This window comes from Misgurnus anguillicaudatus, chromosome 24 (genome assembly GCF_027580225.2).
Source record: "Misgurnus anguillicaudatus chromosome 24, ASM2758022v2, whole genome shotgun sequence".
In the NCBI taxonomy this organism is placed as follows: domain Eukaryota; kingdom Metazoa; phylum Chordata; class Actinopteri; order Cypriniformes; family Cobitidae; genus Misgurnus; species Misgurnus anguillicaudatus.
The window spans coordinates 35794281-35866369 of NC_073360.2; the positions used below are offsets into that span (position 1 = coordinate 35794281).

The window sequence follows — 72089 nt, forward strand, 5'->3', positions numbered from 1 at the left end:
TAGTAAAAAGTTCTCAAGTAATTAAATAATCAAGTAAACAGTAAGTGATCAAATAAGCAAAGACAAATAAGCTGTCAGTTTGAAAGCCTACAGTAATGGATTCATACGTCCTAACCACTTTTTCCCTAAACTTTTCACTTTACACATAACCTTTTTATACACATTTATATATGCCAATGGACATTTTGACTTAATTATGAGCGTATGTGACCATCAAAGCTTTAGAAATATAGTAGAGATAATGGTTTTATGCGTACTCAGAAGATGTGATTCACTGTTAACTATAGGGTGCAGGGCTGTTGTGGTTATAGGATACAGCATGCTATATGAGAGGGATTGTTCATTAGATGCATCGAGTTCCCCATTAAAAATATCTGTCTAAAATTTATTCTGAATCGCAAGGCTCCGATAATGAATTATCATTATCAAATTATCGCTCAGCACTACCACCAATGATTATACTTCATGAGCCATGAAAGGAATTATCCAAGATGGCTCATGATTTTAGATCTAAGTTTGCCAACTAGTGGCGCAGGTACAACATATTTTTTTCTCTGCCATCAGACTCTGCCCTTAAATCAGCATGTCAAATCTGGTAAAAATATTTCATTTCATTGAGGATGTTATAAACATTTATGTCTAAAAACACAAATATTCAAGTTACCATTTCAGATGGAGATTTTGATACATCAGATGTTACATCAGAATGTAGTCCAGAAGCTATATGTATATGGGAAAAAAATGATTTGAAATTGATCCGAATAACGTTTATGGAGATATTCGCGATTATTTTTTAAAGCAACACTATGTAGTTTTTTTACATTTAAAAAATGTCTCTAAAATTGTATTGTTGCTGCAACCTGAGCAGCCTCCTAGCTGCTACAAGCACACTCTGAAAGTGGCGGTGGAGGGTAGGAAACACAGCCCCGCCCCTCCCCCTGCCTGCAGAAGAGTGTCTGATACCAGGCACTGTTGCGCTTTTCAACCACATGGGGGAGCTGCAAGTCATTTTTACATGGAAACTACATTGTGTTGCTTTAAGCGCTGGACTAAGCATAAGGCGAAACCTGGCATTGTTGGTATCACAGGACTCTGCAACGATTCAGGACTCCAAGGAAACTCCCAGAACCCCCAAGAAAATACATCAACCACAGCTGAAGTTATAGGCATGTAAAATATTTCTCTGACCACTAGGTGGTGCTGCGACAAAACTGTGCATGCACCCTCTATTCCAGACTGCCACTACAAGTACCAAGTGTTGTGTCAATGGGCACAAGTTTGGCGAAGATACAGCCTCAAATCCATTTTTCACGTTTTACGTCAAATTAGTTGACACGGTATAATTAGTTAACCCCTAATAAAATCACATGCAGAGGGGTATTTTCCTATAAAGGCTTATTCACACTGTAAGAGATGGGAGTTGGATTTAGAGAGTTGGGAATTACCAACTGTTGTGTTCACACAGTGACAACAAACTTACACACAGTGAGAGACAACAATCATATTTAAACATGTTGAAAAATATTATTGTTTTAACCAGTTAGCGCTTCTGTTGAATTTGACATTAATAACTTCTGATAATACAGCCGGGAAAAAAGCATGTGCTGTTAAACATCTTAACGCACTTAAGAATGAGTAGTCTTTTGATTGCAACGATGAGATACAGAATATGATTTATATATTTACTGTTTGAGGAAGATGAGTAAAGAGCTGCAGTTCTACCTAGACCTAACATTTAACTGTTTAGCTGTTGAACACTGTTTTTGTTCCTCAAAATGGTAACTGACTGTTTTAGTTCACTGAAATGTCTGAAAGCTCTATTTGATGAAACATTAGATTACATTGCTTAAATATTTCACAAGCTGGCTGACAAACACAAATATCTTTAGATGGGGAGTAAAAAATGACAACAAATGCCAAAACTGGTGCCACGCAGACAAAGTCAAACAAATGAGTTTGTTGCAGTGTAAATTGCTTTAATCTTACCTCAGTTGTGAGATGTATGGCAGACACTGAATGAATCCTCTCACTTCACTCTCATCATCTGTCCAGTCTATCAGCTCTACTGGTTTCTTCTCTGTTTGGAGTTTCAGCACTTCTAGGAGGATGGAGGTCTTTCTCTCTGAGAGGTTTATGGTCCAGACTGCAGGAGATGACTGATAAATTGACTGTAATGCTGGTAGGACACTCCTGCCTGTTTGACTCTCATAGTCCTTCACATGTGAGTACAGATCCAGCAGAAAATTTGACTGAACAGATGTAAACACATACAAATCTTCACAAGGGAAAGTTTTGTAGTTGCACACAGATGTTAATAGTTCAGTGTATTTTTCTTCTGTATTTGTGTCAAACTCTAATGTTGCAGTGAACAGATTCATCAGAAACTGAACAGATTCCCTTTTCTTGGAGAAAACATCAGTAAATCTGTGGAGAAAACAAAAATATTTTTTACTTTAAATGTCAAGTGCAGGATAATATAAGATGCTGCCAAAGACTCAACATTTAAATCCAAATATAAAAAGCTTTGACTACCGGAGAGACTTAACCTTTATGTGTTGTTCGGGATGTTTTCATCACTAGGGGTTTTTTAAATCTTAATTTGGCCACAACTTTCTCTGTTTTAGCAAATGGAATGATTTTTGGTGACAAATCTTATATTGACACATATTTTAAGAAAATGCTTTTCAGCTTTTCAAAAACTCAAAAATACAACGTGGGCAAATTGACTACCCTTTCATGCTGTTCGTGGATGAAAACATTCACTAAATTAAACGGCTGTAAAAATGCATTAGATTAATATTTGAATTTAATTTTTTTTGTATAAATCTTTTAATGAATCTCAGTACTGATCAAAACTTTACAAAAATTCCATGATTTTAACTCTTTAATTGTCAAGTTCATAAGTGGTGTCACTGATTTAGGGGAAAAACACACAAAATGACAGATTTTCAGTATAAAAATTGCTTGTGCACTGGATTTTTTTAAACCTTTTTCACTGTCTTGTGCATGTCAAAGATTGGTAAAAACATTGGCATGATGCATTTTTAGTTTTTGTGCAGCAGCAGATTTTATTTATTTCTCCCTCATTTATTGTTTGTGGCTGTTTTTGCCCCATTGACTTCCATTATAACATCTTTGATTGCAGAGCCATGACACCTTATTATCATGGTTTTTGATTGTTGTTGGTTTTTCCTTTTGCAAAGATGTAAAATTTGCAATTTTTACTGTTGATAACCATGTGGCACGATTAACCCTTTAGTAGGCCTGTGCAAAAACGGTTGTTGGTGTTTTAAGCCCTCAACGGAGCCTGGAAGGCACTCCCCGCCCCTGAGCGTTTCAGCCAATCATAGCACTGGCGCTAGATATCGAGCCTTCCACCAGCTTCTGCAGTGAAACAGTTCGAGCTCACCGTTGGTCAGGCTCTGACATTTCCTTGTACTACAGAGGTTATTAGGCACGCAGAGGGTTAAAACCAGCAAGTGTTTTGTTCACGCTCCCTGGCACGCAGGAAATTTTAGAGCACCTGAGCTTTTCCGCACTCTGATTAATGGCATCAGTTTTAAGAAGGTTGCGGTCATGACAGTGTCGCCCTTGCTTCTTTTTTGTCCACCAATCATGTAACTTGTCATAAATGAGTAAAAAATTAACAAATAAATAAATGAGTAAACTACTGCCCCACCCCCGATATGATCGTGTATCGGCGATCTCACAGGCTGACTATAGACCTTTCTCCCTTTCTCACAGTAACCGGAAATATGTAATCATCGTGAAAGCGGAGTTCCTGTCAAGCGTCAACACATTAGAAAAACATAAACCCGGGCAAGTTTAAAATGGATCAAAGAGTCTACACAATTTCGTTAACGGATTTGCCAAATATTAAATTTCTAGGTAAGTAGAGAGCGAGTCTAACTGTTACTGAACTGTTAACTAAAACGACACATTATTAGTGTGTCCACTTACACATAATGTATGTATAGTAGATGATATAGACTACCTTACTAAAACATTATAGTCTGCTTTGAATGAAGCATTATGGTACCAATTACCTTCTATTAGTGCCTATGGTTGTCCAAGTGAACGTCTTGTGTGTAGCAACAATAACGTTAGCCGGATGCTATCATTATCAGTTAAGATTATTGTCTGGTAATGTCTGTGATCGTATGTTTGTGTGTCGGGGTAAACTCGTTCCAACAAAAATGGGTAGAGACAGCATTTGGTTACAAGAGGCGACCAGTGAGCCCTAAAATGTACCGTCTTTAGTGAAGTGTCTGCTGCATACATAAGTGCTCCCCTTTCTTATGGTGAAGTTAGGTCCTTAATCTCATCGGATAGCCTGAATCCACTTCTGTCTAACTTCACCGTCAACAGGGAATTAATGGAACAGATACGGCTTTTGACATTGCCTTGACTGCGGAGGAAGTAGATTTCCGCGACGATTGCGTATTTCCGGTCATAAATACGGAAGTTGTGAGAAAGGTCTAAAGGACGATCTCAAAATGGGGCATATTCCCCAACACTAGCACACATGCACGCACGCACGCACGCACACACACACACACACACACACACACACACACACACACACACACACACACACACACACACACACACACACACACACACACACACACACACACACACACACAATAATATGATTTTATTATAAAACAATGATTACAGCTGCAATTCCACCCCAAAACAATTGGTGGCACTCGCAGCAGTTATGTGCCGATGCAACTTGGGAGAAGAAGCAGAGGTCTTGGCGCTTGAAACTGACTGCGAAATGGATATTTAGCTGCTGGTCTCACTTATTTTAGGTTTGTTAACTTAATTGTGGAAGGAGCACTGTAAGCACTGTCGAAGTAAACCAATAAATTTGTTAACATGGCTAAAAAGTTTAGTGGCTTACATGTTTTTGCTAAGATAGCGCTAGCAAAGTTTCTTAGTTAACTTACGTAACTGACTTATTAAAATAAATATGTAATCAGAAAAATATTAATTTATTTTAGAAAATATGACACGTTGATGTAGATTAATCTATTCAACAGCATATCAAATTAATCAACCTTAGAAAAATACGCAACATAAACAGAATAATATTAACACAAAACACAACTTTAATACTAAAACAGTGACAAGAAAAAGTTTTCTAATAAATACACACGTTTATTTAATAAAGGTTTTAATTGTTTACTTTAGAATATCCAGCCTTTATATGCAGCCGTTGCATATGCGTGCAATAAATCTTGGGATAGCCTCGGCTGTTAAGGGTCCATTCGTTCTAGACTTAACAGCGCAGAGAAATAAGGACGCATTTTGAGGCTTCATTCTAAGCAACCTTTATAATTAAAACAAAGGAAATAGAAGGTCAGAAAAGGGTTGCCTGGAATAAGTTTTACAAAGTGGTAGATCAGGATGACATCAGTGCAGGATACGTAATTTGTGCGTTTAATTTAGGCTATTTATTTATTTTTGTCCCTGTGCGCCGATCGGAGATGGAGTTCACTGCTGATATTCTGAGAGCTTTCTAGTTTCGCTGCTGTTATCATCAGCGCCTTGCATCGCCCAATCAATGGATGGCGGGCGGGTGCAGTTTTGAAAATTGGTCAAAAACGTTGGTGCGGATGGATGGTGGATGGATCAGTGGCGGCTGGTCAGTAGCGCTGGGGCGCCCCCCACAGTTGGCCAGAGAAGAAAGCTACTTTAAAAAGTTAAATATATACTGCAAATTAATAGAAAATAAAATGATTTAGTTGTATTATTTCACTGTTAGTCATGTTATAATTTATTTAAAAATAATAATAATCAAAACTGAGTTCGTTGTGTGTGTGTCATGTTCGTGTGTCTGGGGCGCACCCCTAATGAGTGTGTACGTAGTTTAGAAAAAGGGGTAAAAACATGTGACCTGAGGCTGAGCTCTAAGTGGCTGGTTAACGATCCGCCCTAGGGCGCATCACTGTGCGCCCCAAATCCTCCCACTTTTTTTGTTAGCAAATCAGTATTGTTTTTAATGCTTTTGATCTCATGTGATTGGATCATTTGTAGTGAGTTTGAAAAATGCACAGACAGTTAGCAGAGCAGATTGTCGTTTAACCGATAGATACATACTGATCAGTGGAGAGCAAGCAAGGAAGCGGAATCAAAATGAGAGAAAATTCAGTTTTATCATTAAAAACCAACCCTTTTACAAGGCGTTCGGTTGAAGAAAAAAAAGGATTAAGGAGCTTGGACCAGATCGACCGAACTTGCAGATTCAGCAGGAGTCAAGTGATCGCGGTCGAGCGTACACTCTGTGCTTTTCCAGCACTTCGTCTTACGGCAAACGGAGTTGGCTAGCTGGATGCGACGTAAGTCAGGCCTTCTATTGTTTCCGTGTTTGCTGTTTCAAAGTCCTGGCACCGAAAGTTTGTGGACATCAACAGGATTTCGCGACTTAAAACATCTGTCTGAAAGGTGCAAGCGGCATGAAAGTACCCGCAGTCATATTGACAACGCTGTGAGGCTCCAGTTTTTTGGTACGCTTAGCATTGCTGCACAGTTAGATGAAGGCTACAGGATTGGCATTAGAAGGCACAATGAAGAGGTAACAAAAAATCGGCACATTTTGTCTAGAATAATAGACTGCGTGAAATTTTGTGGCGCATTTGAGCTGGCTTTGCGTGGACACGATGAGCGCGAGAGCTCGGATAATCCCGGGATATTTTGTGGCTTAGTGGATTTTGTTGCTTCTCTTGACGGAGTTTTAAAAGAGCACCTCGACGTTGCAACGGTGTTTAAGGGAACTTCGAAAACCATGCAAAACGAGCTGTTGGACTGTATGTTGTCTGTTATGAGGGAACGCATAATTCAGGAAGCACAGAGCAGCGCGTTTCTCTCGATCCAGGCCAACGAGACCACCGATGTTGCCACGCAATGCCAACTTGTGCTTGTGCTGCGTTACATTGATGGGAAAAACAACGTACAGGAGAGTTTTTTTGCATTTATTCCTCTGCATTCAGCTACAGCTGATTCAATCGCTACAGCACTTAAAGAGCAACTTGCTGTTATACTTCCAGAGGGCCAAAAGATAAAACTCATCTCCCAAGCGTATGATGGAGCTAGCGTGATGAGGGGTGCCACTGCAGGTGTTCAAAGAAAGATCCAAGATGTGTACCCAAATGCCCATTACATCCACTGCTATGCACATCAGCTTAACCTGATAATGCAACAGGCTACGTCTCACATACCCAAAGTGAGAATTGTCTTTTCTGATCTGGGAGGATTTGCCAGCTTTTTTTCAAGATCACCCAAGCGCACTGCTGTTCTTGATAAAGTAGTTAACTGCAGACTACCAACATCAAGCAGTGTTAGATGGAACTTCCACAGCCGGGCAGTCAACACAGTGTTTGAGCACAGAGAGGACCTCATCCGCTGTTTTGAAATGATACGAGACTCAGATGATTTTGACCCTGCTACCATCAGAGAGGCAGGAGCCTTTGCAATGCTGCTGGAGCATCAAGAATTCAAGTTTTTTCTGCACCTGTTCCACAACATCATGCCACATGTGGACATCCTCTATGCCAAACTTCAGAAGAAGGACATTGATTCACTCCACATTAAGGGGAGCATCGAGCAGTTCCAGCAGGAGATACAGAAGATCAGGTAGCAACTGTATTCCTCCTTTGTTTTTGGTAACACATTTGTTAACAACAGGTTAATGCATTATCTAATATGAACTATTAATAAACAATACTTCTACAACATTTACAAATCTTAGTTTTCAGCATTTACTAATATATTATTAAAATAAATTATTAAAACCATTTACTATTAGTTAATGCATGAACTAACATGAATAACTGTATTTGCATTAAGTATTAGAACTAATAGATGCTGAAAAACTGCATTGTTCATTGTTTGTTCATGTTAGTTGATGCATACATTTTTTTACTCCTTTGCAGAAATTCTCTCCATTCACTGGTTGAACAAAGCAGTGAAGGTTGTTCTCAACCCCAAAGGCGGCGGTCGCTCGGTCCAGAGGTCCTTGCACGTATTGCAGCAGAGGTGTGTTTTTAATCGAAGTCAAGTTACTCTGCAGTATTTTATAGAAAAGCTATCAAAAAGAAATTTCAAAAAGGTGCAGTGTGTAATTTTTAGAAGGGACAGAAATGCAAAATATTATACAAAACTATATTATCAGGGGTGTATAAAGACCTTTCATAATGAACCGTTATGTGTTTATTACCTAAGAACCAGACCTTTTTATCTACATACAGCGAGGATCCCCTTACATGGAAGTCACCATTTTGTGCTGCCATTTTTCTACAGAAGCCCTTAAAGGACAATTTTTATTACTAATTTGTCTCCGACGATGACATGTTTGTCCGGTGGCGGCTACCGTAGCATGTCTGTGTGTTTCAAAAGCGAGTGGTGAGCCGTGGACTAAGCTGTTGGTTGCAATTCGCAACCTCACCACTAGATGCTGCTAAAATTTACACACTGCACCTTTAAGAAAACATATTGTAAAGTCAAAGTTTACATTTATTCTTAGGTAGAAGCAATGTAGTTTAATTTGTTGCAAATGCTTGTCTTTTTGATAGCATTCTCTGCTTATTTTTCATCATTCTAGTTGCACTGTAATTCATAGATATGGGCAATAATCTAATTTGTTTTTACAGTATAGACCCTTTGCAAACACGTGACCTAGACCACGTGACGACGCCATGCTGGACGGCAAAATCACCGACGCACTAGGTTGATTAGTAATAGACGAGCGGGATTTTTGATTAGTTTTAAACAGTTTAAATATATATTACACTAAAATACATGGCTTCTTATATTAAGGAAGTTGTTGTGCCGTTATCGGTCGAGGTAGGGCATTTGGTAGGTCCTCACAAAAAGCGCTATTTAGAGAAGTTAAAGATAGCGGGACTGGATACCGACCCTTACCTTCTTCCTCCTTCAATTTTCACGGACCTCATTAAACGCAGAGTCTGCCCGACTTCAGCCCGCATGATTTGTACCACTATGTGGTAAACGGGATATCCCCATACACTGGTGCTGATCTTAAGGCTTTTAAAAGTCTGCAGAGCTGCCAACTTCTGAGTTCAGCTTGGAGTGAGATTTTTTTTGGGGGGTGGGGGTTTGTGGTAATAATTTTTTATATAAGTCCTAACCATTTGCCAATTGATAATAGTGTGGATTTTAGCTATTTCTGTGTTAAATAGTTGGGAAAGACTGCGTTAAAATGGTTCACAATACAAATCGAATCATATTTTAGAAATTAAATTGAAATAAAAGCTTTTACTGAGTTGAAATGCCTGGGATTAGAGTCTTTACTATTATTTTATACACTTCTATTATGCTTTCCTTCTGATAAAAGTGCCAAAAAAGTTCAGTTAAAATCTAATGAATAGGCTACTGGTCTCTGTAAAATGTATAACTGCAGATAACAGCAGCTTTGATTCAGTTTATCCAATGAGAAAGAGAAGCGTAGAGGGACTGTCACAATCAAATAAACCAAATGAGTAGTTTAATATTAAACTAAAGCAACAGATAATGTGTATGTCAAGACCATATAATTATATTTCGTATATATTATTGTTTATAGATGTCAAATATCAATTGACACTTTTTGACGCTTGTACTGCTTGCAAACATGCACACGCGAGTGATGGTTGATTAAAATTGCTGTTTTCTGAGGGTATCTGCGTGCGTGGAATCCGGGCAGGTCTCTGCTTTTCATTCAGACCTTGACGCTTTGTGTGTTCGACTGGTGCGGAGCTGACTGATCGGCGTATGACATCAGAGTAACGCGAGAGCAAAGGTAAAGGCGGACCCTTTTGTAACATTTCGACTTGCTCTCGCGGTACTCTGATGTCCTCGCTGCCGAACTTCCTCCGCAGCGCCACATAAAGTGAAATGCTCTTTGACTCTTTGCAGCAAAGTACCAGCAACATGAGAAGGTGGCACGCAAAAGACAGTGAAGGTACGCTAAAATATAAAAGTGTCAGTACTGCGAGCACTGGTTTAGCTACTTACATCGTGAAAATGGATGTGTGGCGTGAGAATGGGGTCAATTGCGTGGGTCTCACGGTGAATGCGTAAGAGTTGGCAGCTATGAAATTTATGGTGTCACTGCAGCATTAAACAATAACATTCATGTAAAAATAATGTATTTATGCCACTTTTCTGTAATGGTAGGTGCATCATAGCAACACGAAATAACCATTTAATGACCCTAACGAACACAAACACGTACTTGTTCGGCTTGCCGTCCGTCTACAACATAGCACTTCCGCCGTCCATCATGGCGTCCATAATTCGCGCGAGTAGAGCGTGACGTCACGTGCAAAGGGTCTATATCAGTTGGACATATATTCTGTTATATCTGGCAGCATATGTTTTCAATATCATTAGAATATATAAATTTTTTTATAAAATGCATTATGGAGATCAGTTTTTATTTTCAAAATTATTATAATAATGATTTATTGAACTTTATGAAGCTAATACATTTTTATGTATTTTGTATTAATACAAGTTAATCAATTTAACCATTTTCAAAGTTTTTAAATTGTGATCTAAAAAGATTTCTAGTGGACAACATAGTATTACAGCCTTCATCTCTGAATGCAACTGATATAAATAGCTGATATTCATAAAACTTTACATGTTTACTCTGATTGTCTTGTCCATGTTAAGGAAGTTCTAAGAAATTCAAACTCTAAAACTGGTCTCCCTCTATAACTTAAAACTGGTCATTTTAAATGTAATTGCAGAAACTGACATTCTGTCATCACTTCATCATTTTTGTCCTTTACTCTGAAGGTTTGTGATACCATGCTCCAACACGCAATGGAAAGGTTCTCCTTCACAAACCACCTTGTTAGTGCCACCTTGCTGCAAGCAGATCGGTTTAAAGAGTACACACTGGCGTTTCCTGAAGATGCACTGAGTAAGACTTTGAAGGCCTACCCAGTGCTCAATGGGAGTAAGCTAAAGACAGAGCTTAATGTCATGTACCACAAGGAAGAGTTCAGAACCTGTTGTGGTGCTTTGGACCTACTCCAACTGTTTATGGAGAACAACCTTGCTGAAGTCTTTTCAGAGACTGTCACTCTTCTAAGGATCCTCATCACCACACCCATGACCACAGCAGAAGCTGAGAGGTGCTTCTCAACCTTGAAAAGAATTAAGACTTTTCTAAGAAATACCATGAACCAGGAGAGGCTGAATGCATTGGCCATGCTGTCAATGGAAAAGAGACTGGTGCAGGACATGACTGATTTTAACCAGAAAGTCATTGAGAAATTTGCAAGCCAGAAAGAAAGGAGAGCAAAATTTCTTTTTAAATAATGCTACAGTACTCCTAGCATGTGATTAGGCAACTTTACAGTTTGTGTGTTTTAAATTGAGTTCCATGTAGTTCCTTGTGTTTGTTTGAGTGAGTTCCTATAAGTTCGTTTGAGTGAGTTCCTATAAGTTCCTTTGAGTAAGTTCCTATAAGTTCCTTTGAGTGAGTTCCTTTAAGTTCCTTTCAGTAAGTTCCTATAAGTTCCTTTGAGTGAGTTCCTTTACGTTCCTTTGAGTGAGTTCCTTTAAGTTCCTTTAAATGAGTTCCTATAAGTTCCTTTCAGTAAGTTCCTATAAGTTCCTTTGAGTGAGTTCCTTTAAGTTCCTTTGAGTGAGTTCCTTTAAGTTCCTTTGAGTGAGTTCCTTTGAGTGAGTTCTTTTAAGTTCCTTTGAGTGAGTTCCCTTAAGTTCATTACTAAAAATAAACCCACATTTGTTCTCATATTCACTGATTCATGGTATATTTATTTTATGCTTTAACAGTTGACTTCAACAGTAACATTTTCAACATTTTAGCTAAGCCGTAATAATACAGTGCATCATAACATGATAAATGGCTATTTACAGTCTTGCATTAATAACATTTGATTTTCAGTTTGTTTGCGCCCCCCAAAAAATTTTAAGCACCAGCCGCCACTGGGATGGATGATGACTTTTGTGATGCGGTTGAAATAATAGCCCATCCGTGCATCTCTAATGCGTACATGTTGAAATACCTCTTTGTTTGTTCTGAATTTGCTCTGCTGCACTTTACCTTATTTAAGTGTACTGTATGAGATGTTTAAGCTGGGAGGTATGAATATATCCACACTGTTAATTGTATTATATTTGATTGATTAATCGCTGTGCTGTACTTCTGTGAGTGAGTGACTGAGTGAGTGAATGACTGACTGAGTGAGTGACAGAGTGATGCGTCCTAGAACTGCCACTGCCTGCTTATATGATGCTATGGCTCTGCAATCAAAAAATGTCATTATAATGGAGTTGAATGGGGCAAAAACAGCCACAAACAATAAATGAGGGAGAAAAAAAATTACATCTGATACTGCACAAAAACTAAAAATGCATCAAAGCCAATGTTTTTACTAATCTTTAATATGCCCAAGATTTTATATAAAAAAAATCTGTCATTTTGTGTGTTTTTCCCCACAAATCAGTTACATCACTTTTGAACTTGTCAATTAAAGAGTTAAAATCATTGCGTTTTTTGTAAATGTTTGGTAGTTTTGGTAGTTAGGGTTAAAGATCCAAAAAGACCAAGTCCCAAACAATAATCAATGATTCAGGCAATAACAGTTCCTACTTCACTTCTACTAGATGTTTGTGCCAAGTGTTGTGTTGTAAATATTATCCTAAATAAAATAAAAATACATAACATTTTCCTTGTTTACTGTTCAGTTGCTGTCTTTCAGATCCCTTATGGCACTTTCCATTACATAGTACCCCATGGTTTAGGTCAGGTCAGCTCACATCACTTTGGCTTGGTTAGCTTTTCCATCGAGTTTAGTAACACTTCGGAGTGGGAGGGATTATAGGCGTGTTGTTATATTTGCATTGCCTACATTGTTGGAATGCTATAAGTTCCCATACATTCATTTATTTCTCTGTCCGCAACTAAATTAAAATTGACCACGAAAAATAGATGTTTGCACATCGCGTTTTCAGTCGACGCGCTCCGCTGAGCCTCATTTAAGTTGCATTGTTTTCGCGTCACGTTTTGGTATCAGCCCGGGTTGCTTGGAACCCCAACCGAGGTGCTACTAAAAAAGTATTTGGTACTACGTACTGCACCCAGTGGAAAAGGCCCCTTAGTAAATGTCCCACAAACATTCATTTAACAAATCATCTTGCATTATTTATGTAAAATTATTCTTTTAACTGACCCGAATCATTGATGTCAGTCAGTTTCACTGTGTTTGTGTTCTTACTATTATGAAAGTAAACACTGAATATAAAGCTCCATTAAAGTCAAGTGCTGTTGTGTTGTTACACAGGCAGCTCCACTCACATCATTACTGACACAACAGGATTTTATTTTAGTCTGTTCCTGTGATGTGTTAAAATTCAGTTTTGGTGTTTCTGTTCGTTCATACTTTTGTAAACAATCATTCAGCAGTGAGATGAATCCTCTCACTTCACTTTCATCATCTGTCCAGTCTATCAGCTCTACAAAAACTGGTGCCACGCAGACAAAGTCGAACAAATTAGTTTTTTGCCGTGTAAATAGCTTTAATCTTACCTCAGTTGTGAGATGTATGGCAGACACTGAATGAATCCTCTCACTTCACTCTCATCATCTGTGCAGTCTATCAGCTCTACTGGTTTCTTCTCTGTTTGGAGTTTCAGCACTTCTAGGAGGATGGAGGTCTTTCTCTCTGAGAGGTTTATGATCCAGACTGCAGGAGATGACTGATAAATTGACTGTAATGCTGGTAGGAGACTCCTGCCTGTTTGACTCTCATAGTCCTTTACATGTGAAAACAGGTCCAGCAAGAAATCACACTGTTTGGTCCGATATGAATTATCAGGATAAGTGTAATTTGTACTGCAAGGAAAATGTGTGTAGCTGCATGCACATGTTAACAGTTTGATGTAACTCTCTCCTGTAGCTGAAACAGACTGTATTGATGCAACACTTAAATTCAGCAGACAAAGCAGAGCTGACCTTTTCCTCTCTCCTTCCTCCAAAACATCTTTATAAAACCTAAGGAAACATAAATACAAAATCGCTCAATTAAATATCAGTTTCTAGGCATTCCACTCTTCTCTTCTTATCACTTATATGTTCAGTTGTTACACATGATTTTAAAGGATGCTACCCAAACTGCATCAACATTGCTTTTCAAGCAGGGAAAAACACATGCAGAAATAAGAGACACAGGTCAGGCTTTTATAAGATAATGGATAATATTTTAGCTTGTTTTTCACAAAATTTATCTGTATGCCTCTAGGACATTTATATTGCAGCTTGTGCTAAATTATTTATGAAGCTTTTTGTCTATTTTAAGCTTGAGAAGCGGAAGAGGTGTCAAGTAACGAAGTACAAATACTTTGTTACCTTACATAAGTAGATTTTGGGTATCTATACTTTACTGGAGTTATTATTTTTTTTATTGGAGTAATTATATGTACTTTTTTAATCCTTACATTTTAAAAATAGCATCATTACTCCTATTTTATTTAGACCCTATTGTATTGGTTAGTTTTCTTATAATAACAATTATTATTATTATTATTAGTTATTCTTCTTCTTCCGCCATTGCGGTCTATGGCAGCCCATACAACCGTACGTAGGAAAGTTATGAAATTTAGCACACTGATAAAGGACACTTCAATGTCCCCACAGCAAATTTGGAGTCTCTATGTCTAACCCGCTAGCGCCACCAACAGTCCAAAGTTGCACTTGTGTTTTTGCTTATAACTTCTGATCCGTAAGTCCTAGAAACAAAATTCTTGCTTCCTCTGATTCCTTGGCTCAAGACGATTCGATTAGACCCATCATGAAAATTTTAAATGATGAAAATATTAATATAACGCCAATAGAACATTTGTTCAGAAGGTAAAGTAATGTTCTTCCTATGGTGTTTTCGAGTCGATCGGAATAACGCTCGCGGAGATATTCGCACATGTTTTTTAAGTGGTATCGTTGGACTCGGCGACTACTCAGGACTCCTAAAAATCAAGTCCCGTCAAAATACGTTGATCGCAGCCAAAGTTATAGGTGTATAAAACATTCGTATTGACCCCGGTATTGCTGCTTGCAGCTATATTTTGTCTTGTTTTCATTCCGGCTTGTCATCGTTAAAAAACTATCCAGATAAATTGCACAATCCAGAATGAGTTTGATTGTGGTTGGATGATAAGTATAAGCATATACCATTCCAACACCCTGTTGGTTTGTACGCGATCCATCGCACCTGCACGTGACACAAATCACATCACGCTCCGGCAAGGAGGAGAAAGCCAGTGTTGGGGTCGTTACTCAAAAAAAATTATTTCTTAAAAGTTATTATTTCTTCTCTACTGGCTCATTTAATGGGCATATATACGGCTGAAGCAGGAAGCCTTATGCATCCCAAATTTTTCAACATTAGCAACTTAACAACCATTATAGTCATTATGGCCTTTAGAAAAAATTATTTTGGGGTAAAACACATAGGTCCCTGTGACGTGGCCTAAGCTTTTGTCCTTAATGGCATTTTTTCCTTACATTATTTTTACTTTTATACTTTAAGTAGCTTTGAAACCAGTATTTTTACACTTTTACTTGAGTAAAAAGCATGAGTTGAAACTTTAACTTCTACAGAAGTCTTTTAAAACCCTAGTATCTATACTTCTTCCTAAGTAACGAATGTGAGTACTTTGACACCAGTGAGAAGCGGTCACAATCTACTTCCATTGAAAAACTAAAAACCTAACTAGTTTTTAAAATTTCTGTTTTGGTTCCAAAGACCACACCTTTGGGGGTTTCAACAACATGTGGATTGCTATTTTGGATAAACTCACAAGACGTGTAACAGAACAATGTTCTACAAGTTCATCTACCTAGCAAAATGTAGCCAGTTTCTGTGCCAGAAGGAATCTTACCTCAGTTGGGAAATGTAGGGCAGACATGGGAGAAATTCACTTAGATCATCGTCTTCATCTGACCAACGTTTCAGCTCTACTGGGTTCATCCTTGTTTGAAGTTTCAGAACTTCTTGGAGGATAAAGCTTTTTCTCTGTGAAATGTCTACATACCAGACTGCAGGAGGTGAGTGATAAATTGGCTGTAATGCTGGTAGAACACTTTGGCCTGTTAGAGTCTCATAGTCCTTCACTACTGAGTAAATGTCAAGCAAGAAATCAGATTTTTCATAATTAACAGATGACAGTAGCTTGTCCGTTATTTTCGTTATGGATTCTTTTTGGCAAAGAGCAGCTTGGAGGCAATGATTCAGCACAAACACCCTCTTTCTATTCTCCCACTCCTGAAAGCTTCCCTTGTCTGGTGGACTAAACCTACAAAAACAAAGATGCTGATAAGTTCTGTTTAATAACAGCGATTAGGGTGCTCTCCAAAATCCATATAATACAAAACTGTAATCATGCAGCTGCAGTGCTTATACTTTACTTTATTGTCTGTTCCTGAGAACAAAAATTCATCTCTGACACTGGCATTACATAACACAATGTAACAAACAATACAAAAGTCCACAACACATTTAAACAACATAATAAACGTATATGATACAGCACATGCTTATATACTTTACAGAATTGGATATAAAGTACCCAATAAAAAATAAAAAATATTTAAGACAGTCACAGCTAATGGAATAAATTATCTCTTAGACATTCCTTTTTTTGCCATCATCACACGTAATCCCCGCCACGAACAGAGGACCTCAAAGCAAAAATGGAAATAATGTTTTGTATTAATAACAAAATGAGACACTGCATACAAGCAGTCAAACAGTATTGTGTTCTAAGAATAAGTATGTTTTAAATACCATTATCATTAAGTTTGCTGATTTGTTAAATGTACATAAATGTATGTAAATAATTTAAACAAATTCTGTGTTACCATGTCACCAAGGCTGTTTGGTAATGTAATATTATTGGTAACTGATTTAGGGCCCTTTCATACACCCGGCACAATGCAGCGCAATGCACAACGGAAGTGTCTTTTGCTAGTTTCTACTCGCCGCATTTATCATTTTCACGCGTTTAAATAGCAAATGCATTTGCGCCCAATTTTGCACCCATAGGTGTGCTGGTCTGAAAATTAGGTGTGTTTAAGCGCATTTTTGGCACATTGCTATTTTGAGGCAACTAAAATAGACTACATCATTGACCAACTAAAACCTGGTCTAAAGTTTAAATTCAATGGCACGATATTATTTTTCTTATTTAATGAGCGCATTAGTAATATGCGCCTATAAACGGGACAACGCGGGTTTGCTTATCACACACATGGATGCGCAGCAGCACAAAAACTTTTTGAAATATGAAAAATCAAAGGATTAAAATGTTAAAGATTATTATTGAGTCTCTTGGACATAAATAAGGACCAATTACAGACGTTAGAAGGCATAAAGAGCAGCTTCACCTGTAGCCTGATAAGTAAATAAATGCTTTGCTTTAAAGATACACTTTGTAAAATGCGCCGAAAGATGGCGCCAGATCAAACAAAAACAATGATGTTGTTTACTGACGCTCTGGAGCAGCGGGGAATTATGGGATTTGTAGTCTTTAACTTTAGCCATCAATCAGACGAGAACGAGAAATCACGATGGATAAGGTAATCAAGTCTTATAAATGTTGCGTTTGATGACATCGTTTATTTCATTATGTAAGTTTATATGTGATGTTCAAAACGAAAGTGTATTGATATTACAGTATTAGTCCAAATTCGATGGTAAACACAGCTCAGAATTAAGTTTTCAACTTACAATGATTTTTCACATAATGTATTGACAGTACAAATCTTATTGTGAAGTGTCTTAAAATGACCATTTATATTGCTGTACAATACCTTTTGATGTGCATATCGTCCGCGGGAAGACGCGCTGATTACAGTCTACACACTAATGTTGTGATCAATATAATAGCATACGTTTTTTGAAGGGTTACGAATCAAAACAACTCACCCATCGCGTAAAACACAAGCAGGATCAGAATCTCACAATACCTTTGATGTGCATATCGTCCGCGGGAAGACGCGCTGATTACAGTAATGTTGTGATCAATATAATAGCATACGTTTTTTGAAGGGTTACGAATCAAAACAACTCACCCATCGCGTAAAACACAAGCAGGATCAGAATCTCGGTCTAGTTAAATGTTGTCGTGAAGCTCTCTCTATCCAGATAATGCAACACCAAATTGATCCTCCCTCGTTTTGTTCCAAACTCTTCTTGGGTCGTTTGGTTGGCCTGTACGCTTACAGGAGCTGACACAACCAGCGGCAGACGGTACAGAGATATCCATAAGTCCATAAGCAAGCGCGCCGCGTAGCCCGACAGGCGCTATCCCATAGTTCCGCATTTGTCCACAACACTGGCTGCGTCCGAAAACTCAAGGCAGTGAGGACTGTGAGGACTTGTGGCCTCGCTGCCTCATGAGGACATGACTTCGGACTCGGAGGCCTGAAGGCCGCTCAGAGAAAGGCTTTCCGACGCACTTCAAAGGCAGCGTGTTTGAAATAAAAACAGAGAGCGCCTTTGTGATAACTAATCACATATTTGAAAACTAAAATACTAATTTCTCGCTAGAAATGAAATTAAAATGCTTAAAAAGCGAAAATATAAGTTTATGTTCACTAAATTTGTGCTCCAGCCGCTTCCTTGGCCGCCATTTTATTTTTTCGAGCTAGACCAGTGTTCTCATGTGGGTTACGTCAGTAAAGGCGGTGACAAAGGGTCACATGGATATTAACGTCATTGACAGGAGACTGCACTGCCCCGTGTCAATGTTTTGAATGGAAATTTTCTCACGATTTACAGGTAGTAGAAAACATTACAGATATTGATAGTAATCAGCTGGACCAAATATATAACACTGGCCTAGTGGTTTTTGGAGATTTTACTGCAAATATCTTACAAATTGCACCTTTAATCAAATGCAAATATTGCATATATATTTTTTTTAAATGCTACCCACGGATTTATTGTATATGATGACTTTGTACCTGTGGATATGTTTTTAAGTAATGCTTTTTTATGGCCAATTCACACTGGTCAGACAACTGCCAACTCCAACAGACACCCACATTCTAAAGTCTCATTTACTTTGATCCAATAACTGCTAACAGGGGTTTCACACAGACCCAATGGAGTCTGTCTGACCAGTGTGAATTGGCCTTAAAGCACTCACTGTGCTGTCTGAGTGCTGAAGGCTCCAAACGTTTGTAAATTCTTTATCTCCTGTTTGTTACAAATAAAGTATTTTTAGAGTACAAACCTTTTCTTGCATTTTTGTAAATTATTTTTTGAGATTACACAGATCATCTAGGCTGTCCATACATTTACAGCAATTAAAAGCCTGCTAATTTTACTTCCATGACTATAAGAAAACAACTTTTAAAGGTTTAATAAAAAAAAAACAATTTCAATTGTGGATTTGAATATAAATGAAAACAACACAATTTTTAAATATTAATCTTAAACTGGTGGTCTTCTTCCTCCGCTTAGTTTTTCAGTTTACAAATTCTGCCATCTAAATAGGAAATTGGCATGGCTTTTAAAGGGATGAGAGTTGAGACTCTCATTGGTTTATTGCACGTTACGCTGAAAACACACCCATTACTCATTACGAGAATAGTAACAACCCTTTTAGACTGTGCGCTTGGCGCACAAAACATATTTCCGTCTTTAAATTAGCAAAATTGGATTTGGACATGCCCGTTTAGACCGTGCGCTTTAGATAATTAAAATAGGGCCCTTAAACTGTTTGTGTGACTGTCAGACAGATGGCAGATTCCAAGTCAAAGACAGTTGCAGATCATTAACATTAAATCAGACAGAATGAAAACTATAATTTTAATAATTTCTTATCTACAGTCACAGCACCAAGAGGGGACAAAAAGGGCCAAGCTCTGGAGCAATAAGCTTGGCCCACCCCAGCCAAATGCCCAAAAGCATTCAAACAGATTCAGTGCGCCTGAAACCCCAATAAGGTTCTTTACTTGAACCGTGTTGTTTTACAGATGGAAGTGCTACAATAAACACACACATAGGCACACTGGGCTTGGCTCGAGCCCCCACCCAAATGGCCAAGCACATGCTCAATTAATTTTAACAAAAAATGTTTTTGAAATTTGTGAGACTCTCTGATTGGTGGATCTCACCAAATCCCCAAAAAATTAATCTGTGCCTATGAACACGCATGTTTGTTAAGAAACAAATATCTGATCCTCGTTTACATTTTTATATTTCTGGTCATATATCATCAAAAAGTTGATTCCATTCAAAAAGTAAAACTTGTATATTTTATTCATTCGTTACACACAGACTGATATATTTCAAATGTTTATTTCTTTTAATTTTGATGATTATAACTGACATCTAAGGAAAATCCCAAAAATGTTTCATTGAATTTAATCAATTTTTTTAAGGTAAGTGGTTGCAATCAATTTATTTAAGCTACATTTAAACAAAAGTTTTATATTTTATTTTACTTTACTAATCTTTTTTGTTTAAATGTAGCTTAAATAAATTGATTGCAACGACTTACCTTAAAAAAATGATTAAATTCAATTAATCATTTTTTTTCAGTGTATATCAGAAAATTAGAATACTGCGAAACAGTTCAATTTTAAAAACACCTGGTGCCAAACTCTAATTAACTCAAAACACCTGCAAAGACATTTACTGTAAATGATCTCTCAGTCTAGTTCTGTAGGCTACGCAATCATTAAGGAAGGCTGCTGACTTGACAGTTGTCCAAAAGATGACCATTGACACCTTGCACAAGGAGGGCAAGACAAAAGTGTACAAGCAATAGGGATAACCGCACCCTGGAGAGGATTGTGAAACAAAACTCATTCAAAAATGTGGGGGAGATTCAGAAAGAGTGAACTGCAGCTGTAGCCAGTGCTTCAAGAACCACTAGGCACAAAACGTGGGTTTCAGCTGTCGCATTCCTTGTGTCAAGCCACTCTTGAACAACAGACAGCGTCCAAAGCGTCTCGCCTTCAAAAAGGACTGGACTTCTGCTGAGTGGTCCAAAGTTATGTTCTCTGATGAAAGTAAATTTTGCATTTCCTTTGGAAATCAAGATCCCAGAGTCTGGAGGAAGAGAGGCACACAATCCATGTTGCTTGAGGTCCAGTGTTTCCACAGTCAGTAATGGGGGCCATGTCATCTGCTGGTGTTGGTCCATTGTGTTGTCTTAAGTCCAAGGTCAAAGCAGCCGCATACCAGGAAGTTTAAGAGCACTTAATGCTTCCTACTGCTGACCAACATTATGAAGATTTCAATGTCCAACAGGACTTGGGACCTGAAAGCTACCAGTACCAAAGCCACCAGTACCTGGTTTAAGGGCCATGGTATCCCTGTTTTTAATTGGCCAGCAAACTCCCTGACCTTAACCCCATAAAAATCTATGGGTTATTGTGAAGAGGAAGATGCAATATGCCAGACCCAACAATGCAGAAGAGCTGAAGGCCACTATCAGAGCAATCTGGGCTCTCATAACACCTGAGCATTGCCACAGATTGATCGACTCCATGCCACGCCACATTGCTGCAGTAATTCAGGAAAAAAAGAAGCCCCATGTTCATACTTTTACAGTTGGCCCAGATTTCTAAAAATCCTTTCTTTGTTTTGGTCTTAAGTAATATTAAAATTTTCTAAGATACTGAATTTGGGATTTTTTCTTGTCAGTTATAATCATCGAAATCAAAAGAATGAACATTTGAAATATATCAGTCTGTGTGTAATGAATGAATATAATATACAAGTTTCACCTTTTGAATAAAATTAATCAACTTTTTGAGTGCATATTTAATGGGTTTTGACTGTGATGCGTTAACATTTATTTCAATACCGTGTCTGTCAATATATCTGGAAATGCTGGTCAAGCCTTTGAAAAATTGTACATTGAATTAATAATAATAATAGTCATCTACAGCTAGATCAAGTCAAAACTCTCTTACCTCAGTTGTGAGATGTATGGCAGACACTGGATGAATCCTCTCACTTCACTCTCATCATCTGTCCAGTCTATCAGCTCTACTGGTTTCTTCTCTGTTTGGAGTTTCAGCACTTCTAGGAGGATGGAGGTCTTTCTCTCTGAGAGGTTTATGATCCAGACTGCAGGAGATGACTGATAAATTGACTGTAATGCTGGTAGGACACTCCTGCCTGTTTGACTCTCATAGTCCTTCACATGCGAGTACAGATCCAGCAGAAAATCACACTGGCCAATATGATTATTATTATTTTCATCACAGGGGAAAGATGTGTAGCTGCACACAGATGTTAAAAGTTTACAGAGGTTTTCTGTAGACGAACCCCATTCTATTGCTGTGACAGTCATTTTCAACAAAAACTTAATAGCTGATATCTTCTCCTTTTCAAAGTATAAAACATCTTTATAAAAGCTGAAAAAAGACAAAATGATAAAATGTTAGAATTTGTCATGTTATGTTTTAATTCTCAAGCCATTTGATTCAGAAGTATTTAAACATTTTCATTTTACTTAAATTTACCACCTGAATCAAAGTTGCATTCATTTTGTACTGAAAAAGCTTTACAAAAAAGAAAGATTGAAAAAATGTTAAAAAAAGCTTTCACAAAGAAAGAAACAGCACGTTTGATAAATATTTATAATTATGTATAGTATATTATAACGGTTAGTTCCAATCCTTAATTCTGATTGGTCAATAGGTGTGCTTTATTCACGATAAAACACTGCTATGACCGCTTCACCCAACAGTTCTATTTAATATCACTGCGCCCTTAACAACACCCTTAGCAACACATAAACATATAATGAGACAAAGTTTGAGAACAGTTTGTTGTTTTTATTTGAGCTTTCATGTTATTGTTCGCAGTCAGGGACTATTGTCAGGGACGCTTCGCGTCGTGCCTAACAACGCCCTTCAGCCGTTACTTATTCACGATACAGCACAGCCTCTCGTACCTTATTGCTTACGTATAGTATGTCATATTCAGCCTCAGTGGCAGCTCGCGATTGCTCATTTGAGGGGCGCAAATTCAAAATAAGTGTTCGGACTGTCATGTGTGTTCCTTGCGTTTTCAAAATATGTGTTTGTTGCGTCATGTTAACCATGTGCATCATGTGTTTGTCAAAATAAGTGCCTGCTGCACACGGTCAAAACTGTTTATGATAAGAGAGACGCTCACGTTCACAAAATACACGCAAGACACTCCCTTAACAGTAAAATCTGATTACGCATGAGATTATATGAGTATCCGGCAAACGCGAGGGTCTCTTTTATCATAAACCCTTTAGACGCGTCTGCAGCAGGCAGTGCAGGGAAGCACTGGTCTGATCTATTTTACAGTCCTCTGAAAAGACAAAGTTAACAATGTAACACTGTACTGCATGATTTGAAACGATTACACTGTAACATTGTATGGTTTGAATGATTTACTGAATTCTCCACACAACAAGGTGTATACACGTGACAAAACTCACATATATGATTACATACATTTTTGTTGAACTACTTTTGTTTTCCACAGCATCGTTATCGTACACAACTCTAGGAATAAATCTACAAATAATAATGTATACTGGTTGTGATCCTAAAGCGCTAGGTTTCAACAAAGTAGGAACAGATACATCTTTTAGAAGCAAACGTTGTACAAATCCAGCCTTGACCTCTCCATGCATGGTTTAAGGAAGCAGTGATCACAGAAATTATGGGAGCAGAATTTCTGGTTACAATGCGAAGGACTTGCATTGCAACTGTTTATTGCATAAGCTGTAACCAATATTTCACTTCTATTTCCTGGAATTACATTCGCCGTGCGTTTCCCAGAAAATAATTGCACACCTCAAAACGTTCATCAGCCAATCACATTCAAGCATGCAGCGGATCTGTAGTATAAACTTGTTTAATGCGCATAGATCTGTACCTCAGTTGTGAGATGTATGGGAGACACTGTATGAATCCTCTCACTTCACTCTCATCATCTGTGCAGTCTCTCAGCTCTACTGGTTTCTTCTCTGTTTGGAGTTTCAGCACTTCTAGGAGGATGGAGGTCTTTCTCTCTGAGAGGTTTATGATCCAGACTGTAGGTGACTGATAAATTGACTGTAATGCTGGTAGGAGACTCCTGCCTGTTTGACACTCATAGTCCTTTACATGCGAGCATAAATCCAGCAAGAAATCACATATCCCATCATGAACAGATGAAAGCAGTGAATACAAATATGTCTCTAGAGTTTCCTTTTGGCAAAGGGCTGCTTGCAAACACATATTTAGCAGATATAATCTCTTTCTTTTTTCCCAGTCTTTAAATGATTCTTCCTGATTCTGTGGTGGGGAAACTCTAAAGATAAGAAATACATTAGAAATTTCAGTGAAGTTAAATTTAAAATGATTTAATGTTTTTGGTTTTGTAAAATAGTTAATAAGAAATTAAAAACAGACAATGTTTAAGAATCACGGTTAATCCAAACAGAGTTTATGACATCCTTCTATATATGACAGTTAATGCATCACCTCAGTTGTGAGATGTATGGCAGACACTGGATGAATCCTCTCACTTCACTCTCATCATCTGTCCAGTCTCTCAGCTCTACTGGTTTCTTCTCTGTTTGGAGTTTCAGCACTTCTAGGAGGATGGAGGTCTTTCTCTTTGAGAGGTTTATGATCCAGACTTCAGGAGATGACTGATAAATTGACTGTAATGCTGGTAGGACACTCCTGCCTGTTTGACTCTCATAGTCCTTCACATATGAGCATAAATCCAGCAAGAAATCACACTGATCAATATACTTGTTATCATCACAGTACTCCTCATTAAAGGGGAAAGTTGTGTAGTTGCACACATATGTTAATAGTTCAGTGTATTTCTTCTCTGTATTTGTGTCAAACTCTGATGCTGCAACACTCAGATTCACCAGAAACTGAAAAGCTGCCATTTTCCCCTTTCTGTCAAACACACTCTTGTCTAATCTGAGAAGACAGATATGGAACCATAATTAGATTTACTTAAGTAAATAAAATAAAAAGTCATTTGTTTCTTATTGTAAGGCTAATTTTAGACACTGACACCAAATGACTGAATTCACAGGGAACCATTTCCTAAAAACATTAAATTCCTGTTGAATTAACAACTGAAACCTTTCTCAAAGAATTCACACATAAGGGTGTGACAGTTATTATATAACTGTGAGATCGCTGGTTATAGTTGAACTCTACAACCGCCAAAAGCATGTTATTAAAATATATTTTTTTAAATTTATCATAGAGAATGTTTAAATACTGATTAAAAACAATTTTTAACAGTCTGTGTTATTAAAGGCGCTCTAAGCGATTATGTGTGATGTCACTTCTTGTTGACGTTCGAAGTGTTTTCAAACAAAACGGAGCGTAGCTAACTCCTCCTCTCCCCCTCCCTTCCGTGCTTTCTGAACGAGTCATGAACACGCCCAACCCCCACTCCCAAATCTTTCTTGTCGTTTACTGGCTGGAACACTTTGTTATGTTTCGTGGTGGTAGGTTTGACCACTTTGTTTTTGATGCTGTATGGGCTGTCTACAGAGATCGCGTTTTTTACAGTGTGTTCAGAGGACAGGCAGCTAGCAGATAGTGAGGAGATGTTTACTGTATGAAACAAAAAAAATTTATGGCTTAAAACGTGTGAATTCTCTTACAGTAGAGCACCTTTATTGGTCTACATCTTTTCCAACTGTATTTGATTCTTTGGAAAACAGCATAAGATGTGCAGATGACTCATAAACATGGATAATATATAAGGTCAATTTACCGCTCGCAAAGACCTGACTGCCTTAGTTACTGTTGCTATGTCCGACAAGATACACCGCTCTCACACCCCACCATGTTCTCACAGAGTGAAAAATACATTGCAGAGAGGACACTGACAACGCATTGACAGACACGACAGACCAGGTTAATTTTCGGTTACTATTGATATTAAACATTTTAAACAAAGTCTGACCTTTCAAATCATCTCTTCCTTCCAGTTAATTTATAGCATCAAATAAACATGAATGACCATAAGAAGGAATGTTGTGGTTTTAACCACAGAAAGGCGTCAGTACACTCCGCTTTTTAAGTTCAAATCCTCCCATGTTAATCTACTAACTCTCCTGACTGCTTTGGATGGCAAAGAAGTATGATTGGTCAGATCACCTGTCAATCAAGCTCCCTGCAAAGGGTCCAATGTTTTAAAGGAAGGGTTATAGGGAGATGCTTCCTAATCTAAAGAAGGGTGGGGGTCGTGTTGGGGGATAGCAGTGAAAGCACATTTACTGTTAGTTGTCATGCAGGTAAAATCGATGATTTACAGTGGCCAATGTTGCCAGACCTGTCAGAACCCGTAAGATGGCCGGTGTGGGCTGATACGACATCGGTAATTAAATGAATGAGTTCAATGTAAACATGAGTAAATAGAATGATCAAAGGTTTATCCAAATTCTACAATCACATCAATTTGATTCATCTTTACGTACAACGAGATTTTATCTTTTGGAGTCAGATAAAACAACCTAAATTACGTAATGTTAAACGTCATCATTGGTATTAAGCACTGGAAAAGACGGAACCTGAGGAACCTTCACCATGCCAGTTGGTTTCCCCCATTGGGCCAGACGGATGGATATATATATATATATATTCTTTTTCCCTTTCATTATTGAATTCAATCTTAAGTTTAAGCATGCATTTCTTTCATGAAAACAATTAAACAAAGATATCATGTTGTGGGATTTTACACAGAATATTAACCTCAGTTGTGAGATGTATGGCAGACACTGAATGAATCCTCTCACTTCACTCTCATCATCTGTGCAGTCTATCAGCTCTACTGGTTTCTTCTCTGTTTGCAGTTTCAGCACTTCTAGGAGGATGGAGGTCTTTCTCTCTGAGAGGTTTATGATCCAGACTTCAGGAGATGACTGATAAATTGACTGTAATCTTGGTAGGACACTCCTACCAGTTTGGCTCTCATAGCCCTTCACATGTGAGCACAGATCAAGCAGGAAATTACATTCACCAAAGTCCTCAAGAGACATCAGTGTTTCCATAGTTGTCTCTATGGTGCCTGAGGGCTCTGTGAGGGCTAATTGCAGACACACATTCAATAGGAACAACCTCTTTTGTTTTTTCCATTTCTTACAAGACTTCCTTTCTGAGGGAATGAAGCTACACAAACATAAAAATTATAGGTCTATTACAATTAGCATGTACAACTAGCTTGATGTGACAGAAATATAAAATCAAATTTTAACCTCAGTTGTGAGATGTATGGCAGACACTGGATGAATCCTCTCACTTCAGTCTCATCATCTGTCCAGTCTATCAGCTCTACTGGTTTCTTCTTCTCTGTTTGGAGTTTCAGCACTTCTAGGAGGATGGAGGTCTTTCTCTCTGAGAGGTTTATGATCCAGACTAAATAAAATATTAGAATTAGGCATAACTTAAGCAAACAAAGAGTAAATTCTTAGTGTCAGTTTTATTATTTCAGATGTATCTCACCATCCACAGGTACACATGTTTCCTCACTAGGTTTGCTGGTGATGTCCTCATAGACAGCAGATACTCTGACACTATAGCAGGTGCTGTGAGGTACAGTTAAAGTACATTCACACTGAGGTCCTTGTGTTAATACTGATGACCAGCCCTCCAGTCCTGCTTCTCTATACTCAACCATATACTGCAGAACTGGACAATCTTCATCTGCTTCAGCTTTTAACCAGGTTAGTCTGAGAGTATCTCTGCTCAGTTTAGTAACAGAGGGTCGTCCTGGCCTCGTTACAGAAGATGTTTGAAAGTAAATAAACCAGCTGAAGCTGCTCATACTGTTGTTGTCACAAACTGCATATCTGAGCTGATATTCTGTGTCTGGTTTTAAACTAGAAATAACACACTCTTCTTTAAAAGTGTGATTGTAAACTGTTATCTGCTTCCAAGTGTTGTTATTCATCCCATCATCTCCCACAACTCTGTACTCCACCACAAATCTCTCAATGCTTTTTTTCTGCGAATGATTCCACTTCACAGACACACTGTTGTGTTTTATTTGAGTTATCTGAGCAAGATCTGGTTTCACTCCAAACTTCATGTTTCTGCTCACAATCATCCCAGCATAATAAAACTGCACAGTGAATTCAGGAAATTCACCATCAGGTGCAGATGCAGCAATGAATCTGGTTTGTTCTGTATCTTCATTTGCCTCTTTAGCAGCAATATACAACTGTAAATCAATGAGCACTTTCTGGTTAATTTTAAAAGGTTTGGACTGAAGGGAATCTGTTGGTGTAATGTGATCAGATTCAATATGGTGCTTCAGAGCAGTGAGGAATGAATCTTCATCATCTGGTGAGGTAAGAGTGAAACACATCACTCGGTTAATCTGTGGGTCATTTATGATCTGATGTAACTCTGACTGGGATTTCACAACAGTGATGTCTGCAGCTTTACAGTCATTTAAAATCTTCAGTTCAGTTTCTTTATTCTCCAGCCACTGGTTTATGTTATCTGCACTGAATGGTGATCGGTCGTGTCTCTCTAGTAGATGTTGAAGTTTCTTCTCACCTTCCTCTTCTTCAGCAATCTCTTCGATACCTCTCTGACAATCTGCTTTGTATTTCTGAAGAAGCTCTGAAAAATCCACTAATTTATCTTTCAAAGCAGGAAACCAAATAACAACACTTAGATTATCTGGGCTTGTAATAAAATCCTGACATTTCCTGATCTGTTTATTTAATTGTTTGAGGATGTTGTCAGCTCTTTGCATCAAACTTTCATTGACTCCACTAAGAGCAGCACACGCTGAGGTCCTCTCCAGTTTCTTCAGAGGGTAAAGCCAAACCTTCAGAGGAACAGCTTTCTCACCTTGAGATCCAAGCAGTTCTGGCAGAGACCCATAGATCTTCACTGCCTCATCAAAAGACACTGGACTCTTCCAGTCACCCACATCAATGTAGAGACTACAGTTATATAACAAGCTCATAGCTTTTTCATTGTCATTTAGGCTTGAACTTATGTGACTTGCACAAAAAGAAGAGGACATCTTCTTGATTACATCTTTCATTTCTGCAGTTTTCTTTGAATTATTCAACCAATGATCAAACACAAAGAAGGCTTGAGCTCCGTAGCTCACAGCTATGATCACATGTGTAGCTGTGGTTGTATTAATGACTGATGGAGAAACTCCTTCATGTAACAGTGTTTGACTGATCATGTCCAGTCTGGTGGTGGTTTTATAGTGCAGTGTAACTCTGTCCTGATGCTCAGACTGAATTGGGTGATTCAGAAAAGCTGCAGCTCCATTTACTTCACCATTAAGAGCTTTTGTTCTTGACACAGGAGATATTTCAAGAGCTCTGAATCTGTCCTGTAGAGAGTTGCCTTCCAGAATCTTCACATCAGTTTGAGGTCGAGGCAGAGACACTCTCATAGAGGCAATCGTGCTGTTACTCCACAGAAAAGAAGCTGAAAAACAGAAATTTACCCCAAATACTTTTTTTTAGAAAGACATTTATTTGGCATAAAAATTTTATTTTACTGAAAAAAAAAACATATTGCTCTTCTTAAGTAATACTACTGCCCTATTACCAAACAACATTCAGAAAAAGTTCTTACTTTGACTGTGATAGTCATTTTCAGGACCATACAACATTCCAAGGCACAAGGGGTGACCAAGAGCAGACACTTCAATAATGTCTGAGGGTAAATCTGAAAATCACATGAAAAATATTTTTTTATTACATTTTTGAAAACACGAATTGTCCTGCAAAGATAATGCAGGCAAAAAATAAGGCATGATATTCACCTTTACAATGAACTTCAAACCCTTTACACAAACGTTTTGCCTGTGCGTCCTTTTCTTTTAAGATCTAAAAGGTAAAGAGATTTATTCAATATCTTAAACTTTATCTAAACATTATGGGGCGGTTTCCCGGACAGGGATTAGACTAGTCCTAGACTAAAATAAATGTAGGAGCTGTCCAAACTGAAAACAACTTGCACTGACATATCTTAAAATACATCAGTGCCCTTTGTTTTGCCTCAAAATGCACAAAAGTAATGTTTTACTGAGGCATGTTTGTAAAAACTAGTTATATTTCCTAATTAAACTAAGGTCTAGTCCTGGCTTAAAGGGATAGTTCGGCCAAAAACGATATTAAACCCATGATTTACTCACCCCCAAGCTGTCCGAGTTGCATATGTCCATCGTTTTTCAGACAAACACATTTTCGGATATTTTAGAAAATATTTTAGATCTTTCTGTTCATTAAATGTAATGTTGCGGGGTCCAGCAATAGTCCACGACCTTCAAGTCCAAAAAAAGTGCGTCCATCCTTCACAAATTAAATCCAAACGGCTCCAGGATGATAAACAAAGGTCTTCTGAGGGTAATCCGTGCGGTGTTGTTGTAGAAATATCCATATTTAAAATGTAATTAACGTTATAAACTACCTTCCGGTAGCGCCGCCATTTTGGAGTGATGCGCATTCAGGATGAGAGCTTACGCAGAGTACAGAGTTTCTCTGCTGCTGCTCTGTGCCCCCGCCCTCCGAATTTGTCATACGTCACTAAGAAAAGTGCGTACACTACGCTAATCCTCTCTCCTGAGTCTAAGATGGCGGCGCTACCGGAAGGTAGTTTATAAAGTTAATAACATTTTAAATATGGATATTTCTACAACAACACCGCACGGATTACCCACAGAAGACCTTTGTTTATCATCCTGGAGCCGTTTGGATTTAATTTGTGAAGGATGGACGCACTTTTTTGGACTTGAAGGTCGTGGACTATTGCTGGACCCCGCAACATTACATTTAATGAACAGAAATATCTAAAATATTTTCTAAAATATCCGAAAATGTTTCCGTCTGAAAAACGATGGACACACGCAACTCGGACAGCCCGGGGGCGAGCAAATCATGGGCCCAACATCGTTTTTGGCCGAACCATCCCTTTAAGCTAATGTCTGTCTGGGAAACCACCCCTAAGTCACAATTTCAAAGTTCATCTATTTATGGTTACCGATTTAAGTTTTGTCACTGTTGCTGCAAACACTTTGTTATCTTCTTGAAATCTTTTCTCTGCACTGGATATTCCAGTGGTCTCAGTGTCACATGATAGACTGCAAGGCTAAACAAACAATGAAGCAATGGAAAATTACAGTATATAATAAATAGGAAACATTAATTTGTGTGTCCAATAATTTAGTAATTGATTTTTAAACTAAATCTTGCACTTGGCATTGCACCGTTTTTGGCACAGCTAACAAAAAAAATCTTCCAAAATACATATAGACAGGTTGAAATGTCTAAAAAGTGAAATCACCTCCATCAGGTTGTGTCTCTGTAGTGCTGGTACAGTGTAGTGTTGTCTGACGTGAGTCTCACAGTAAGACACACAGCAGGTCAAACAGGATTTAACAGCTTTGAGCTTCATATCAGTACAGATATCACAGGACACATCTTCAGGTCCAGCATAACAGTGAGCAGGAAGAGCAGGACTAAACCCAGCCCACTGTAGTTCATCTATCAGTTTAGCTAAAGCAACGTTCACATACAACACAGGCCGATCTCTGAACCTCTTTCTGCACTGAGGACAAGCGTAACATTCAGCTTGAGTTGGTTTGCTCCAGTAGATCTCAATGCAGTGTTTGCAGTAACTGTGTCCACAGGGAATAGAAACTGGATTCTTGAAGACCTCGCTACACACTGAACATCTGTAATGATCCTCTGTCAGCAGAGTGGCTGAAAGTGTACTGTAGAAATGATTGTGAAATTGATAGAGATTCATAAACCTTTAACTTCCGCAAAATCACAATATATTAGGGCTGCACAATATATTATTTAAGCATTGACACTGCACTCTCTCAATTGTGAGATCATCCTATTGTTAGACTGTAAGATCTTGGATTCACGATAGTATCGGGGGGGGGGGGGTGCCATTAATCCGATTGTGTCATTAAAGCCCAGGCCAGGGAGTGGAAACAACACACTTAGGGCTGTGATGGTTGTCTTGACCACCGCACCACCGCGGTGGTGAAGTGCGACCGGCGGTAGTGTGTATGTCACAAACTATGAAAAATATAAAGTACAATCTCGCCCAGCGATGTCTTCAAGTTCGTGTGAACGCAAACAACCAGCAGACTCAGAGTAAGTGCGTTATTTGCAAGGGGAGGCAAATGACATCAGCGAGGACCTGCAAGTTTGGGGGCGGAACAATGAGGCAAGATATTCTCTATTGGTCAAGGTTGTGAAAAAGTATCAATTTGTGCTACCAGTACACCATCAGAATGCATTTTCAACATGACTGGAAACATTATAACCCCAATAAGGGCTGCAACTCCACTTTTTAAATGACAATATCCTGGCCAGACCACTGTTGTCAGTGATATAAGTACTTGAAATGAAAATGATTTCTTAATGTCTAGTGACATATCAGGGTAATTTTATGATTCATTGATAGGGGTGTCACGATTCTCCAAATCCTCGATTCGATTACATTTTCGATTCTAAGGTCACGATTTGATCCGATTCTCGGTTTTTACATATTTTTTATATGGCATATAATTTAGAAAAAATGATATGCCATTATTTATTATTATTATTATTATTATACTTTAACATTAACATGCACATTGCACAACTCGCATGGGGGTTTGTGGGCTTCACTTAACGCGAGAGCTTGTAGAGAGGATTCCTTCTTGCACACACATGACTATGCGCGGTTGGCAGTTACATGGATCGGGCGGATGACGTGACGAAAAATAATATTTTAATTAAATTCGGTCGACTGCTTGTTATTAGCTGTGTCCTTCTAAGCATGCGACCTCTCTGCCTTTCATAGTGGCAGCCACAGAAGTTCAAGAAGAGAACTGAAATGAGACGGTCTAGCCTTCTGAGGACCCAAAATTTGCATCACCTGCTGCACACGCCCCCAGTAGCGCCCACCGCGCCTGTCAGCAGAAAACAGCTGAGACATTTCTGACTTATTAAAATAAATATGTAATCATAAAAATGTTAATTTATTTTAGAACATATGACACATTGATGTAGATTAATCTATTCAACAGCATAACAAATAATCAACCTAGAAATATACGCAACATAAACAGAATAATATTAACACAAAACATAACTTATAATACTAAAACAGTGACAAGAAAAAGTTTTCTAATAAATACACACTTTTATTTAATAAAGCTTTTAATTGTTTGGGATATCCTCAGCTGTTAAGGATCCATTCGTTCTATCATTAACAGCGCGGAGAAATGAGGATGCATTTTGACACAGCTCTTATCAACGCCGGCGAAGGGTACGTGACAAAATCAAAAAATGAGAATTAAAAACAAAGGAAATAGAAGGTCAGAAAAGGATTGCCTGGAATAAGTTTTACAAAGTGGTAAATCAGGAGTGCAGGCTATGTAATTTGTGCGTTTAATTTAGGCTATTTATTTATTTATCTTTGTCCCTGTCCGTAAATCGGAGACGTTGTTCACTGCTGATATTCTAGAGCTTTCTAGTCTCGCGGCTGTCATCAGCAGCGTCTTGCATCGCCCAGTCAGCGGATGGCGGGCGGGTGCGGTTTTGAAAACTGGTCAGAAACGTTGGTGCGGATGGATGGTGGACGGATGATGAGTTTTGTTATGCGGTTGCGGATGAAATAATAGTCCATCCGCGCATCTCTAACATGGACTTAATGCACATGGACTTAATGCGTGTGTCTTGGACTCATAGCATCTGCTAATAAATCCAGCTGCGCTTCTCTCTGTCTCACGTGCACACGCTTTCGCATCTGTCCGAAGTCTGAACATAAACTAAAGTAGTAATCCTTATTTATTTGTTCAGTTTTATGCGTTTCATGCAAGCTGAGGCAAACTATCCTTTTGTTTAAAATATAACCCGCTGCATCTTTGCGCCTCCCTCACTATCGCGCACGTGCAGAGAGCTGCGCTCTGTCCAAAGTCAGATCACTGGTAATCCTGTTTATGATATGCATTTCAAGGAGTTGTAGCAATACATCCCTCGTGTTTAAAATATGATCGCTTTCTGCTGGACAGATATTTTTAAAGGCATCTCTGAGAGTTTTTTTCCTCGCTTGGCAAGCCGACCAGACGTGAAATGGGGGCGTGGCAGCATCGACGATCCCATTTTTTAATTCGCAGTTCGAAGCTGTGACTTAATTTCGATCGATTTCGATTTAAAATTAATTATCGATTTAAAACAAACTTATTCATTGATATACATTTCTTACATACGGTTCCTTTAAGCTCATAAAGAATAAATACTCGAATATTATAATTATATAATACCAAATATTATACTCCAAACCCAAGCGAAGTTTAAAGTTTGAGGACTTGACAAGTGCTATCATCATGTAAACAGATTCAAAACACTGAGCCCGGAGCAAACGAAAAAGTACTCTGGCCGTCATCAATTTGATGGACAATGACAACGGAGATTATCCGTATAGTAAAGGTTTCCATAATGAAATAGTGCTCACATTAACATTAACACGTTACCTTCGGCATTTATAACAGATGGCATCCCGTTAGCTCTGCTGGTGCTTGACTCGCTGGTGTTGTTGTTTAATAGTGTATCAAACATGCGACAGTCCTGCAACCTCCTGCAACGCGACCGTATTGTCGATTCCCATCCCTAGTGGCCTGTGATTTCTTTTTTCGAGGGCGCTCGATGCGAAGTTCGTCACAAAATGTATGTAGCCCATTGTGTGTGTGTGGTTCCTTTTTTTTTTAATATGTGTTCTGCGCCTTGAGAGATCCTGTGTGCATCATGTGTTTTATTTTGACACTTATTTTGACAAAACACGTGATGGACACAGGATCTCTTGAGCGCAGAACACATGTTTTGAAAAAAGGAATAACACACGTAACACTCCAAACACTTAATTTGAATTAGCGCCCCTCGGATGAGCAGTCACGAGCCGCCACTGTTTTTAACAATCTGGATACTTGACAAGAGATTTCTAATACCATACACACCTATCGTCAATTGATAAAAGGTCAAACAATACCATCTGGTGAAGTCATCCAGTACTTCTTATATCGCAATAAACAACACAAGAAAATATCACAATGTCAGTTTTGACCAATATTGTGCAGCCCTAGAAATATATAATTAAAATATGTTATATAAAAATATGTCATAAAACAGATCCTATTTACCTGATATCTGGAGATGGAGCCTCCTTTCGCCATGAACTATCAGGTCTACGAAATGGCTCCTTAACATTCTTAAGACTGCATTGATATTACAAAAAGAGCAACACCACTTATTTATTAAATATGGTTTTAAAATTTAAATAACAAAACTGTACAAATTTACTGCTGTAATCAAAATATTGACACATGAACTCCTCATGAACTCAAGCTGAGTAAGAACTGCAGCTGTAAAGTTTAGGTATTTAGCCTGACTGCATTTTTATAGGTATTTACATAAAAATAGAAGGATTATATAAGAGAAGATTATACAACAGTTCAGTCCAGGGGGTATTCCAGAAAGGGGAATTCCGGGTAAGTTAAGGAGTAAGCGGGTTACCTCTATGTTTGGTTCCAAAAAAGTCAACATTCGGGTTAAGTTATCATAGCAACTGACTCTCTGAGGATAACCTGCTCCGGAGCAGGTTATGTTACAGGGTTAGTTCATTTAAGTTAATGACACTAACCTTCGGAGGATATCTGCACATGCATGCACTTCTTATGGGCGTACAGCGGGTGTGGAAGCATATATTTAGCACAATATAATAATGTTAAAGCATTTGTTTTATTACATTTACAGTTGCAAATATTGATTGGTGTTTATTTCTGTCTTAGAATTTTTTTTCTTTTTAAAAATAAAATATTTTCTTAATAAAATGGATTGATATTTGTGATTGGACTAAATACTATACATTTAACTCCAAATATCAATGCAGTGGATGTATAAATTAAACACACATTAATTATATCAGTAAATGAATGTTAACAATATAGCACATTTCCATAAAAATTCTTTCAATTCATAAATAAACTCATCACTCTCTTTAAAAATTCTTAATTTCACGCAAAATCAAATATCAACCATGTTATTCTGTCAGCTTTTCTCCCTTTTCTCCAAAAACACGATAAACGCCAGTCCTCCTTCTCTGCAAAATGCAATAAATCCACTCAACAAATCACAACGCATCATTCCACACACTGTAAACAACAACGGCGAAGCTTTGAATACACACAGAATACACACTAGTTTACCTCATCTACTAGGGATGGGCATTCGATTAAGTTTTCTTTGTCGATCGTCGGGAGAATTAACGATCGACTATCGATTAATCATTAATATTTTTATAATAAAATTTGTTATTTAACTTTTATACTTAAAAAATGCAATGAATACAAATATACAGCGTGTTTTTCCTCGATGAGACCTTTATTACAAGATCAACTTGTGGCAGACAGTTAAACTATGTTTCAAACATATATGTGCGTGCATGTGCGGTGCTCTAAAGCAGCGGAACCTGCAGCTGCGAGCCAGCGTTCTTAAACAGAGACCTCATTAGTTCCAAAATAAAACAAAAACAAAAAAACAGATTCATGTTTAACATTAAATTAAACAAAAAACATAATACTTAGATCTGAAAGGTTTTGTCAAAATGTAACTCAAAATTATTTAAGCCAGAAGAAAGTGCAAGATATTAGCCTTCCTAACATTAGGCTATAACAAATTAGGCATTAAAGCCTCGTGAAAAATAACTAACTTTAGTAACTCGCATAAAACTTCTGCACCAGTCTACTGATTATTTTTGAGAAATAAAAACATGTTTTGGGGTCAGACGCGACCGCAACCCATGGTGACCGTCAGTCCAGCTAGCCGCCGCCGCTCTGAGGAGACTGACTGGGATGCATGCACAGGTACCTCAGCGCTAACTTGGCTTATTCCGCATACAGAGTATGTGTGAAACAGCGTGCTTTTTGTGAGCCTCATTCACTGTTTAATTATACTAACATAGTCTTTTAGTTTTTATTTGTTGTAAAACAACAGTAGACACAAATTTACTATGGTCTCCAACTCCACAATATAGCCTACCATAACCATGTTATTTGTAGTAAAATTGCGGAAATACAAATCGTTTTTTATCTGCAAAAAAAAAAAAAAAAAACATTTTCACAATGATAAAATCATGGCTAATTTTCCTAAGGTAGTAATTACAAAATGATATATGTTTGAAAGACGGAGATGCGCACCTGTCAATCTATTACATAACAGAGCGAGGCCAGAGACAAACATGCTCATAAACGGGAGTAATATGGAATAATGTATGCATCTTTGAATAACTGTAAGTATACATTACATTTTAAATATATTTTGTCATATAAAGTTTTGAGACATGGCCTAATAATGCTTTTTTTCCCTGTTATTGCTCATTTAGACTTATTGTGCGGGTAACAGCGTTTTTGACGCATTTACCTCAGAGATTATTTTAGCAATATTGCTTTTTTCCGGTAATAATAATACAATTTATATTTCAATCCTGTTTCATTGTCTGTTTATTAATTTCATTATGCTGTTATGTTAATGTGAGGATATTTATTTGCCATATGAAACGTGCCGTTAAATGAATACTTTTATATAATATTCAAATTATATGCGGAATAATGTCTGCATCTTTGAATAACTGTAGGAATACAGTTGCTTATTTTTGTCATAAAGTTTTGAGAAATAATAATATTGTGAGGATTTATTTCCATATGAGATGCTTTTTGTCGTTGAATACTCTCGTTTATTATTTGGAAGTCATATACATACATAGTAGGAAATATATAATGTGGAAGGGTAGACTTGCAAAGTTACTCTGCTTATTTTTATTTATGATATATGTGAAGATAAATAAAGCATTGCAAAACTGCTGATTTGATCCATTCAGATCCTGACCACCAGGCTAGAGATTTTAAACATCCTTAATCCACACTTACTAGTCTGTAAAATAATATCTAAAATATATTGTTTTGTGAAAAAAAATGATGCTTTGTTCTATTGTTTATGCGGAAAAGTGTTCACAGAAAGTGTCAATCACATGAACGTTTTATATGCAGAATAAGCGGTCAGCAGCGCACTGCAACGGGTGCTTGACGGATTCGCCGCACACATACGCAAACAAAGGAGTTAGATAAAAACAGGAGTTAGATAAAAAAAATGCATTCGATTAATTGATAACAAATTAACGTTATCGACGAAATTCTTAACAATCAATCATCGATCGTCGATTAATTATGCCCATCCCTATCATCTACTGTGTACTTCGTGATCAACAAACAAACAAAAACAAAATAATTAGAGATGCACCGGTTGACCGGCCATAAATCGGAACCGGACGATTTTTGCTTATAATGCGCGATCGGCAACCGGACGTTTTTTTGTATTTTTCAGGCCGATTTTTCACGAAGTGCACCCGCGTGCACAGACTACATTTTTTTATCATTCGCAAACATGTCTTTTGTGTGAAAGTATTTCGAAATCTGTGTGCAGTAGAGCTGAAGATCTTTGCCCGAACCCGACGGGACCCGTCGGGAGCCGACGGGCTCGTGCGGGTTCGGGCTTCATTTCTAACATTTTACACGGGCTCGGGCCGGGCTCGGGCTTGCGCTCCGGCTTTGTGAGGTAAATGAGCGGTCAAGTTCAATGCTGCTGGATGCACTATCAGTAGCGCAGGACCGCGCCAAATTCATTTACAGTGGATTTAATTATTTTCCTCATCAAAAACATGTAGCCTAATCTTGGTGAGTAGGTTTTTCAATGTATAACTAAATATGAGTCGAGTCTTAAATACGTAATTTAGATAGAGGATATAGACTAATGTTGGCAGTAATGGAGAGAAGTGCCGACGCAAATCCCGCGGAGCCTTTCTCTTAATTTCGTTATTGCCAAATACCCATCTTAATTCAGAATGTATTATCTTAATTTAATTCGTTAAGAAATAATAATTTTTTGGCATATTTATAGTGTATTGCATAAGCCTATTTAGAATGAGATGTTACAATGTTACTAGGGCTGGGACAACGCGTCGACGTAATCGACGGCGTCGACGCAAAAAATACGTCGACGCAAAATATGCGCGTCGATTCGTCATACCCAAAAAGGCGGCGCCGTAGAATACGTCAGACCCAAAAAGGCGGCGCCGTAGAATAGTAGCAATGCGAGTGGCTTCAGTCCAAGCCGGTTTCACACAGCAAGTGTGAGCAGTACGTGCAGCGCGTGTTTTTTTCAGCGCCCATGTTAACAAGCATGCACCCCGCCGCATGAGCAGCGCGAGCTCGCGGCTCTGTAGCAACAGTGCTGCAATCGTTTCTGCATCGGTTCTGCTGCGCTTCTCATGCTCAATTAAAGTGAAAGTGCTTTGTTTATGGTTTAAATGCTCGTGGATTGACGCGAAAAAGTGTAATTTTACCTTAAAATCATGAATGTGAAGTGTGTTTTAAACAGTCATGACTTTGAGCAATTTAACAGAAAGCAATGAAATATGTCACTGTTGCCAGAAGACTGCGCTTTCATTCACTCTCTGTACAGCAGTAAATGAGTCCTAATCTATCTTAACAAACTTAAGAGAAAGAGATTTAATAATATATGTGCTTCTTAAGTCTATAATTGTGTTTATATCTGTCATTAAATGGACTAGAACAGCACGAAAACAAATCAAGTTATAAAAGTTACACCGACCATCAAAAGGCACATTGAAGAGGTTTTGCTCATAAATGCATGTAAAATAAAGTAATTTGAACTTGAGATTTTTATACTGTTACTAAACTGCACAGTATGAGCTGCAACCGCTTTATTGAATGCTACCTCTGACTAAGAATGCATTATTTTGCACTTGTATAGTCTTTTTTTATTTTGAAATTTTAAGAGCAATGAACATATATTGAAATGTTTACATTCAGATATGTAAATCTACATGTATAAATTGCTATTAGTTAATTAATGGGGAGATAATCGAGAATCGAAGTCGAATCGGACTGATAAAATGAATCGTTAGATTAATCGATGCATCGAAAAAATAATCGCTAGATTATTCGTTTAAAAAATAATCGTTTATCCCAGCCCTAAATGTTACAGATGACTTATTTTATTTCTTTGTTTCAACTTCCAAGTGGCGTGTAGATTATTAGTCATGAATAAATAATGCTAAAACCTGTGTAAATTCTTGACAAAAGCTGTGTGTGTGCGCACATTTAAATAATGTCGGGCTGTAAACGGGTTCGGGCTTTTAAAAAGCTGTCAATCTAAATGTACGTTCGGGCTCCGGACATTTCGGGCCTAACTTTTAAGGCCCGATTACAGCTCTAGTGTGCAGGACGTTAAGATTGCGATCTGCAATGTCTGAAAAGCTAATCGCAGAAAAACAACAGTACTTTCGCAGGGCTCTCAAGTCCCGCATTCACCGAGAGACACACACATTTCAGTCAGTTCACTCGCTCACACCATGATTCAATTCGTGATTGGTCAGAGTGAGCATCGTGCATCAGAGCTCCGTCGAGTTTATCATCCAAATCCTATTTTCTGACTACCTTGTTCCTATTTATATAATATAACATATTCGTTTATCTCAAGAATACTTTACCGTGACGACTATTGAGCAGTACTACCACGTGAAACGATTTATCACTGCTAAACACCCAGTGTTAGCATATAGCCCGCTAGCATCAACAAACAGGTGCTGGCTTTAGTTACCATTTTGCCGATCTAATGGCGGACTCATCCAATGTATGCTATTCAGACCTGTCCTCACCTGAGCGGGAAGCTGTGGAGCAGTTGATACCCGGTTATCGCAGATCCTACGCGACGTACCGCGCCCAGTTCACCCAGGCTCCAGACATCCACAAGCGACCGAGAAGTGCAAAAAGCGAACACCCTACGCGGTGCAGCTTCACGGACCGCGCTCGAGGGAACGGAGACGCCATCGCCCAGAATGAAAGCGATCGGGAAGCCGTGGAGGAGCTGCTGCCCGGCCGTCGCAGATTCAGCGTGCCTAACATCACACTGGCTACAGACGTCCGCAGGCGATCGGGGCGTGCTGCGAGCGAGCTTCCCTCGCGATGTAGCTTCACGGACCGCGTCCAGGTGACCGAAGACGCCATCACCCAACATGAAAGCGGTAAGACTCCGCTTGTTATTGTAACCTGCATTACTTGCCACATGTACAGTTTAGCTTCTTCCATCAGCACAGAGGGGTTTACTTGTGCTAAGTGCATTGAAGTAGTAAGGCTGACGGAGAAGATTGCAGAACTAGAAGCGCGCATCCAAACGCTAGTTGATGACAGCAATACCACTAATGCTACAAACGCTAATACCGCTAATGCTACAAACGCTAATACCGCTAATGCTACAAACACTGTTTCGGGTGCGCCTAGTGTTAAACGTAATACACATAGCTCGGTTCCATCATCTGAGTCAAGGGGGCCGACTAACTGGGTGACTGTCAGGCGGCAAAGTCGTTTCCGGTGCCCACCCAAGACCCCCCTGGTAATTTCAAACAGGTTCGATATTCTAAGCAATACACAGACTGAGACGTCTGTTAAAAGTGCCTTGGTCATTGGAGATTCGATACTTAGGAACGCGAACATTGAGGCACCAGCCACCATAGTCGATTGTATACCGGGAGCCAGGTCTTCAGACATTAGATCAAAACTTAAAGTGCTGGCTAATGCGAAGCGTAAGTTTTCTAAAATTGTTATTCACGCCGGCACGAATGACACCAGACTCCGCCAGTCGGAGATCACCAAAGATAATATTAAAGAGATATGTGAAATTGCTAAAACAATGTCAGACAATGTAATATGCTCTGGTCCCCTCCCCGCCTACCGGGGGGATGAAACTTACAGTAGATTATTGTCTCTTCACGACTGGATGTCAAAATGGTGCCCTCAGCATAACGTAGGGTTTATAGACAATTGGAAGCATTTTCGGGGGAGACCTGACCTGCTAAAGAGAGATGGCCTCCATCCGTCTCAGGAAGGAAGGGTGATTCTCTCTATAAATCTGACCAATAGTCTTACTTCTAATACTGTCTGACTATCCAGGGTACAAGTCAGGAAACAGACGGATCGGCTTAACCGTCCGTCTGTTAGCTGCCGTGATATGTCAAGATCACTTATATCCCAGCACTTCGAGTCAATCTTACCAGAATATCAACACATTTCAACTGTATCTGTTCCCCGAACAAATAAATACAGAGCACCGCTTGCCAAATCTGGTACAAATCTGATTAATATAAAATTAGAAAACAATACATTAACAGATGAACCTCGAATGTTAAAATTCGGCCTTCTTAACATTAGATCGCTTACCAATAAAGAACCTATTGTCAATGAAATAGTTACAGACCAAAACTTAGATGCACTCTGTTTAACAGAAACCTGGCTTAAAGCAGACGACTACATTAGTTTAAACGAATCCACCCCACAAGACTATTATTATAAACACGAACCTCGATTAAAGGGGAGAGGGGGTGGTGTAGCTACAATATACAACAAAATTTTTTAAGTAAACCAAAAATCTGAAGTAAAATTTAAATCATTTGAACTAATGTTGTTAATATGGAAATAACCGATCGTAACCACAAACAGCTCTCTTTTGCCTTAGCTACAATCTATAGACCTCCGGGCCACCATGCAGATTTCCTTAAAGAAATAGCAGATTTCCTGTCTGAGCTTGTAGTCACTGTAGATAAAGCTCTTATCGTTGGTGATTTTTATATTCATGTGGATAACCCAAAAGATGCACTAGGACGTGCATTTATGGATGTTCTAAATTCTCTCAATATTAGACAAAACGTGACAGGGCCAACGCATACTCGTAAGCACACATTAGACTTAATTCTGTCACTCGGGCTCAATATTAATGACATCAAAATATCACCTCAGAGTGATGCAGTTTCTGACCATTACCTTGTGTCATACACTGTACCTTCTAGATAGGATCACTCAATCCACAACATGCTACAGATTAGCCAGAACAATAATTTCCACCACTAAAGATAGCTTTATTAGCACTTTTCCAGACCTGTCCCAAATTAAACATGTAGCAGATAACTCTGACGATCTAGATATTGTAATAGAAAACCTAAACAATGTCTGTTCTAACACATTGGATGCCGTTGCTCCCATTCGAAAAAAGAGAATCAAAGAAAAACCGCCAGCTCCATGGTATGATCATCACACCGCAGCACTCAAAAAGGCAACTAGGAAAATGGAAAGAAATTATAGAAGCACAAAGTTAGAGGTATGGCGTGCAGCATGGAAAGAGAGTGTTAAACAATACAGACAGGCTATTAAAACCGCCAGATCTACCTATCCTAGCAAGCTTATAAATGAGAATCATAATAACCCTCGTTTCCTCTTCAGCACCGTTGCAAAACTGACTAGAAATAAAGAACAAACAGAAACCAATAGTAAACTTCAACACAATAGTAACGACTTCATGAACTTCTTTTCTAACAAAATTACGGCTATAAGGGAAAACATCGAAGCTACCCAGGCAGCCACAACTCTACCCGTTAGCTCACTTAACACTAGACTACCATACGAACATCTTGATTCATTTAAACCTACTACAATAGATGAGCTCTCTAGACTAGTTACATCATCCAAATCATCATCCTGTATATTAGACCCCGTTCCCACAAAACTGCTTAAAGAGGTATTCCCTGTAGTGTCAACCCCGGTTCTAAATATCTTTAACTCATCGCTAGAAATAGGATACGTTCCAACAGCTTTCAAACTAGCAGTTATTAAACCGCTGATTAAAAAACCACAGCTTGATCAGGGAGAGCTTAATAACTTTAGACCAATCTCAAATCTCCCTTTTCTTTCGAAAATATTAGAAAAGGTAGTGGCAAGCCAGTTACGCACATTCTTGACAAATAATAGTACATATGAAAAGTTCCAATCAGGATTCAGGCCCCACCATAGCACAGAGACAGCAATGCTTAGAGTTACAAATGACCTCCTATTAACATCCGATCGTGGTGAAATCTCAATTCTTATATTATTAGACCTTAGTGCAGCCTTTGACACAATAGATCATACAATCTTACTCAATAGACTAGAAAACTATGTTGGTATCAGTGGTCAGGCGCTAGCCTGGTTTAGGTCGTATCTAACCAATCGCTATCACTTTGTTTATGTAAACGAGGAAGAGTCATATCACTCCATGGTTAAATACGGTGTACCGCAGGGATCGGTTTTAGGTCCCATCCTGTTCTCGTTATACATGTTACCTCTAGGAGACATTATCAGGAAACATAACATAAGTTTTCACTGCTATGCGGATGATACCCAGCTTTACATCTCCTCACATCCCAGCGAAACACACACGTTTTCTAAGCTAACAGACTGCCTTAGCGATGTTAGTGACTGGATGGCACATAACTTTCTTAGGCTGAACTCCAATAAGACAGAGATACTTATTATTGAACCGAATCGCTACAAACATAATATGTCAGATTACAAGTTGCACATAGATGGCTGCACTGTGGTGCCATCTTTCACGGTTAGGAACTTAGGTGCGATGTTCGACAGCAACTTATCCTTCGATAGTCATATCGCCAACGTCTGCCGCACAGCATTCTTCCATCTTAGAAATATCTCAAAAATACGCCATATACTGTCTACATCTGACGCAGAGAAGCTTATCCATGCTTTTATGACCTCTAGAATAGACTATTGTAACTCGCTACTCGGGGGATGCCATGCAAATCAAGTAAACAAGCTTCAGCTAGTTCAAAACGCTTCCGCAAGGGTACTTACTCGATCTAAACAGTATGACCACATAAGCCCAATTCTGGCATCTTTACACTGGCTACCAGTTAAATATCGCATACAATTTAAAATATCACTAATCACCTACAAAGCTTTAAATGGCCTAGCACCCTCATATCTTAGAGAATTACTATCAGAATACAATCCATCACGCTACGGTCACAAAATTCTGGTCTCTTGATTATCCCTAGACTATCAAAAGTGTCTAAAAGTGGAAGGTCATTTTCCTACTTAGCCCCTAAGCTCTGGAATGATTTACCAACCGATGTCCGAGAATCAGACACAGTCGATAATTTTAAATCTAGACTTAAAACTTTTCTCTTCAACAAAGCATTCGCATAATTTGTCTAGTACAAGTACTTAACTCGAAATAGTTATCTGTACGGAACAAAGCACTCGCGGTCATAACACAGACCAACCAAATAAATAAATAAAAACCTTATCTTAACCTATAGTCGGATTGCGATTTTGGAACTTTCGTGCTCTTGTGAATAGTATGCCATACAAACCCGTTTGCCACTGAACCTGCATTAATGACGACAGTGGGGCCTCCAGCCTTAGTCAAACGGGTTGGCACGTATGGTTGGGTTGTGATTTTGGCGCTTTCTGTGTCTTGTGAATAGTATGCCATACAAACCCGTTTGCCACTGAACCTGCATTAACGACGACAGTGGGGCCTCCAGCCTTAGTCAAACGGGTTGGCACGTATGGTTGGGTTGTGATTTTGCCGCTTTCTTTGTATTGCGAATAGTATGCCATACAGACCCGTTTGCCACTGCACCTGCATTAACGACAACAGTGGGGCTTCTGGCCTTAGTCAAACGGGTTGGCACGTATGGTTGGATTGTGATTTTGGCGTTTTCTCGTGATCTTGTAAATAGTATGCAATATAGACCCGTTTGCCACTGAACCTGCATTAAGGACGACAGTGGGGTTACAGGCCTTAGTCAAACGGGTCGACAGGTTTCATTTTCTCTTAAAAATCGGAAGGTGACCCTTAGTTACCATATATACCGTCGCAGTGGGCCCCCAATTAGCAAAATCCTCAACTTTGGATAATATAATTATGCCGCAATAGTTAGTCTGTCTGAAACTAAGCTGATTAAACCACATCACTGTGTGACACTTGCATTACATGTGAACGGCCCCTACGCTAATATGATTTTGTTTTTCTCTCCCGGTCTCGTCCCTGGGTCCCATTGACCCTGAGGACAATGGGACAAACAGACCCAGTTCCGGTAGATGTGAAAGTCGGCACACCTCTGATGTACTGGTCGTCCTTCAATGTGATGCCCAGCTGATGCCTGACCAACGACCACCGGCAGGACCCGCTTAATATCCGCTTAATCTCTGCTTAATCTCCGCTTAAGCTCCTTATCCGTTTATATGTGTGTGTATACATGTATATCTCCCAAGGGTTTTTCCCTCCTAGGACTTTTTATTTTTATTTCCTCGGCTAAACAACCCGGGGATTTTGTTTTTTTTCTCCTAGGGGGTTTTTTACCCCGGGGAGGTAGCCTGCTTGGGCTTAACTTAGCTTGTTCTCCTAGACGTTACATTAGTAAATACGCTCGCTCATAATGTCGCGTCATAGCCGCAGCAAATTTGACTGCTTATGCTATTGTGTATTATGTTGTGCTATCTGTCGTTTTTCTGTGCTTTTACTGCTTCTATTAATGTAAAGCTGCTTTGAAACAATTGAGTATTGTGAAAAGCGCTATATAAATAAAATTGAATTGAATTGAATTGAATTGTATTTCTAAGAGAATGGTAACTTTTCCTGCTATATACAATTAATGGACGAGGTGCAGGGAAGTTATCTGTCTCGAGTTTTTTCTCAAGCTCCTCTGATGTCAATCACTTGGATGCGCGACGCGTGCATGCACGGAGTGAAAGTTGGAAGAGCAAGATCAGATAAATGCAGTAAATAACGTAGGTTTCTTGAATTTAGCCAAATTCGTGTTAAATTATGATTGATTTATTCAAAAACTCTCCAACTGTTTTGCAAACAAAAGCTTTAGCTTAGCTGAAACTAACATAGAGGCTTCCTGAAATTAATGAAAGGACTGGAGATGTATTTCATTATTGCCATGTAGTACTGAACCTTATCTCTCTCTCACACACAGCTTAAAATACACGCTGATGGCAAGTTCTGCAATCCTACTGTATATAATATAGATTTTATTTAAATTTTGATACATTTGTATTTTTTAATATTAAGAGCACTGATCTATATAAATGACTGGATTGCGCATAGAACACTTGACGTTACTGCGTGAGGTGAAGCCAGCGCAGAGTCCGAGCCGCCATCTTGGTATACCCAACCGGCAGAGAGCGTCATTGACTTCCATTCAAAATCATGATCAAAATTTACCCCCTTTACAGCGTATCAGTTACACAAGGTTAATTTTTAGGATATGTGTACATTAATTATTTGTTAATTCTGGTGTTATTTGCAATGTTTATGTTTTAATCGGGCAGGATAATGGATTTACAAAAAAACGTTAAGGTGAGTGTGTCTGTTGCATTTGTTAATGACACGGGTATAAATAAAGTTTTTTTTGACATTCAGCTACACGGTCAGCGTTATTTCTCTAAATAAGTTTAGGTAACTTGTAAGTTTAGATAACATAATTACAAAACTAGCAAATTATTGCATGCACATACGGTACAAAGCATGATTATTTATTTAGATTTCAGAATGAGCATGTTTATTGTCATTTATACTAAATATGCTGCGGTCTGTCTGCTGATCTGATACTGTAATGAAGATGAATGTATAATAACTGTTTAAAACGCAAAATGTACAACTTTCAGTAAATAACTATTTACATGCTTTGAACGTTTGTGTTGTAATCATGTACAGGGTAACTTCACATATAAAAACGAAGACGAGTAAAGTGATGTTTTATCATTAAAATCTGACAATGTCCTTTGGATATACCAACATGGCGGCGCGGTGGCTTCACAAGTGTGACGTCATGCGCAATCAAGTCATTTATATAGATCAGTGATTAAGAGTAATTTATTTCATTTGGATAAATTTGTCTGTCTTTTATCAGACTTACCAATTGTTATAATTTATATTTGTGCTGGTCATACCCCAACAGATGTTATCTCACTCCAAACTTTTGATAAAACTTGAGAGCCCTGCATTCGGTACAACAAACTTGGTCAGACATTTAAGTTCATCACCCGATAGAACACAATGAGTATCAAAAGTCTGTTGATAATGCAAAACAGTCAAGACCTTCAACCCTCACTCAACCATACCACTTATCATTTTCTCCCCCTCTCGTTTCTCTTATTGTTCTCCAGCCGTGTCTCATTCCTTTCAGCCTAAGCTGGCAAATTTGGTGACTCGGGATCAGTGTGGATTACTGAGGATATTCTTCTCTCCCTCTCCTCCTCCAGCTGATCATTGGTAAGCCTCGTATTTAAGCAGAATGCAGACAGACGCCAGTTCTTGTACTTCTCACTAGTGATGCGCGGGTCGTCTCATACCCCGTGGGTCGAGTTGGAGTGGGTAAAGAAATTGTAACTTTAATGCGGGTCGGGTCATTAAAAACAAAATTAAAAAAAGATATGTTGCGTCCAATTCCCTGTAGCATATATATTAAATATTTGGGAATATATATTTTTATATTTTATTACGTTCTTTGATAAGGTTAAATTACGTAGGCCTATACATAGGGTTGGAAAAAACACAGACTCGCGCATCACTACTTCTCGACCATTATGGTTGTTTTGACATTTGAGTCGCTGATCTGTACCTGTCACCTCCTTCAATAAATTTTACTTGCATGAGACTCCGACTCTGAACTCTTTCCTGACAGTAAGCCATCAAAATTAAATAGTTTATGCGAGAGGCAGAAAAATGCCGGCTGTTGCTTGTTCTCCCGAAAGCTTCTGTCATGCTAACACATTGACCGCAGCGACGACATCCCAAGTATAACGACGACGTCCCAAGTAAGTGTTTTCATTAATGCCATTAATGTTTTTTATCTGTGTATAGCACTAGCCAACTAAATTAATATAACATGGCAAAGATGAATGCACATTTATATATTGATTCAATAGATTTATAGCATTTTGAAAAGAAAAACTTGTCATGGATTTATTGCATTTTGTGAAAAAAAGAATCAGTTTTTATAATAAATCTTTGAAAATCAAATTATGGATTTGAATTTTTTATGTTTTTATAACCCAAAGATGCTATGTTAAAGTTTGTGGTTTTCATCTTGTCATTTTCTTGGTACACTCTAAAAAACAAACGGTGCTATATAGCACCAAAACTGTTGCTTTGGATCGTAATCATAGAAGAACCATTTTTAGTGCCATATAGCACCGGTGAAGCACCAGTGAAGCACCAGTGAAGCACCTGTGAAGAACCAAATAGTGCTTTGTAGAACCATATGTGGTGCTATATGGCCCCTATATGGTTCTACACAGGTGCTTCACTGGTGCTTCACCGGTGCTATATGGCACTAAAAATGGTTCTTCTATGATTACGATCCAAAGCAACAGTTTTGGTGCTATATAGCACCGTTTGTTTTTTAGAGTGTAGGGAAAACACGTTTTTATAAAAATTAGTAAAAATGGATTTATTGTGTTTTGGAACCAAACTCTTCATATACTTTAGTGACAATGTTCAAATGCTACAATAAATGGGATAACAGATAGAAACACATGATGCCAGTCCTGTGCTAAATAATAATTGATTATTTACTGAGGGACAGAAGTTACCCCTGTAGCACAGACTTCATTAAGTGACACCCATTGAAACAGACATGGCAGAGTGGTCAGAGATTTCCTATTATCAGTTAGAAGCAGGTTCGTAATATGAAATTATAAATTTCATAGTATGATTTTTATTTCTTAAACATGCGCTTCTGATCCTTAGCATCCTCTCTAGATTTTATCTATAGTTCAGCAAATGTAAGAAATTAAGGTGATGCAGTGTCATACAATGAAAAGTAAAAAAGTTACAGTCACCAACAGTCATACAAAAAAGGAGCAGAAGTAAAATAAGTACTCAGTACTCAAGAATGATTCCTATTTGCATTATCTACAATAAAATTTCATAGTCACAACAGAATTCCTACTGACGTTCCTAATAGACCCCTTCAAGGTTTGTAAACATTGAATGACTATCGAGTGCGCGCAGCATGGGGTCAAACTGTTCATACCATCCAGGCTTTATAATTTAATCTAACAGGGCTGACAAATGATGACTTACCTCAAATGAAGTGAGCACTACAAACACAAGCCTCTTTGATATTTGTATTGTTCCAGTCTGCATGTTAATTGCTTGCAGCCATAGATGTTGTATTTTTTGTTTTTGAGATTCTGCATGAATCGCGAAAACTTAACGGAAGACCTGGTGCGATTTTCACAGCCCACGACGTAAGTAGGCATTTTTGACGATACCGAATAATACGCAACTCAATCTGCTGTAATGGCTTTTCTGACCCCGACATGCTCAGTGGGAACCGCCTGTGACGTGAACCGCCGTGAAGGGGTCTATAAAACTAGATTCACTTTACTACATGTAATATCTAATATGCATATTAACTGGTAACGTGATTTACCTAAAAAAAAAAAAAATTCCCCCTGATTCAGTCAGTTGATAAAGTTTAAGAGAGTAATTATGTCAGAGTTAATATTAACTCAAATATTGGCTATAGTCAATTAATCCATATAATCAGCAGTTTCGTCTAAATTCTCATACCCGTCACCCTTATTTGAACATTAACTTATATCTTTGAACTTTATAAAAACCTCTCAAACTTATTCAAAAGGATTTCCTGCCTTGTTTCCGGAGTTCTTTCTTTGAACTGTACTGGTCGATCCATTGACTGATCACTTTGTAGAGATGTGCAGGAAGGGGCTGGAGATGTTGCCTCATCTCGTCTCAGCCTTTAATAGCAGAATAGAACATAAATATCCAAAGTAATTGCAACTAAAAATAACCTTTCCAACACAAAAACTCACAACTAATAAACCTCTTAAATTTGTTAAAAATGACTTCTCACCTTATATTTTGAGTTGTTTCTTTGAACTTTACTGGTCGATCCATTGACTGATCACTTTGTAGAGATGTGCAGGAAGGGGCTGGAGATGTTGCCTCATCTGGTCTCAGCCTTTAATAGCAGAATAAAACCTAAATATCCAAAGTAATTACAACAAAAAATACCTTGCCAACATAAAAATACACAACTATATAATAAACCTCTTACATTTTTTTTTAAAGTGACTTCTCACCTTTAGGGTTGTGCCGATAGACGATGGTATCGTGTATCGACGATCTTCAGAAATATCGCCAATGGCAGGCTTTCATGGGGTTAGTCACGACGATAGTTGGTGAATGGTTATTATTATCATAGTTTAACATTAACATGCAGATTGCATGCTTTTCCTCACATGAGGGTTTGTGGGATTCACTTTACGCGGAGAGCTTGTAGAGAGAGGATTCCTTCTTGCACCCATCTGTGCTTAATGCACGCATCTTGGACTCCTTCTAGCACCTAAATCCAGCGCATCATGAGCAGCTGCGCTTCTCTCTGTCTCACGTGCATGTGCTCTCGCATCTGTCAGAAGTCTAAACATAAACTAAAGTATTAATCCTTATGTATTTGTTCAGTTTAATGCGTTTCATGCGAGCTGAGGCAAACTATCCCTTTTGTTTAAAGAGTAACTAAACCCTAAACCAACTTTTTTTAGTTAATGATCTGTAAGAATAGGGCTTTAATTAGTGCTGTTTATTGATTTGAGTAACTTTTTTGACATTTAGATAAGTGTTTCAATTCTACAATATACAGGGCTCGAAATTGCGACCATTTTGGTCGCATATGCGACCGAAATTTAATCTGTGCGCCCTTAAAATATATTCGGGAGCATTTGTGCGACTGCCCATTTTGTTGTGACGCGAGTTGATTGTGATCCTGCGTGCTGGCGCTGTTCAGGTTCAGTGTTCTCTCCAACGATACATAACCAATCAAATTTCACCATTAAGTTCTTGCGTTTAATGAAGACCGCAGATTGGCTAATATGAGCGTCAGTCATTCCTTGTTGCCGTGAAGCGCGGAAATGTGAAAAGACGGACGCGTCGCGAGCATGACGAGAGCGAGCCGATTACAGCCAATGTTATTACTGTATTTTTTGACGACGATCCGGATTCAAATGTAACTCCACCACCGGAAGATACGAGTTGACTTTAAACCTTTCAGAGAGAGTGTCTCCGCTATGAAAATGTAACTTACTGTGTTACTGTAAATCCTGTAAAACGGCGTTAATGGCGGAATCAAAACATTTTAAGCGCCAGACGTACCTTGCTTAAACATGGCGAAAGTGCCAAAAACACAAGACGTATCATGACAAATGTGTTTATTATTGATGGAGACACCGAGCTGTCTGTCAAAGTGTGTTTGATGGTGTATGTGCGCATGCGCTGGTGAATGGACATTCGACAAACATCCTTGTGGTCCATGTTGCTGTGGAATACGACAATGCTGATGGTATGTTTTTGTTGTATTTTTTTAAAACATTGCCTATTTAGTAGTAAAAGCATCCTGGTAATGCAGTTATCAATACCAATATACAGGGCCAGATTAACACTTTGTTATACCCTGGGCAACAATATTCAAGGGCCCCATCATCACGACCAAAATATGGTCATATACAGAATATATTACTGTATTATACAGTACATATACTCAATACTTCAAATTCTAACTGTCATCAGGTGTATTTTGATTTACAAATATTTAAATGCTCATTCAAATGCACTACTATGTCCCCTATCAAAGACATTCACTCACATATGATGCTATGAAAACTAAACACATCAGCATCTGTATAATCTCCGGGCTGTAAAAGTAAGCTGGCGGTGTAGAAAAGTCCTGGCTAACTTAGCTGAGTTGTCCTCGTCGTTGACCGAAGCTCACTTGACAGAACTTTTTAATTAATACACATTTAAGATGACCATGGATTAACTCTAATTTGCAAAGTCGTTGATATAAAAAGCGTATTTTTTGCATATACAAGCATTGTCTAAAAATGAAAATAGGCTTTTATTAATTATTATTACAAGACCATCATATAGCCTAATATTAGACACCCAAACCAAAGTCAAGAAAATGATCTTTAATTTGCAAGTCTGAACTGAACATCAACGCAGACATGATTTTCCTCACAGAAGTTTAAGATCATATGCTACATCTTGAACGTAGATATACAAATGAACACAGGGAAAGTAAGTTTAACACTGTGAAGCACAAGCAAACATGCTCCAATTTTATTATATTGGAGCCTTACTTCCAGATAAAGTAATAAACTGGATTGATGATTTAAATGTTGTTTACTCACATGTGCGTTGTTAACTCTCCGGAATTTATGTTGTGCACTGCTCCCCTCGTTCACTAACTTACTCCTCATGGTTGGTTTGTTGACAGTGTCGCGTGAGCAGCTACATTGCATGTTTGACTTCATTTGGCGATAAGCAGACCTATTGGTGATGTCAAAGTACCGCGAGAGCGATTCAAAGCAGATTTCTCCATGTGATAACTGGAATCGCTCTCGCGCTACTTAGCTGTCACTCGCTTGTAGGTTCTCTGCTCCACAGTCACTTTCGCGCCGCTATAGTAATTTGATTTCATACGCCGATAGGATCGCGCAGATACCTGCGTTTCACGTAGACTACACCACTGTTTATACTTTACATTTTCTGCGTTTCTGATGTCCTTTTCCTGTTTTAATTTTAATAACGCCTTGCGTCACGTAATGCTCGGCGAACCTTTGACTCACCCACCTCATGCGGACTGACCAATGAGGAGAGGGTCTTAACCTGAGGCCCTCTCTTCATTGGTCAGGCCGCATGAGACTCAACCGCTATCAACTCACGTTCAAAGTAATAGGCAGCGCAGCGTCTCTCTTTGCAGCGTAAATCCCGCGTTGACAGTTTGTTTAATATAAAGCGGCCAGCGGGAGATTACCAGATACAGTATTTTGCTCATGCCCTTGCTGCCCTGGGCCCTTTGGAGGTCTTGGGCCCCTGGGCAATTGCCCAGTTGCCCGTATGGTTAATCCGGCCCTGCCAATATATATTAGCCTTCTATATTAGGGTCACTTTTGTAATGTCACAATTAATCAGTGTTTTACGTGTTTGCTAGATTTTCTATGTAATCTTAATAGTAGGGTAGGAAGGGGTATATTTTTTTAACCTAGTTTTTTGTAATCCTTAAGGTGTCTAGAAAAGGAATTTTGATGTTCCCCATGCAAATTATTGTCCCATGTGTGATTTTTTGTATCATCTTTTGTGTCCGTGCTTGATTTTCGGCTGTGAAAAAGGAAAACTTTAAATCAACATAGAATCTGTACAATACATTTTACAGACACAATCCACCCCATTTCCTCTTCGTCTTTGCACGAGGAATTGATAGATATGAGGATTGTCATGATTAGATTGATGTATAATGCATAAAAACTCAAATAAACACAAAAAACGTAAATAAAATTGTGACATTGGATCACTGGAACTCCTCCCCTATGGACCCTATTGATATATGTCTTCTAACTTTTGTATTTTTACATTCTGTAAGATGTCTAATAAACAAACGTTGATGATCCACACCTGAAATATTGTCACATGTATGTCTTTTCTGGCTATATTGGTTGCCTCCCTGGATTTCCAAAAAAAAGCAAAAAAGAACATTTACATAATGTCTTTTTCAAACTGGTATATATTTGTAATGCTTCAGGTGTCTGATAAACATATTCCACATTAAGATATTGTGCCAAGTCTTTTATTTAGATTGGAATCAATTTGAAACTTAGAGCAATAAGTGTGGTCGAAAGTTAATAACTCTGAAGGCCTTCAGAAAGTCCTGACTTAGCAAGCACAAAATACAAAAAAAGCTGTTTGGAGTAATCCAGTGCCACACTGTATCAGTGCCGGCCCATCTTCCCAGCTTCTCTTTTTTTGCAATTGATGCATGCTAATCATCCTCAAAAAAGAGAAGAGTGATATCGATGGTGAGTCTGAAAAATATACTCCTCTACCAAGTTTGAAGCTGCCTTGAAGACATTAAGGAAAAATAAAGTCTACACTGTTATACTATAATAGCTAATTGGCTAGTTGGTGATCATTGCTAATCATGCCCAAGTCAAAGAAACACAAGAAAGAAAATGATAGTGAGTCTGAAGAGTTTAATCCTGCTACAAAGAAATCCAAGAGAGATGATGGTGTCAAATAATAATAATAATTTTAATTTGTTACATTTATATAGCGCTTTCCGGCAGCACTCAAAGCTATTTACATATGAAAGGCGGATTCTCCTCAACCACCACCAATGTGCAGCATCCACCTGGATGATGCGACGGCAGCCATATTGCGCCAGAACACCCATCACACACCAGCTTATTATTGGAGAGGAGACAGAGTGATATAGCCAATTAGTATGGGGGGATGATTAGTAGGCCAACGGGCAAGTTTGGCCAGGATGCCGGGGCACACCCCTACTCTTTTTCGAAAGACATCCTGGGATTTTTAATGACCACAGAGAGTCAGGACCTTGGTTTAACGTCTCATCCGAAGGACCACACTGATGGCCATATGAGAAGGACTATGTGAGATACCTCAGTTGGATTCAACCAAGGAAGAGACTGACAACCGGGTTGTTCTGTACTTGCTGTATGCCGCTCAACTGGGGCACAAGGTGGCTGTGGTGAGGACTGCAGACACAGACATTTTCTTCATCCTCCTACACCACGCCCAATCCGTCCTGCTGACCATCTACGTCGACATTGGGATCGGAAAGCACAGGCAGATCCTAAATGTCAGCGAACTGGCAGAATGTAAGGGGGCAAACTACTGCACAATACTCGGCCTCTACATCTTCACAGGGAAAGCTTTACAAGTACCTTTAGAGGCAAAGGGAAGGTTGGGTCTCTGAAAAAGCTACAGAGTAATCCAAGTACCATGCAGCCTTCAAGTGAGTTTTTTCAAGGCAGATATTCTGTAGCATGTAATGGCAATTACAGTTTTTTACAGATGCTAGGACACATTTCTCAATACATAGGTCACTTTTGCAAAACTCTTCACACAGTTCTCCTAACCAACTTTAAGCTTGGCAAAGCAGTTCATTTCACATTCAAAATCATGCTGAAAAGAATGATTGGAGAGGATGAGACGCTTACCACCAGATCCAAGGTAGATCTGTCCGGGCTCCCCCCCTGCAGAGACAACCTGGTCCCACACATCAACTGTGTCAACCACCGTCTGGCCATCTACAAGAGAGCAGCCACACCGATATTCTGATGTCCCAAGCCCCATGATCCTGGCCAAGGCTGGGAAAAGACTGAAGAGGGTACTCTGGAACCAGTGTGGTCTTGTGGACCTATCCTCCCCACTTCACTCACTGGCTTGCTGGAGGAAACAGTCGAGGAGATGGATGGAGATGGTGAAGACAACGAGGAGCAAGAGATCGATTATGAAGACCTGGGCTGTTTCTCAATTCCAAGAACGCAAAGAAAGTCCTTGTGGAGATTGAACTTGCCAGGCGACCTCGGAAGAACGAACTCAGAAGGTCGCGAGAACACAGAACGCACTTATGAGAATTGAGATGTGTGCGATCTTCCTGTTGGTCACCTGACCTCTGCCATTGTTTTGCCCCAATGACTTCTGGGGCGTAAAGCGATTTCAGCGTGCAAGTCTGCACTCGATGCATCCTCGATATCAAGAACACATCCGGCTATTTTCATGCGTCCTCTGTCCTTGCGTTCTTGAGAATTGGAATGAACTTTGACTGTTAATGATGACGTAGAGCGAGGACACGACAACGCAAGATCGCTGAAGAACGCATATTGAGAAACAGCCCTGCTGTATGATGAATAGACTTCATTGCCCTTGACCTTTTGACCTTTGATTAGAATCACTTTTTTCTATTTCAGTTTATTCTAATATATATACACATATTTGCCTAAATATACACATATTTGACTATATGAGTGGTTTTCTCTTTTGTTTCTATAAATATAATACCAAAATAACGGTTTGAATAGTAATTCCTTATTATGGAAGATGTTCAGTTGGACCAACATGTGACAATATTTTAAGTAGGGATCATCAACATTTGCTTCTTAGACATCCTAAAGACTGTAAAAATACAAAAGTTAGAAAACATATATCAATAGGGTCCATAAGGGAGAAGTTCCACTGATCCAAGGTCACAGATTTTTTAAAATTATTTGTGTTTATTTGAGTTTTAATGCACCATACATCATCTAATCATGACAATCCTCATATCTATCAATTCCTTATGCAAAGATTAAGAGAAAATGGGGTGGATTGTGTCTGTAGGATGTATTGTTCAGATTCTATGTAGATTTAAAGTTAAAATTTTTCTCAGCCGAATATCAAGCACGGTCACAAAAGATGGTACAAAAAATCACATATGGGACAATAATTTGCATGGGGCACATCAAAATTCCTTTACTAGACACCTTAAGGATTACAGAAAACTAGGTTAAAAAAATATACCTTTCGGGTGCAGGTGAACCCCCCCTTCCTACCAGACTATAATCATGTTACTTGTAATTGTTAAATTATTATTGCTGCAATACTATTTCAACAGCATTTGGGTATTAATTTAGGAATTTATGCAGCAAAAAATAAAATAAAATAGAAGACCAACTTTTAAATGCTGGCCATAGGATGTGTAAAGCCCGGTGGTGGTGTTTTATTTTTAATAAAATAAATCTATTAACATTTACATCGTAGTTGTGGTGCTTTTACATTTTTTGATGGATGCGCCTAAATTTTTGCTGGTGCTCCTAACTCTTTAAAGTTGGGAGCACCAGTGCTACCAAATAAAAAAGTTAATTTTGAGCCCTGATATATGGTGTAAAAACGTCTGAGTGCTGCCCTCTTCAGGTTGAACGGTGGCTACTGCAGTTGAATTTTCCTATTGGATGTTGGGTCCAAAAAATACATCGTGACATAAGCAGGTTCAAGCTCACCACGCCCTTGTTACGATCTCACCACATGCTTGGTACGAGCTTAGTTCGTCCCCTCTATCTTAGTTGGGATCTATCCACTTTTCTGGCATTTTTCAAATATTGCCAGTGGGTGGAGTCAGACTCGTTTAGTTACTCTTTAAAATATAACTCGGCGCATATTGGCACCTCTCTCACTCTCGCGAACGCGCAGAGAGCTGCGCTCTGTCCGAAGTGAGATCACTAGGTAGTATGATATGCATTTCAAGGAGTTGTAGCAATAACTTACATCCCTCGTGTTTAAAAAATGATTGCGTTCCGCTGGACCAATGCATTTAAAAAGCGCAACAGCACTAAACAAATGCATTGAATTGTTTGTATGTATGTGCGTGCGTGTGCATAGGTGCATTTTTTTACAGTCATTAAAGGTGGAAAATAGGATGTTTGTTTAATACATTTTTGCAATATTACTTGAAACTGTCTTTACTAAATGATAAAAGACTATATTTATTAGGTGCACTGAAAGTAATATTATTAATATATGTCATCTGTGCATAAGGTATGGTCTTAAAAAACACCAGCCAATCGTTTACGCAATCATCGCGTCAACGATTGGCCCTCTGGCTTGTCAATCACTGCCATTACGTTCCTTGTGAGAGACGTGCACACTCCAGTAACTTTACACGAGTGACGCATGTGCATAGCGCAAGAAACTCCGTCTTTAGTTTCGGTTTGTTTTCATTGTTGCTCCTGCTTTCCTCCTCGAATTTGCACCATGGAAGAGAAGAAACCCGAAAGAGGACGTAAAAGAAAGACTTTAAGTCGCTGGGAATAGGAGAAAATTGTCAGAATAATGTAACGTAACGTCGTTATTGGAGAAACATTTCAACACTGGAGAGCAATGAAGGAACAGAGAGGTGTCAAGACCCAAGCGCAGTTCGCAAAAATTCTCCTTGACAGGTAACAGTGATTATTCTTTCTTTGTGGAATAATTATTGTTGTACTGTTATTCAGATATATTGACGTTGTTATTGTACTGTAGTTGTAAGGCAGTGACCAGTCTGCTACATGCTAGTTGAAATGGGAGTAGCGTCGACTGATCTACCTTTACGTCTTATGTGTTTATTATCATATCATTTTACATAATGAATCCACTGACGCGACACAGCATATGCCAGTGGTAAACAAACACTTGTGTTCAAATACTCGTGCACTAGTTTTGGAAGGCGTAACGGTCTTTGGATTCTCAGTCGGAAACATCCTCTTTAGCGCCTTTAAGTAATCGTGTGAAATAATCAGGATTATGGTTTTTCCCATGATTGAGCAGCCCTAGCTTTGACATTTCCTTGCACCAGAGAGGTTGTTAGCGTGCAGAGGGTTAAAAACCAGCAAGCCTCGCTCCCTGGCACGCAGGAAATTTTAGAGCACCTGAAGACGCGCTCGGATTAATGGCATCCGTTTTAAGAAGGTTGCGGTCATGACAGCGTTGCTCTTGTTCTTTTGTCCACTAATCAAGTGACTAGTCATAAGTAGTAAAAAAAAATTGTAAACTACTGCCCCACCCCCCGATACTATCCTGTATCGCCGATTTCACAGGCAGACGATATGACAATCTCTAAATGGGGCATATCGCCCAACACTACTCAGCCTTATATTTTGAGTTCTTTCTTTGAACTGTACTGGTCGATCCATTGACTGATCACTTTGTAGAGATGTGCAGGAAGGGGCTGGAGATGTTGCCTCATCTCGTCTCAGCCTGTAATAGCAGAATAAAACATAAATATTCAAAGTAATTACAACTAAAAATAACCTTTCCAACACAAAAACACTCAACTATATAATAAACCTCTTAAATTTGTTAAAAATGACTTGAGGAGGACTAAAAATGAGGAGGAGTTACGATGTGAGCACGCTTTTTCTTGAGCTCCCCACAGATGCAACTTCAGTTAAGCAATAAGTAAACCTTAAGACTTATTTCATTATTTTCTAACTCACTGATTTAAAAGTTAAGTGATCCCTAATCGCCCTTGAACACAAACCGGAGGGTATTGTGTGTCTTATGGCAGAGCCGGGCAGCCAACGCGGTGGCAAAGTGACACGAGCTAACCCGGCTAGCGTTAGCCCAGCTGAATCGAGAGATGATGTGGATTTACTTTCAACTGAGACTTTTAAACAAGCGATTGAATCCATCAAAAATGACATCTGCATTAAGATTGACAATGCTATTGGTGGCCTTTAATCAGATATTAATGCGGTGAAACAAGAGTTCTCCTCGGTTGTCGCTACAATACAGGAGTCGCTTGGTGCCCACGAGAACCGGTTGAAGGCGATTGAATACTCTGCGATAACCGCTAGCGACACACTAGTACAGCTTGAATCTACCGTGATTAAACTTCAGTCTGAGGTTGAAACTTTGTCCTTAAAATGCGAGGATCTTGAAAGCAGGTCAAGGAGAAATAACATCAGACTAATCTGATGGTCACTAGGGGTGGGCGGAATGGCCAAAAATCTATTTCACGGAATGAGTAATTTTATTTCACGGAACGGAATATTTCACTGTATAAATGTTTTTCAGTTTATATTGTTTTTTTATTATAAAAATGTACAGAAATTTGCCACTCACTCTAGATTTTAACTAAATGCTCACCGCATTTTTAAATTATGAGCAATTTAAAGTTAATAATGTTAAAGTGAAAATGCCCAGAAGATAACAACAGATTAAGTCTTGATAAGACAGAATCTTGTTTATAATTGAGTTATTAACTTTATAGACTATTGAAGCTATAGTATGCCTTCAATGTATTTTGTATTTATGCATACATTACATTAAAAATCAATATGTAAAATGAAAAGGTATAAATATATGCAAAAACCTACAGACAGGATGAATACCTACAGTAGGCTATAGCCTATATGAGAGACAAAGCTCTAGATATTATAAATATGACAGGTGCTATGATGTGATGATCATGAAGTCTGTTTAAAGGTCTTGACACCCTTTACTTCTATTAGACCTTAACATTTGCGTCTCTTTCTCGTCTTTCCGATCAAATACGCTATGTTTGTATAAGCAAATGGCGCGTCAAACTACATCGCTCCAGCAGCGCACGTGTCACTGATATAAACGCGCGTTTGTCATGGCTTGCTTAAAGTTGAGAAAACTTTACAACTATTAGCATTGCGAGAAGAACTCTTTATTTGGCGTCGACCAGACGGCTGCTGCATGAGCACAGACAGAGAGAGAGAGGGGGAGAGAGAGAGGAAGAGAGAAAGAGAGAGAGAAAGAGCGAGCGAGAGTCTCGCTGCGAGACCTGCGGTGGATTCACTGGCAGTTATTATAAAAATTACAGAAATAACTCGTTCATTTTTTATGATTATTTTACATGTTTCTCCGTCAAACTCAGTCTAACATGCGGGACGGCAGAGTTAGCCACGCCCACTTATTCGCATTCCGCGGAATAGACGGAATAGAAAAATCTGTTACGTCTGACATTTTATTGCGCGGTAACGGAACATACCGTCATACCGCCCAGCCCTAATGGTCACCCAACAGAATTCATGGCGAACCTTCTCCGCGATCTATAAACTTGGACAAAAATCTGCTGCTTGACCGAGCCCACAGGTCACTTCGGCCAAAACCTAAACAACCGTCGAGACCCTTTATTATTAGGGTTCATTTCTTCCACATCCGTGACCAGATTATGCAAAAGGCGCGTCAAAGCGGAAAGATGACTTAAAGGGGACAACCTGTTTTCCTATTTCCAGATCTTACACCCAGTGAAGTTAAGAAAAGAGCAGCCTTTGGAGATGTGCGTAAATATTTACGGAATGACCAGGGAGCTCGGTTTGGCTTTCGTCACCCAGCTAAATTTCTAATTACTTTGCCCGGCAAGTGTGAACAGCTTTTCACAGACCCTCAGAAAGCAATGGACTATGTTAAAAAAAAAAACAATTAGCCGTGAAGATATGCAATCTCAGCCCTTTCACTCATCATTTTCTAGCAGAGCAAGGGGAGTGGCTATTTTAATTCATAAAGACATCTCTTCTCATCTACGTGATGCCTTGACTGACCGCAAAGGTAGATATATTGTCATATCTGGAATATTGTTCAATACCCCTGTAGTGTTGGCGAACATTTATGCGCCCAATTTTGATGACAATCATTTTTTAATTTTTTTTTCTGTTTTACCAAATCTACACTCAAGCTTTTTGATTATTGGGGGAGATTTTAATCTTTGTTTAAACCCTCAACTTGATAAAACCTCTCCAACAGGAGTTGCCATTTCAAAATCGGCAAGAATTATACATTAATTCCTTGAGGAATAGGCTGTTACAGACGTATGGCGGTTTTTAAATCCATCTACACAAGGCTATTCTTTTTTTCCGCATGTTCATCAATCTTTTTTTCGTATAGATTATTTTTTAATTGACAATAAGCTCCTACCTTTAGTCAAACAGTGCACATACAATGCAATAGTTATTTCAGATCACTCCCCTCTTACTCTAAGCCTAAAGTTAATAATTCCTTAAATTTATATAGGGCTTTTCTCAGTACTCAAAGCGCTTTACATATGAACGGGGGAATCTCCTCAATCACCACCAATGTGCAGCATCCACCTGGATGATGCGACGGCAGCCATATTGCACCAGAACGCCCCCCACACCAGCTTATTAGTGGAGAGGAGACAGAGTGATATAGCCAATTAGTATGAGGGGATGATTAGTAGGCCAATGGGCAAGTTTGGCCCGGATGCCGGGGCACACCCCTACTCTTTTTCAAAGGACATCCTGGGATTTTTAATGACCACAGAGAGTCAGGACCTCGGTTTAAAGTCTCATCCAAAGGACGGTGCTTTTTTTACAGTATAGTGTCCCCGTCACTATACTGGGGTGTTAGGACCCACACAGACCACAGGGTGAGCACCCCCTGCTGGTCTCACTAACACCACTACCAGCAGCAACCTGGTTTTTCCCATCCAAGTACTGACCAGTACTGACCAGGCTCAGCCCTGCTTAGCTTCAGTGGGCAAGCTGTCTTGGGCTACAGGGTGATATGGGTGCTGGATGTGTTGGAGCTGGATGTGTTCGGGAGGCTGAATGTTCGTTTCTTAACTGTTGAGGATTTTGTTCAAACTATTTCTGCCCAAATAAATATTTTCTTTAATATAAACGGTAACTCAGAGGTGTCACACAGTAGGGCTGGGCCAGTGTGGATTTTTCTTACCGCGGTCGGTAATCAACAAATTCCCGCGGTTTCGCGGTTTATTGGCAAGACAACGAGTTAAATAACATGCATGACTTATTTATGTTTAATAAACAACATGTGCAAATTACTTAAGAAACATGTAAAGTGAATATTATTTCCTTCCACATTTCTTCAATTTCAACATTCAACAACTTGAACAATTAATATTATCAGTTAAAAAAATGTTAACGCATTGTGCGTGTCCACATTTACGTGCCTACAGACATTTTGCCACTTTTCTATCCTTAATTTATGAATGGCCTGTAAATGACTAAAATTATTACTACCCTGTTGGTCTGGTAAAATAACCATTTGTATGAGAAATCACTTGTACTGCATATGTGTCCGTGCTTGAGTATAGCTTGGAAGCTGTGTGTGCGCAAAATGACACGGTCTGTCTCGCGCGCGCTCGGGCATTCCGCGTCTGTCTCGCGCGCGCTCTGGCATTCCGCGTCTGTCTCGCGCGCGCTCGGGCATTCCGCGTCTGTCCTAGACACTTACCATAAACATCTGTCTTTTTCCACAAACAGAGAAAGACGCAAAAGCAAAACTTTTTGAAATGTGTCCTGCTGTAGAAATGGCCACTGTGGTAGGCTGGATGAAAAAGAGACGATCTAACCTCTTTGGATATTAATCCTCGGACTGATCGCGTGCTCTTTATGTTGCGTGACAATTTAATAATGTATGAAACCTGATTCTGTTGTTGATCTGCTGCGGCTGTTTGCACAGCAATAAGCTCACTGTTTGTTCAAATTAAATAAAATGTTTGTATTGCTTTTACCGAGTCACAGACAACGTCACCTGTATTTCTACTCAATGACAATTTAATATTAAAATCATATCAGTTAACGGTTAATGTTCTGTTAACAAGCTGCGGTTGTTTAAAAGCTGCGTGTATAACATCCCCATATATACACACAATTGCAGGCCAATGTTTAAATTTTTTTTTTGTGGTTATGACGGTGAGGAGCTTAGACCCGCGGCATAGGTCACGTGACCGCGGTATGGCGGTAATCCGGTTACCGCCCCAGGCCTATCACACAGTACTGTCTGGGAAACATTTAAAGCTAACATTAGAGGCCAAATTATATCTTATGTGTCATTTGAAAAGAAAAAACAGACAAGGATAATGTCAGAGCTGACAGATCGAATATCTCAGTTAGAAACTCAATATGTAAACAACCCCTCACCTAACATACTCAAAGAACGCCTTTTGTTAAAATCAGAGTTTGAGACTATTGCTACCGTATCCACTAGGGGTGGCACGGTTCACAAAACCCTCGGTTCGGTTCGTATCACGGTTCTATGGTCACGGTTCTCGGTTCAGTACGGTTCTTGTTGTTATTTTTTTAACACTCCAGAAATGTATTATCTTATTAATGTATTAATTATCCATAATTTAGGATACAGTATTAAAAAAGTTATATCATGTAATCATGCACAAACTGAATTTGACTTTAAGCACATTATTGGGAACATCCCTGAGGAAAGCCAGGCGAGATTTTGACACAGCGAGAGGAAAGACATTGATGATTTCAACATGCTTTTCATTTATTTGGCAAAAAAGAGAATGTGTATTGCCATCTACATGAACTTTGTGTGCATTTTTAGCACACAAAGATAACTTGCATTTGTCAAAATGCCAACTTCAGTGTAGCTTTAAGATTTATCACTGAGAGGATGCTTAAATACTGCAGAGAGAATATGTGAACGAGAGAGAAACATAACGTTTACACCTGTAATATTTAAATCAGTCTCTTTTGTCCACTTTTGACCATTTCTGTCCTGATTACTTTAAGGGGCAGTTTATGAAATAAGATCGCGCGACTTTCACACGCTAGCAAAATGAAACTACGCGGAAATCAGCCGCTTTCGTTTTATCAACGAAAGGCTAAAAATAGCGCTGAATACGAAAAGACGTATAACAGCGTTCATTACCTCAGATTAGATAAATGGTCGGAGAGAAGGCTGTCGCGTGTGGTTGTATCTATTGTTTTATTTCCGCTGTCATCATAGGTAACATGAAATAAAAAATGTATCCACACACCAAACTTATACGACGCTGGCGCATCCTCCAACTGCGGGCAGACTTCTTTTTCTCTCCCTCTTGCCATTTCTACACGTAACATGACCGGCAGCACTCACTCTCCACACCAGTCACCTCTTCTTTCGCGCTATTCACGAAAGGGGAACACGCTATCTGAGGTCACATACAGGGCACGAGGCTTCATACATTGCGCATGCCATGAACCGTTGAACCGTACGACACACACGCGCTCCGAACCGAGACAAGCGAACCGAACGGTTCGGATTTTTTTCATGAACCGTGCCACCCCTAGTATCCACTGAAGAGATGTTGATTAAGTCAAGGCAGGTTCAATATGAATATGGGGAGAAAGCACACAAGCTCTTACTAGGGCTGCACGATAAATCGCATGCGATACCACGCGCATCACGTCAGTAATGCCGGTTCCTTAATTAGTATTAAATCGCCATCAGCTGTTTTCAGATGGCGCGACATTAACTGCACAGAGCCGTAGTTCCCTGACAATTTGGGCCATATCGCAGGCGATACGTCCGCGATAATTAATGCGAAATTGCCCTGATTGTCAGGGAACTACGGCTCTGTGCAGTTAAAGCTGCTCCATCTGAAAACAGCTGATGGCGATTTAATACTAATCAAGGAACCGGCATTACTGACGAGATGTGAGTGACAAACACATGCGATTTATCGTGCAGCCCTACTCTTAGCCCACCAGCTTAGACAATCCTCTGCTTCCCATATTATTCCAGCTATCAAAGTAAGCAATGTCCAAGTGTCAGATCACTTTGAAATTAATAATTTATTTACGGAAATTTATCAATCATTGTACGCTTCTGAACAAGATCCTGATTACGTGGACTATACTTTTTTTTAAAGGTCCTGCATCAGTACTGATGCTATGCAATCTTTGGATAGTCCCATTTCTTTAGAAGAGGTTAATAAGGCAATCTTAGCTATGTAAAGTGGTAAGAGCCCCTGGCCTGATGGTTTTCCAGACGATTTTTTTAATGAAGTTCTCCAGACAATTAGCCCCCTTTTTGTTAAACATGTACATTGAATCACTGAATGTGGCCTGTCTTCCTCAATCTCTACGAGAAGCATCGATTTCATTAATTTTGAAAAAGGACAAAGACCCTTATATGTGCAGTTCATATCGCCAATTTTCTTTATTAAAGGCAGATGTTAAGGCTTTAGCTAAAATTCTCGCTTCAAGACTAAAATCAATTCTTCCAAATATAATTTCTACTGACCAAACAGGTTTTCTTAAAAACAGATTCTCTTTTTTTAACGTCAGGCGTTTATTCAATATAATCTACCATCCCCTGTCTTCATTAACACCTGAAGCTCTGATCCTTCTTGATGCTGAAAAAGCATCTGACAGGGTGGAGTGGAATTATTTATTTCATACCCTTTATAAATTTGGATTTGGTAAAAGTTTTATTTCTTGGATCAAATTACTATACAAGTCTCCATTGGCCTCGGTACGTACCAATCATACTTCGTCAGCATATTTTAAAATTAATAGAGGTACAAGGCAAGGGTCCCCCCTTTCACCTCTTTTATTTGCAATTGCAATTGAGCCCTTGGCCATTGCCCTGGGTCAAAATGTAAAAATAGCTGGTATAATGAGAGGAGGCCAAGAACATAAAGTCTCTTTATATGCAGATGATCTGCTTTTATACATTTCTGATCCATTAAAATCTCTACCCCAAGTCTTGAATACTTTTGACATGTTTGGTAAGCTTTCAGGTTATAAATTGAACCTACAGAAAAGTGAAATTTTTCCTATTAAAGGCGGAGTCCACGATGTTTGAAAGCCAATGTTGATATTTGAAATCACCCAAACAAACACGCCCCTACCCCAATAGAATCTGGACCTTCTGTTGATAGACCCGCCCCACACATACGCAACCCGGCATTTGATTTGATTTTATTGGCTATAAGTGTGTTTTGGTAGTCGGCCTGTCTCCTTTTCCAACGCGTTTTTCAAACATCGTGGACTCCGCCTTTAATAAGGCAGCCCGGTCTTTTGTTCTTCCCATTTAAAGTCTCGCAATCATTTACATATCTTGGTGTACGTGTGACCAACACTTTCCCTAAACTTTTTACAGAAAATTTTATTTATTTACTGGAAAGAGTGGAGCATGATTTAAAACGTTGGGCTCTATTACCACAGGTCGCATGAACTCTATCAAAATGAATGTACTTCCAAAGATTATTTATCTTTTTCAGTGTATTCCGATATTTATTCCCCGCACTTTTTTGATAGACTTAACAAAGCTCTCATCTCATTTATATGGAATGGTAAAGATTCCAGAATGAGTAAGAGTCTTTTAGAACGCCCTAAGCCACTTGGAGGAATGTCCCTGCCAAATTTTCAGTGTTATTACTGGGCTTCAAATATCCGTCCTATTTTACATTGGTTGTATGAAGATCCTGGTGCTGATCCTTTATCTTGGTTAATGATTGAATCTTCCTCATGTCTACCTTCTTCCCTGGCTGCCTTGGTCTATGCCCCTCTTTCTTTTCCCTGTAGTAAATTTACAGGAAACCTGTTGGTCAGATCTACATTAAGAATATGGAAGCAGATAAAAAGTTATTTCGGCTGGCAAATCTCCCAAATCTCCCATATGTAACAATCACGTTTTTAGTCCCTCAATAATTGACAAATCATTTTCATGTTGGCACTCAAAAGGTATTCGGGAAATCAATGATTTATACCAGGAAGGGGCTTTCTGCTCATTCCAGCAGATATCTAATCAGTTTAATATTCCTGGCAATAACTTTTTTCATTATCTTCAAATAAGGGATTCTGTACGTAAAATGTTTTCCCAGTTCCCTGCCTCACCTTCTTGCTCTCCATATGACTACTTACTAGAGAACCCTTTAGATTGGAAAGGCATTATATCAACACTTTACAGTAAAATTTTGACTCCAACCTATGCTTCTCTTTCAAAAATAGAGGTCTCGTGGGAGGAAGACTTAGACAGGGCTATATAAAAGGAGGAATGGGATTTAATTTTAAGTAAGATACATAAGTCTTCTATTTGTGCGGGACATGGATTTCTGTTATGTAAAATTGTTCATCGTGTGCACTGGACAAAGTTGAAATTATCTAGACATTTTCCACATTTAGACCCTATTTGTGACCGCAGTAAGGATACTCCAGCCTCTCATGCACATATGTTCTGGTCCTGTTTAAAGCTTAGAGACTTTTGGTCTACTGTTTTTGAAACTCTTTCAGGGTTTCTAGGAAAGTCAATTAACCCTTGTCCTCTGATAGGAATTTTTGGAGTTACTCCAGCTTCATATAAACTGACTAAAATACAGACTCACTGTATGGCTTTTACTATGCTCTTAGCTAAACGGCTGATATTGATGAGATGGAAAGACGCGAAACCACCATCCTCTAAGCAATGGATTCACAATGTCCTTTTTTTTTTAAAGTTGGAAAAAATTAGATACTCCCTGAAAGGTGCGCTTAACCAATTCAATATAACTTGGGATCCTTTTAAACAATATGTCAAGGACCATGAGGCAATATTAGATGAAGACTGATTCTTTGCTTCAGCTGTTTTTTTTTCTTTTAATTTATTCTTTTTATATAGATATAGTCGCTGCCCGATGAAACTCACGTATGTCCAAAACAGTTACTTTTCAGGAAGTGAAAAAAACACTGTATATCAAAAGCAGTTAAATGTAGCGTTGTCATACTTGTTACGGCATCTTTACATGTAACCATATTCTTGCCAGTGTAATGATATAATCCACATTTGACCAAAATTGAGTTTAAATGGACATGCGTGCATATTTTACAGTAACGGTGGTCGATACGCATTCTTCCGATCATTAATTAGAATGCCAGACCTGCCAACCTTGGAATTTTTTTTGAGTACAGTAGCATCGGCCGAAAGGACAGAACACGGGTTTTTAACATATAATTTAACTCATGCACGTGCAGACGCATGCACACACCTCTTGGTAACTTTCAAGGTAACATTCTGCACATTGCACTCACTTTTTTCCCATCCAGCCATAATCTGCTTTAAAAATAATTATAAATGTGAATAAAATCATGTTTAACAAAATTTGCCATACATGGTGATTAATAACATTATTAATGTTAAATACTGTATTCTCCAAAGTTTAGCATGTCTGCACAAACACTGTTAAAGTGATATTCCTGTTAAATAGTGGGTGATAGTTCACCCATAAATGACATTCTGTTATCATTTACTCATATTGTTCCAAACCGTCATGATTTCGTTCTTGAGTGAAACACAAAAAAATTGTTGTTTTTCCCTGACTAGCAAAAAATACAATGGAGAGCAGTGGGAACTAGACACTGTTTGGTTACCAACACTTTTCAAAATAACTTGTGTTCCACACAATAAAGAAACTCAAAGGTTTGAACGGTCTGTACTGTTATGTAAACTATGACTGAATTACATTTTTTAAGTTAACTACCCCTTTAAGACAGTATTTTAACACTGCTTTAAATTCAACCATAACTGTGACAGTACTGCTGTTTACTGTATGTCTGTCTTTAATTTATTGTAGCTTTGTTTACATTACAGTACGGCATAGGCACCTATCACGTGGGTGCTCGAGACACGAGATATTCTCCATGTATAAAATTTTATTTGATGTGGTTTGTATATGACGTTTTATTTTATTGACAATTATCAAGAGCGCGTTATTGTAGATAGTGATGGGCAGTCCGGCTCTTTCCATTGATTCGGCTCTTTCGGCTCAAGCTCCGGCTCTACATTTTAGTGATGGCAGTCCAGCTCTTTTAATAGATTCGGCTCTTCTGGCTCGACTCCCTTAGAAGAGCCGGCTCTTACGGTCCCACCCCTGCCTGCGTCTGAAGATTCGTCTCTGCTCGTTCGCTACAAAGAATCAGCTCTTAGAGCGGCTCGTTCGCGAACGACCCATCACTAATTGTAGAGCGCATTTAATCCGCTTCACTCGGATGTCAGATGGATTCCCTTCACTGAGAGTGAATTTTCCGTTTTTATTTGACTAAAACTAGATGCTCTCCCCCATGGTAAAATCATGGTACTTTTTCGTAAGCGCTCAATTATAAAATATGCTAATTTACAAATCAGAGGTAATGTTAGCGCATCTTGCCGTCAAGTGCACGTTATGAAACGGAGCCCGCGAGACCGCCGACTTCATAGGATTAAATTTAATCATTATTTCAACTTTGCACATCCACCCAGTTAACCTTAGGGGGTCAGACGTCTTGACTCTCCGTTGAAAAAGATTGTCAGAAACAGCAGGTGGAGGACAGAGATCACACAGGATTTTAAGGTTCCGTCGATAGCAGACTCTTGTTACTGATTGGCCATACGATTTGTCAATCATCCCCACTTTCTATGTGGTGGATGAGCCCAGTGCTATGATTGGACATTTTTTTTTCTGTTGCTTGTTTCGAGTACTTCGCGCGGCAGAGGCATCATCAGGTTTTTGCGTAGTTTAGAGTGACAAATCGTACCACCGTACATTGAGGTCAAAATGAGTACCTGCTACGCAAAATGCCCAAGTCGCGTTTCATATTGACAGATGAATACGCTCAGTTTATTAAATAGCCTACATCTTAGTTAAATACGCTTACTTAATTTAATATTAATTATAAGTGTATTAAATGTCTCTTGCAAGCTATGAAGGGACAATGAATCAATACACTGACATGGTAATGCTAGACAGCAGGGGCGTCAGTTTGTGTTGAAAAGTGGTGGGGACAAAGATCAGATTAAAAACATTATTGCAGGACGGGGAAAATATTGAATAACGGCGCATCAAAAATGGGCATAGCGTAGGCTAGTTAACAACAAGAAAATACTCAGCATAAAACCCTCAACAATGTCGACTGCACACATGTAACAGTCCTTGCAATACTAGCTCAAACGAACAGTGCCAAAGCACCATACCGTAGAAAACAGCAGCGCGTTTAGTCAATGATTGCAATGAATTTCATTACATATGTACAAGAAAACACACCATAAGCATACAAAGCAACATGTGACCCTGGACAACAAAACCAGTCTAAAGCATCGCTTGATTTTTCAGAACATTTTAACCAAATGCCTTCAAAAAGCGGTGGGATGTCCCCAGCGTAAATAACACTATGCTAGACAGATACTTTGTTTGCACAGTCCTACCGTAATTTATGGCTCTTTTCCATTGCATAGTACCCCACGGTTTGGTTTGGGTCGGGTCAGCTCACCTCACTTTGGCGTAGTTAGCTTTTCCATTGAGTTTAGTATCACTTCGTAGTGGGAGGGATTATAGGCGTGTCGTTATATTTGCGCTGCCTACTGCTGTGACATCATACAAGCGAGAGGAGAGCGTCGTTGTATATTCCCATACATTCATTTCTCAGTCCGCCACAAATTAAAATTGGCCACCACAAATAGATGTTTGCACATCGCGTTTACCACTACCTCTGTATCACATGCCAGTTTCTGTTCAAACACCCGAGGCGTCAGCCGACGGCGCTCCGCGGAGCCTTACTGAAGTTGCATTTAAGCATATAATGCTGACGTGCTCATCGCGAATGTTCCGCCACAAACTGCAAGTCTGGAAAAAACTGTTATGGTGTCCCTGATTCTCAACATGTGGATGTTTTTCATCGCTAAAAGGGAGTTTGGGAACTTATAGCAAGTTAAAAATAGCAGCAAAAAAAAAAATGACTTCTCACCTTATATTTTGAGTTCTTTCTTTAAACGTTACTGGTCGATCCATTGACTGATCACTTTGTAGAGATGTGCAGGAAGGGGCTGGAGATGTTGCTTCATCTCGTCTTGGTCTTTAATAGCAGAATAAAACAAGTCCCAAGAGCAATTACAACCAAAAAAATAACCTTTCCAACACAAAAATACACAACTATGTAAAAAATCTCTTAAATTTGTTAAAAAGGACTTCTCACCTTATATTTTGAGTTCTTTCTTTGAACTGTACTGGTCGATCCATTGACTGATCACTTTGT

General features: G+C 38.9%; 3 protein-coding genes across 3 annotated transcripts in view; all 3 read right to left on the minus strand.

Moving 5' to 3' along the window:
- Positions 1-13569: 13569 nt before the first annotated feature.
- Positions 13570-29719, minus strand: LOC129438506 (uncharacterized). Its single transcript, XM_073863386.1, has 9 exons — positions 29624-29719; positions 27515-29473; positions 27268-27427; positions 26765-27181; positions 24515-24970; positions 23925-24341; positions 21974-22420; positions 15922-16335; positions 13570-14038 (listed from the first exon to the last, which is right to left on the minus strand). Exons 1-9 carry the CDS (start codon positions 29658-29660, stop codon positions 13570-13572), a joined length of 4776 nt encoding a protein of 1591 aa, XP_073719487.1. The 5' UTR covers positions 29661-29719.
- An 11-nt stretch (positions 29720-29730) lies between these two features.
- On the minus strand, positions 29731-53627 carry LOC129438517 (probable E3 ubiquitin-protein ligase MID2). Its single transcript, XM_073863387.1, has 7 exons — positions 53623-53627; positions 50849-50956; positions 50595-50732; positions 35190-35264; positions 31334-31763; positions 31031-31138; positions 29731-29877 (listed from the first exon to the last, which is right to left on the minus strand). Exons 1-7 carry the CDS (start codon positions 53625-53627, stop codon positions 29746-29748), a joined length of 996 nt encoding a protein of 331 aa, XP_073719488.1. The 3' UTR covers positions 29731-29745.
- Positions 53628-59396: 5769 nt separating this feature from the next.
- Positions 59397-72089, minus strand: part of LOC129438959 (uncharacterized) — a 13895-nt gene continuing 1202 nt past the window's right edge. The window contains exons 6-7 of the mRNA XM_073863388.1: positions 72030-72089; positions 59397-59562 (exon numbers count right to left, since the gene is read on the minus strand). The exon at positions 72030-72089 is cut by the window's right edge and continues 48 nt beyond it. Of these exons, the coding sequence (XP_073719489.1) occupies positions 59397-59562; positions 72030-72089 (226 nt within the window). The remainder of the gene's footprint in view (positions 59563-72029) is intronic.

Coding starts and splice junctions, on each gene's coding strand:
- LOC129438506 (XM_073863386.1), bottom strand. CDS start 29,660: ATGTTGTATGGTCCTGAAAATGACTATCACAGTCAAA. Junction 29,474..29,623: donor AAATGACTATCACAGTCAAA/GTAAGAACTTTT, acceptor TCTGTTTTTCAG/CTTCTTTTCTGTGGAGTAAC. Junction 16,336..21,973: donor CCATACATCTCACAACTGAG/GTAAGAGAGTTT, acceptor TTGTTTTTGTAG/GTTTAGTCCACCAGACAAGG.
- LOC129438517 (XM_073863387.1), bottom strand. Junction 50,733..50,848: donor GAAACAACTCAAAATATAAG/GTGAGAAGTCAT, acceptor CTGCTATTAAAG/GCTGAGACGAGATGAGGCAA. Junction 35,265..50,594: donor CTTTTGAATAAGTTTGAGAG/GTTTTTATAAAG, acceptor ATATCAATGCAG/TCTTAAGAATGTTAAGGAGC.